Source organism: Peromyscus maniculatus, chromosome 11, assembly GCF_049852395.1.
Source record: "Peromyscus maniculatus bairdii isolate BWxNUB_F1_BW_parent chromosome 11, HU_Pman_BW_mat_3.1, whole genome shotgun sequence".
NCBI lineage: Eukaryota > Metazoa > Chordata > Mammalia > Rodentia > Cricetidae > Peromyscus > Peromyscus maniculatus.
The window spans coordinates 83,047,287-83,108,234 of record NC_134862.1 but is presented as its reverse complement, the minus strand read 5'-3'; the positions used below and the strand labels follow the sequence as shown (position 1 = coordinate 83,108,234).

General features: G+C 38.4%; 5 protein-coding genes across 5 annotated transcripts; 1 reads left to right on the top strand and 4 right to left on the bottom strand.

Moving 5' to 3' along the window:
• Nucleotides 1-5,837: 5,837 nt before the first annotated feature.
• On the bottom strand, nt 5,838-10,969 carry Or6k2 (olfactory receptor family 6 subfamily K member 2). Its single transcript, XM_006993709.3, has 2 exons — nt 10,781-10,969; nt 5,838-7,742 (listed from the first exon to the last, which is right to left on the bottom strand). The coding sequence occupies exon 2, from the start codon at nt 7,612-7,614 to the stop codon at nt 6,649-6,651; it is 966 nt and encodes a 321-aa protein (XP_006993771.1). The 5' UTR covers nt 7,615-7,742; nt 10,781-10,969; the 3' UTR covers nt 5,838-6,648.
• Nucleotides 10,970-15,654: 4,685 nt separating this feature from the next.
• On the bottom strand, nt 15,655-16,620 carry LOC102905540 (olfactory receptor 6K3-like). Its single transcript, XM_006993710.3, has one exon. It carries the CDS (start codon nt 16,600-16,602, stop codon nt 15,655-15,657), a length of 948 nt encoding a protein of 315 aa, XP_006993772.1. The 5' UTR covers nt 16,603-16,620.
• A 6,552-nt stretch (nt 16,621-23,172) lies between these two features.
• Nucleotides 23,173-24,120, bottom strand: LOC102904911 (olfactory receptor 6K3-like). Its single transcript, XM_006993708.1, has one exon. It carries the CDS (start codon nt 24,118-24,120, stop codon nt 23,173-23,175), a length of 948 nt encoding a protein of 315 aa, XP_006993770.1.
• A 14,479-nt stretch (nt 24,121-38,599) lies between these two features.
• On the top strand, nt 38,600-39,556 carry Or6k6 (olfactory receptor family 6 subfamily K member 6). The gene has a single exon (XM_006993707.2). It carries the CDS (start codon nt 38,600-38,602, stop codon nt 39,554-39,556), a length of 957 nt encoding a protein of 318 aa, XP_006993769.2.
• Nucleotides 39,557-49,125: 9,569 nt separating this feature from the next.
• Nucleotides 49,126-50,073, bottom strand: LOC102904301 (olfactory receptor 6K3-like). The gene has a single exon (XM_006993706.2). It carries the CDS (start codon nt 50,071-50,073, stop codon nt 49,126-49,128), a length of 948 nt encoding a protein of 315 aa, XP_006993768.1.
• Nucleotides 50,074-60,948: the final 10,875 nt, after the last annotated feature.

Below are 60,948 nucleotides of genomic sequence, written 5' to 3'. Positions count from 1 at the left end.
CTCAAAATTTTAAAAAAATCTTAAAAAAAAACCCATAATGCTTGGCAGATCCCACAGAAAGAATATATGGTCAAAAACTGTGTTCAGTGAGTGAGCCAGGTACATAAAGGAATATTAATTTGTTATGTAAAACCCCAGAATTGATCACATACATATAGGTTAAAGAGAAAGCACAAGAAGGAAATTATTTAATTTAAAAAATATTAATTAAAGTAATGCACATATGTTCAAATATAACTACAGGAAAATTTCCTTCAAAGATCTGAAATGACCAGAGTAAAAGTTAAATATTGACAACAGAAGGAGCTCGTAATTTTTAAAGGAAATTGTTTGCTGTTTTGACTTATTCATCACATGTTAGGAAAGTTGTAAAATGAATGATTTTTACAGAAGTCTTTTGTGTGGGGGTGGGGTGACTTGGAGGGCTGTCATTCTGGGTTATCAGCCCTGGGCATATCTCCATTCACACAGCAGTAATCAGCTCTGAGCAGCTTGCTTCACCCAGGCTTAGCCATCAGGACAAAGTGAGCTGTTTGATGTCCTCCTCTTGGGCTCAGAGGATCCGAGAGCTTCACAGCCCCAAATTACACTTTCTATACTGTAAACATATTTTCAAGTCGAACTTTCTTTATTGATTCATCAACAAAATTTTATTTACCTTAAATTTAATATGAAACTAATATTTCCCCTAGAATAGAATTTATCATCAATCCGTTTTTCTTGAGATTTTTTTGCCTTTTATTTTGCTGGAGCTATTTCGTATTTAAAATTTTCTTTGATTTTTGCCTATTAAATGGGCCAAGATAGTAGAACATACTGTTCAGAAAATGAAAAAGGTATTCTGTTTGGGGCATAGGATTTCCATAGGTTTCTCTTAAACTCTAGCGATACCTGCCCATTCAGGTTCGTTCTGCTCTGCTCACAAAAGTCAGAAAATGGAAACAGCTTAGATTTATATCAGCTGCTGAATAGATAACGAAAATGTGTTGTTGGTATTTTTTTTCAATTTATTTATTTTTTAAAAAGTTTTTTTCATTTACATATCAATCTTAGTTCCCCCTCCCTCCACTTCTCCTGCCATCCACTCCTCAGAGACCTTCCCTTGGGGAGTCAACAAATTCTGGCATGCTAAATTGAAAGAGGATCAAGCCCCTCCCCTCTGTGTCAAGGCTGAGCAAGGTATCCCATCCTAGGGAATGTGCTGCTAAAAGACACTTCATGACCCAGGATAAGTCCTGGTCTCACTGTCAGGGGCTCCCCAAACATATCTAGCCACATAACTGTGACCCATATTCAGAGGGCCTAATTCGGTCCCATGCATGTTCCCCAGCTGACAGGTCAGAGTCCATGAGCTCCCACCAGCTGGGGTCAGCTGTCTCTGGTTTTCCCCATCATGATTTTGACCTCCTTTGCTCCCTTGATTCCTCCATTAAGAGAAGGCAGAAAGCAAAGAGTGTGGAAGGTAGAAAGCTACAATATGCCCAAGATAAGGAGACTATAGGCGCTGGTCTCTGGAAGAGTTTCAGAATGCCCAGAGATATGCCAACCTTCAAGAATAGAGGGTCTGATTCCTAAGACCTGAAAATTATAATACTAGCCTGTCTTAGTCAGGGTTTCTATTGCTGCAACGAAACACCATGACCAAAAAGCAAGGTGGGGAAGAAAGGGTTTATTTGGCTTACACTTCAGCATTACAGTTCATCACTGAAGGAAGTCAGGACAGGAACTCCAGCAGGGCAGGATCCCAGAGGCAGGAGCTGATGCAGAGACCATGGAGAGGAGCTGCTTACTGGCTTGCTTCCCATGGCTTGCTCAGCGTGCTTTCTTATAGACCCAGGACCACCAGCCCAGGGATGGCACCACCTACCATGAGCTGAGGCCTCATTGATAACTACTAATTGAGAAAATGCCCTATGGCTGGATCTCATGGAGGCATTTCCTCACCTGAGGCTCCTTCCTTTCTGATGACTCTAGCTTGTGTCAAGTTGACACACAAAACCACCCAGTACAACTGACCCTCTGTCAACTTGACACACAAACCCATCACTATTAAGCCACAACTTTTCCTTTCTTATTCCTCTCCAAGATCTCACATTAAAATCATAAATAATTTTAAAGTCTCATAGACTTTACAAATTCAAACACATTAAAATTTCATTCTCTTTAAAATATCCAATCTATTTTAAAAGTTCGAGTCTTTCAGCTGCGGGCTCCTTTAAAAGTCAAAATTAAATACCTTCTTTCAGAGGGAAGAACCAGGGCACCATTACAATCTGAACCAAGCAAAACCAAACTCCAACAGTATAAATAACTCAGTATCCAATTATCCAAGATTCACTCATGATCTTCTGGACTCCTCCAAAGGTCTATGGTCACTTTTCTGGCTCTGCCCTCTCCAGTACACGTAGCTTGTCTTCTAGGTTCCAGCTGGTTCCACTCCACTGCTGCTGCTGTTCTTGGTAGTCGTCCTATGGTACTGGCATCTCCCAAACACTGGGTTCTTCTGCTGCACCTGGGCTGCATTTTCAACAGCCTTTCATAGGCTTTCTTCATGGTACCAAGCTTCAACTCCCTTGCATGGCCCCTTCAGTCCTAAGACTTCAGCTGTCACTGAGGCTGCACCTTCACCAATGACCTCCCTTGGCCTCTCACAGTTCTAAGCCTCAGCTGCTTTCCATGACCCCTTCATGCCTTCAAAACCATTACCACCTGGGTGACTCTTACACATTACCAAATCCAGCTGCCAGCACGAGGTACAACCTTGGCTGCCTCTGGAGCATAGCTTCTCTATTCTCTGAGAAGTCTTTACTTTTCAAAAGATTTCACCTCAGTGATGCCGGTCTCTTGTTAATCACCACTAATGTGGGAATTTAATGGAAATGACTTACAGGCTATAGTCCAACAATGGCTAGCTGTGAAGCTAAGGTTTGAGAATCAAGTAGCTGCTCAGTCCCTCAAGGCTGGGTATCTCAGCTGGTCTTCTATAGATGCTGTAATCCTGAAGTAGGCTCCAATGCCAGTGAAGAAATGGATAGGCTGACAAGGCAATGTCAAGTAGCTGAAAAATGAATGAATGTTTCCTTCTTCCATTGTCCTTATATAGGCTTCCAGCAAAAAATATGGCCCAGATTAAAGGTGTGCCTTCTTGCCTCAAGATCTGGATCACAGTGTGCCCCCATTTCTAGATTGTAGTTCATTCAAGGTATAGTCAAGACGACAACCAAGACCAGCTGTCACATAACCCAGGAGCTGAGGGTAGACATGTAGAATTTGAAATCTGTTTCACTGGCTACCACCAGCTGCTAAAAACTATGGGTCACTGTTCAGTGAGTGCAGGTCACTGCCAGTCAAGAACCAGGGCAGGATGCTGTGGGATGGTCTGTATGTCAAATTGCTCTGATTGGTCAATAAATAAAACACTGGATTGGCCAGTGGCCAGGCAGGAAGTAGGTGGGATAAGGAGAGAGGAGAATTCTGGGAAGTAGAAGGCGGAGGAGAGAGACACTGCAGCTACCTCCAGGACAAGCAGCATGTAAAGACGCCGGTAAGCCACCAGCCATGTGGCAAGGTATAGATTTATAAAAATGGGTTAATTTAAGATATAAGAACAGTTAGCAAGAAGCCTGCCACGGCCATATAGTTTGTATGCAATATAAGTCTTTGTGTTTACTTGGTTGGGTCTGAGCGGCTGTGGGACTGGCGGGTGACAAAGATTTGTCCTGACTGTGGGCAAGGCAGGAAAACTCAAGCTACAGTAGGAAGCCCCTGACTTGAATAGAAAGAGTTGTGAATTTCTGAACTCTAGATCCTGGAGCTATAAGCTTCTAGTTCTTAAGATTCAGAGCCATAAGCCTCTGGGGCTTGTAGTCTAGATCATGGATCCATGGACAATACTCTGGAAACCATACCTTGGCTATTTGTGATTCCCCTCATGATACAGCAAATAGAACCTCAGTCAACTGACTAATCTCCCAGCTAATACAGTACTTCTCTACTTTCTCAAAGCAACAGTATTCGAAAATATTTCATGGTGGTTAAGGCAAAGCTTTTGGAGAAGGTTACATTTGAATTTGAGTTATAACTTAGCCTTTTGCAAAATAAATATACTTAGACAAGTCACTTAACCACTATAAGCCAATTTTCTCTCTTTTGTAATAGGAACAATAAAAATGAATACTACAAATTACTTTTGAAAACAATACATAGGAAACAATTTGAATAGTGTCTTAAAAATATAAATGTGCAATAAACAAAAAATTTCATTGTTAATATCAAAAATGCAAATATAAGTATGAATTTGTATTGTTATTTTATTTTTACAACAATATTGTGTTAATGAACTCAGTGAAATTTTTGTTAAACAAGTATCCAACTTAAAGTCAACAGAGAATGTGTTAGTAGCTCCCATTATATTCAAGTCAGAAAGCATGTCACTTGAATTCTGTGTATTCATGCAGATTATATTTACAATGTACTATTAATGTCATCACACCACATTTTCTCTATTTTTTTCCTGAGCTTGGAATAGTTTGTATTCAACACACACACACACACACACACACACACACACACACACACATTCATACACACAAACACATAGGTGCATGAGCACAGGCACACATACACACCAGTTAGTGAAAGTGCTATAATAATTGGCGGTGATTGTGTTTGACTGTGGAAGTTTCCTAGGCAAGGTAGCAAACTGGTAAGAACTAAGCTTTGAGAAAGAAGCCGTTCTACAGGGAGCGGGAGGCTTGGCTTCAGTGTAGGGAAGCATGGAGGAATAAATTAGCTATATTCATTTCTAAAAGCATTGGCTGTGTCTAGAAAATAATTATGTAATACAAAATCTAAAAGTGTAGTGGTCAGAAAAGGAAATGGAATAATTTTTTCATATAGCAGTTAGTCATAAATATCACTTTTAATAATGATATTACAAGAAACACAAGGGAATGGTGTTTGTTAAGTGAGGTCACACATTCTCAGAAAGAAAAATAATCACATGATCCAACAGTTTTGCCTGAATCTCTTTGTCATTTTTCTCTCACACCAAAAAGAAAGCATCCTCAAGTGTAGTCTTACTTTAACTTCTACCCACAACATAAAACTTTTCTCATTTTCCTCCGTTTCCTCAGTCAGGCTCAGCATTAAATGGTATTGGAAGTTTAGATGTCAGACCTTCTTTGTTTCTTCTGTCTTTCTACAGATTTCAGGAGTGAAGGTGAAAGATTATGATACAGAAACAAGGAAAATAGGATGACTGCTGCAGCGTTCACATTGGTGGAAGGAGGAGGGGTAAAATTTTGTCAGTGTATGCAGAGTAATGAGCCTTATCCCATCCAAACTGAAGCACAGGTCCTGGAGAAAATTACTCCTTATGAAACATGCATGACAAGATGTCAACAAAGGAAGTCCTTAACACTGCCTTCGAGAGTATGGGATCCTGAAAGCCAAGGGAATAAGGGCCTTGAAAATGGATTTCTGTTCAGCATGTTGGCTTGTTAGTTACAGCAATCAGAATTTAGTGTGATGACACTGGATTATTAGTTTAATAGAGATTTATTACACACATTGCTTAATTTTCATGACACACAAGAGTACACTGAAAAGAGATTAAATTTTAATTTATTATGAAAAACTGATAATTTTGTGTGTAAGTTAGCTTAATTTAAATTCAAATACTTGAAATTATAGATTAGGGTTGTTCCTCAATTCTACACACAATGGCACTTAGTCTTATGAAGAATCTACACTTAATATATTCCCAGAAAGCAATTTCTTTTCTTTTTTCTTTTTCTTTTTCTTTTCTTCTTTCTTTCTTTTTTTTTTTTTTTTTTGGACAGGATTTCTCTATGTAGCCCCAGCTGTCCTGGAATTCTCTAAGAAGACAGGCTGCTTGCCTCAAACACACAGAAATGTGCCTGCCTCTGCCTTCCAAACTCTGGGATCAAAGGTGTGCACCACCACCACACCAGCCTTGTTGTCTTGTATGTTGTTGATCTATATTGAGGATTGACCTTGGGGCCTCATGCTTGTTACATCAGCACTCTACCAACTAAGGTTCAATCCAAATCTCAGAATAACTGTTTAGGTTATGTTCACATTAAAGTCCTATCAAGATAACTTCAGCAAAATTAAGTTACTGTATGTAACTTGAGTGGTATAATGTTCAAATGATGAAGCTATAACCAAAAATATGTTGGATTGGGCAAGATTAAAAAGAGGCTATCAAATTTAGGGGCTGGGGGGATGGATCAGGTGGTCAAATGCTTGCCATTAAACAAAAGCAGGGTCCAGCAACTGGCATGTGCGGGCAATGACCCTTAGGCTTGCTGGCTAGCGAATTCAACCAACGGGTAAGCTTTTGCTTCAATGAGGGCCCCTGTCTCAAAAATTAAGGTGGAGAAAAAAATTGAAGAAAACATCTAATGTCTACTTCTCGCCTTGCCATGCAGGAACACATGCATTCCTATACAAATACACATACACATGAACACATAAGAAAAGAAGTAAAAAGTCCAATTTAGTTATTTGTAAATTTCGTGTATCAGGGAGATTTATGAAACAAGTTTCAGTCAAAGGCTGATGAAAAGATTCCTAAGAGGTGAGCATGAAAGAGAACCAATGTGCCCTCCCAAAGAAGAGATGTTATGTGAGGTTCCTGCTCGTATGAATTAAGATGCTCGCTTGACCAATGTGCTTTTTTATGGCTTCCTTTATCTCTTTGTTCCTCAGGCTATAGATAATGGGATTGAAGAAGGGAGAGAGGACAGCAAAGGCCAGAGCAATGGCAGTGTCCCAGAACAAGGAGTAGGTGGCAGAGAAGCGAAGATACATGAGAGCCACACTACCAAAGAAGAGCAAAAAGACCGTAAGGTGGGAGACACACGTGGAAAATGCTTTGCGGCGGCCTTCAGCTGAACGGATGCGCAGAATCACAGCCACGATGCCAACATAGGACATGAAAATGAGGATCACTGCTGTAATGATCTCAACAGCATGGACAATATCCACCACCTGAATCATGACGATGGTGTGGGTATCCGTGCAGGCCAGGCGCAGCACAGGGAGGAAGTCGCAGAATATGTGCTCAAGGCGATTAGAACCACAGAAAGGCAGTGTAGAGATCCAGGCAATCTCAGGGAGGGGCGTGAGAAAGCCACAGGCACAGCAGCCTAGGGTCAGCTGGGCACATAGCCTGGGAGTCATGATGGTGGGGTAATGGAGAGGGCTGCAGATGGCCAGGTAGCGATCAAAGGCCATGGCTGTCAAGAGACAAACCTCACTGATGCCTGTGGAATGGAAGAAATACATCTGCAGGACACAGCCGTTCAAGGTAATACTCCTTCGTTCACTAAGCAGGCTAGAGAGCATCTTTGGGATAGTGGCGGTGGTGTACCAAATCTCCAGGAAGGAAAGGGCACTGATAAAGAAGTACATGGGTGTGTGGAGGTGCGCATTCCGTTGGACCACTGTGATGATAACCAGGTTTCCAACAATAATGAATGCATAGATGAAGAGCAGTGGGATGAAGCAGATGACAGAATCACCCCAGGAGCAAGGGAAAGCAGAGAAAATGAACTCCTGAGCAGTGGTCCAATTGGAGAACTCCATCTCCACCTGTGACGTGTGAGGGTCAGCAATTCCTAGTGCACTCAGGCTTTTCAGAAAGTGTCTATTATAGTTCCAAGGGAAAACACACTTACCAGGAGCCAGCCTTTCAGAAGACACCTGCACTGTGGCTGTAGATGAAGAGAAATAAATAATGAAATCATATGCATTCCACACTGGCTCTCAACTAAACTTGTCATAAGGGAAAAAATAGAAACCACAACCCAGATTTAGACCTAGAAATTCTCAAGTCCTGGCATGGTTCAGAATCAGTGAATGGGCTGTCAAAACTCAGATTCCCAGTGCCCTTTTACTGAAAGTTTTATTCAGGAGGTCTGAGATAGAGCCTGAGGATTTGCAGGCAATGTTGACCCACCGGTCAGTAAACCATATTTTAAAACTGTCATGTTCAGACATCTGGAGGAGAACTTGAAAAAATCAGAATGAAAATGATGCTCATTCCTGAATTCCAACCTCACCGATTCCCCAACATATTTTTTTTTTCTTTCAACTAAGTTCATCTGATTCTTGGCACGTGATCTGAAATGTTTTTTTTCTTTTATCAAAAATAGATTTTTTTCATATAGTATATTGTGATTATAGTTTTCCCTCCCCCTACTCCTCTGAGTCCTGCCCCTCCTCACCTCGCTTGCCACCTGGATCCACACTCTTTTTGTCTCTTGTTAGAAAACAAACAGGTGTCGAAGGGATAATAATCAGCCGTCCCTGGGGATTTCTACCCATCTTCTGCCCTTTCTTCCAATTAGCTCATCATCTCCTCATATGTATATACTTAAAATGATTCAGAGGATAAGCTATGATGGTGTTTTCCTGCTACTGTTTCTTCTTTAAAGGATGTACTGCTCTTCTTCCTCCCATCACCTTTTCATCTTATTTAAGAGAGACTTGACAGTGTTTTGTACCAGGAGTCTGACAAAATGACACAGTTTGTGAAAACTGAATACATTACGCTGCATGGGTAGGCTTGCCCTTATAATTTTGTGGGTCGCAGTGGGAAGGGAGAGATGTAGAGTCTGATGGACTCTAATTAGAATACAACGTAGTACAGGGCATCGTTCTGGTAACTTACTCTCCTCTCACAATGATTTGTTCCACTTTCTTTACTGATTTAATTTTCTATCAAATTTTAGTATCAAATATGTTCACTGGGAGGACAATGCATCTCTATTTAGATTGTTTTTTCTTTATATAAAGGTTGTTTCCTAATGCCTTGGGTAATGCTGTCTAATTGTCCCAATCTTTTCAAATAAATTATTTACCTTCACCTTCCCATATTCACTACCCATGAAGGCCAGATGCACAGTGCCCAGCAGTCGTCTGCCTGTTGAGACTGCCCTACTCAGGTCGGCCTCCTAGATATTCCATTTTCATTTCCCAAGGATATGGATAACAATATTCTGTTCTTATTTCATTCTTCTCATTTCTGTTGCATTCCACACAGCAGAGTCATTTTATTTCAACATTTCATTTATTTGAGATTCCCAATTTCCATTCTAATTCTTTGTTCTTTCTAATGAACAGTACTTTATACATCTGTGTTCTGAATCACTCTCTGGGTCCCGCGTTGACGCCCCTCTCAGAAGCTGAACGTTCACCCAGTTTTTAACGCTGCCTATTGTGTTATGAGACCATCCCTCTTGAAAACCATGTGTTGAGTTTCTAACCCTTAGGACTGCAGAGGTGTCTGCATTTTCACATACAGCATCTAAGGGAGTAAGTGAGTTGGAATAAGGCAACTAGGATTGATCCTACTGACTGGTGTTTCTGTAAGAAAAAAATCTAAGGAAGACTCCGGGAAAGATGGGCATTTTTCAACCAAGCAGACAGGCCTCTGAAGAAAACAACTGTGTCAAAACCTTGAGTTTAGCTTCTAATTCTCAGACTAGTGGAAAGTCAAATTTATTTTTTAAAGATACACCCTTACGAGCTGGTGCATGACCTTAACATCAGCATTCAACAAGGTTCCTCGATAACTTTCTTGTTTTTGTTCCTATATATGCCAGCCATACTTATTTTATGACTATCTTTCCACTAGCTTCCAAGTCACATCAATTGTCAAGTTATGTTCAATTTTTTTTATCGTACTAAAAATCTCTCTTATTTTCACTATCTATGAACTCTTGATTATGTGATTCAGTCCCATCAAACTTCTCTTGTTTGAATACAACTGTATCATTTTCCTTTAACTCTGTACTGAAATTAGTTCTTATTTTCTGTATAAATAAAAGTTGCTTTATCTCCCATTGCTATAGGAACTTACTACTTACACATTTAGTTAAGAGAACTTATATTTTCTAGTTTCTAAACATCTGGAAGAGGAGTCACATTTTCCAGAAATATCGTGTTCTTATTTCCTTTCAGTATCTGCTTCATTTTCTAACCAAGTATGTCTTATAGCTTTTACACTTCTATATTACTTGTGATATATGTGTATGTATACAGTAAGAGAATGTGGCCTATTCTGTTATCTGTGTTTATATATATACATATAATATGTATGTATATACATAGATAGCATATGTATATACATACTTATACATGGTCATTATTTAAAATATTTTTCAAGTTTTTTTGATTTTTTTAAAAATATAAGTCTTGATGTTCTCAACTACAACCAGCACATCTTCTAACTGTGGCTCTCAGAACATGGTTTTAAAATGTGAATCACACATTTGCTCAAGAAAGTAACTTCTAAGTAGACCCAGACTTCTCTGTAATCTCTGAATTCATGCTATTAAGCCACAGAAAGCATGAGGAAAACCTGAACCCTATTGAATTCTGCTATCCTTTTCCAAATTTCAGTCGTGATGATTCTAGTACAATTGTCAGTGATATTAACTTCCCAAAACCTAACTGGAAAACACATAAAATTGTGGAAACATTCCTGAAACATTTCAGAAATCAATCTCAGTGCCTGTCTATGTTAAATTTAAAGTAGTCCTTTGTGTAGAGAAATCTACTCATTCAAACCTTTATATGTTGTACTGGCTCAGCCTAGAGTACTCTCTCATCCCATCCCAAAAGCCATCCCCAAAACTACTCACAGTATCTACAGACCTGGTGGCATTGTCCGTTACTATTGTGGGTGGTTCTTTTTTTTTCCCTATATATTTCTCCCATCACCCCTCCAAATAGTTAATCCACTGACCTTGTGGCTGTTGAGGTCCAAAGTCAGAATAAACATGAAGGAAGACTCTATCTTGGCTCCCTTGATGTGAGTGAGATTCCTAACTACCAATGGAGAACTAACTTCCACCCTGAGTCCTCTATCTAAACTCAAATTTCTTTCATCAGTCAGTGGTACAATAGATCTGGTTCTCTTCATGGATTCTCTCCCCTTTCTCCCCCCTTTTTTGTTTCTTAAATATGAGGAAAATGATTGACTCTCTTGGGAATCGAACATAAATGATTCAAGATTAGTAGAAAAACAATCATCCCTATTATGTCTTCAATTAGGAAAACCAGCTCAGGCTAATAATTAGCAGAATCTCAGGTCCAGGGATCTCCAGCTCACTTCAAATGGGCTTGGGAATTCCTGACATGAGAATCAACATACTCTTCTTTTATTTATTTTTTGCCCTCTTTTCTGTGCCTCTCCTAATGGGCTGATGTTTTAATGAACCAAAATGAAGAAGATCTAAGACTCAGATTTGACTGATGTTGGTACAGGAAAGGAGGGGAGATCTGTGGAACAATGGAGGGAGGGGAGGCTGGGCTGACTTCTGCTTTTTCCCAGGCCAGTCAGCTTAGTTTAGAAAAATCGAGTGACCATTTGAATATTCCACCTACTATTGCTTATTGAAATTTTGGACAATAGTGTTGATCTTCTTTTGCTTTTTATCCTTTGTGCATTGAAGTCGGGACTTCTCAATAGAGACAAATGACAGGCAAATTAATAGTGTCATATGATGACTTTATAAGACTATTTAAATCATAGCCTCAACTTTCCCACAATCAGTTGAATTTGTTCTCCCCTTGAAGCTCTTCTTCAAAAAACCCTCATTCCTGTTTGGAAAAAAACGGAAACCTATGTGTGAATTTTAGGGAAACAAATGACATTTTTTTTCTTTGAGTAGTATATCATATAAGAAGTGAGGGCTAGAAATTTTTTTCTAAAATTCATGTATTCAGATTGATTACTTCAAATTAATGTTAATATTGTATTAAAACTGCTTCCTAATTGTAAGCCCATAATTTAGCCTCTTTTATATTTGAGTTTACTTGACTCTTAAGGAAACAGATGATTCCCTTAGACGTTTATTTTAAGAAAATTTATCTCTAAATCATTTCTTGAATGTTTACCCATTCAAAGAAAATGTGACTAGGAAACAGAAATAGTTACCCCCAAAGCTCCAGGATATTCCTGATTACATTTCAGTGATAAGACCCCTTAAGAAAAATGGGCAAAAATAATGAAACTGAAAACATCAGATTCCATTACCATTGTTTGATAAAGCAGGTGAGTCAACAGTATCTGCTGGAACCCTCCCCATCTTAAAACGTTATTCTCAAAGTAAAATTTAAATTTAACACTAGAATATTTTGGGTATTGCATCTGGTTTTCTGAGACTCTATAAAACAAACAGTCTATTAACTTCAAGAAAGATTTTGTTAAAAATGAATAACATTGTATTATATGATGACTAAATATATACTTAAATATTGGTGGTCTCCCATTCATATATAATGACATATCTAGGTATTGTTCAAATCTTAAACAGTCTTATTAATAGAAAACCATGAGCCAGATATTGGGGTAAAAGCTGAAAGATCAGAGAAGCAGAGCAAGCCACGGCCAATTTCTCCCTGCCAACTTCTCAGCCAATCCTGAAAGCCTCTGAAAGGCCCAGACAAAAAGAGCCTGTAGTTCCTGTCTCTTCATGCCTTATATACCTTTCTGTGCCCTGCCATATTACTTCCTGGGATTCAAGGCATGTGTGCTTCCCAAGCAAAGACGTGAGCTCTCAAGTGCTGGGATTAAAGGTGTGTGCCACTACTATCTGGCTCTGTTTCTCTCCTAGACTTAGTCAATCTCTTGTAGTCCAGGGTTGCCTTGAACTCCCAGAGATCCAGACTTATCTCTGCCTCTGGAGTGCTAGGATTAAAGGTGTGTGCCACTACTGCCTGACCTCTATGTCTAATCTAGTGGCTAGTTCTGTCCTCTGATCCTCAGGCAAGCTTTATTAGGGTACACAGTATATCACCACATCTAGGAAATTTATTACTTGCATTTTAAACTTATTGAAAAATTCATCAATTGAAATATTTAGCATTTATAAGTTGTAACACACCACGCATACACCATTCTTTTAGGTTTTCAAATATTATAAGATTAATGAAATATATAGACACCTTTCTGCTTCCAGATTACTGCTTTAATAAGGGATTTTTTTTTTATTTTGAGAAAAAAGGCTCAAAGAATCAGGTGACTAATGAAGATATCAACAGTATCCTTTATAATAAAAAATATAATGATTATTACACTATTTTTCTAAAGGGCATGTTTCACAGACTAAGTCCCATTCACACAAGTACATTGCTGCATTTGTGTTGAAAAGTCCCACAGGGTACTTATTCATGGGAGATAGCACACATTGCTCTAACTAAAAGTTGCTCTAAGCTGCTACAACTAAATGAGATTTCCTTTGCATGCAGGGAAGCAACTATGGCTGATTTTAAATCAATAAGTATGCTACATTATTATCATAAAAATGCATCAAAATGAAAACCAAAGAGGTGTCTAAACTAAAACCAAAAATTGCAGAATAAAAATTAACAAAAATAGACAGAATAAAAATTAATATGTTAATAAATATTGGTTATAAATACAATTATAAGTATTAATAAACATATAATAGAATAAAAATGAAAGAGGAGCCAGGTCTGGGGTCATATGAATGATTAAACACAGGAAAGATAAAAAGAGAAATATTAAGAATGTGCAGAAGATAACAAGGAAGCTCTAGTAATGTTCTCATATTAGACAAATGTCTAGGTAAAGAAATAATGAGATGAGACTTCTAAAGCCCAATATGTACTTAAGTGTCTCCCCATGATCGGCATTGTCTTTGTCATTCTCTTCTTCCTCAGACACATTTTCATCATCTTTGATAAACTCCAAGTGGTTATCTCCTCAGTCTTCATTATCACCCTCTACCAGACCCCTCCTCTGACCTGCTTCAGATTCCACTTTTACAGTGGTCTCATCTATCCACACAGAGCTGCTGTTCTGCACCACCTGTGATTTCCCATTCTCCACCTCTTGATTGTTTGCTCTGTTCTTTTCAATTCTCCTTCTCCCCACCCACGCTTTTCAGTAGGGAATCCACTTTGGTTTATCTGGGTTGGCTTCTTCTCAATATCCCGAAGGCCATTTCTTTTCAACTTTAAAGACTTGATAGAAGATCCAGCTGTCCACTCTTAGAACTGAAGCCACTTTTGTTCCTTGGTGAGAGTTTCCTTACACATGATAATATCTAGAGGGCCCCACAATAGAAACAGTAGGAGGAGGAAGAAAAAGTAGAGAGGAAACTAAGGAAAGAGGAAGAATAACTCAGGCTAGATATAAGGCCGAGAGAAAAGCAACTACCCTGGGCAAGACCAACTAAGAAACAATATGTAGAATCACAGGGTTATGCATTAACTCCTCAATAGCAAAGTAGGAGAAATATCAATGTAGAATTATGAGACAGGAAGGTACTTACAGCCCACTGAAAGCCCATTCATTGCACGGTTATGAATTTATAATTCTTATAGGAATGTGTAGAACTGAAACCTTTGATTCAACATAATCAGAATCCTCTTTTAGTTACATTACAACTTCAGCTCATCAATGATCAATAGACTCCACAAAACATAGAGATCAGGTTTAGACTATAGATCAAATATCATTCTACAAGCCATACTGACAGTCTTACATTCATGTGTCAGTTATACAACTGTTTGTAGCCAATGTTTTATCAATAATGGTAAATATTTTCACACATTTTTCTGTAATATACCGACTTCTTGAAATTTATCTTGAAGCAACATTTTAGGAAAGGAATTTTGTCCAAGAATATAACTATTACTGGATTTATAAGATGGAGAAACCTATAACATTTCAAGTTCAAGTAAATTTATAACATATTAGTATAATATCTCATAATTAAGCTATAATAAACACTGTACAAATACACAAACCCTAGCATAAAATTCCAGGTTTTACAAAAATGAGCTATCAAGTCATATATGTGTAATATTAAATATATTACAAAATTATGTATTTTGCCACTTTCAAGGGAAAAGATGCAAAATATTTTAGAGTGATAAATGAAATACATGTATTTATTCAATCTCAGTTTACTCATTTTACTTTCTATAAAAATTCAGTTTCTTTTTATAGTGACTGACACAATACCAAATATTACCTCTGATGTTGGGCTGATGAAATGTTATAATCACATTACAGAGATACATGAGTCTTAAACAGTTAGAACACTAATGGAAAGGAGACAAAGACAAAAGGAAAATGCCTATAGTTTGGACGCAAGGAAGTTTCTTTCTCTGAGACTTGTTAAAGGGTTTTGGACTAATCACTCAACAACAGAGAGAGTTACTATGCATTCTGGTGCAGCATGAGTCTATAATGACTCTAAGGTTATTGTGAAGATAATGATGTAGATAACAATGGCCAAGAGGTTGAGTCAGAAAGGTAATGCCTATGAATGTTCTTCATAGCTAACCATAACCTAACCATTCTGGAGTTAAAGAACAAAATGAACACACACACACACACACACACACACACACACACACACTTTTCAGTGGTTGGGGAAATTAAGATAAAAATTGTTATGTAAGAAAGAGAAATAATCTCTGTGAATTCTCAGAAGATACAATTTATGTGTCCATCCATTAGCTCATTGAAAGTGTTTGATAAAATCTTTTAAATTACAGTCATTCTTTGGGATCTTTATTTCTTTTCTTTCTTTCTTTTTTTTGGAAATGATTTTATTTAGGTTAAAAAGGAATAAGCTTAAATTACCTACTTGATTCATTGAACACCTTTTGAGAGCAAAAGAGTTTGCTAATTGCATCTTTCATGTCCTTATTTCTCAGGCTGTATATGATAGGATTGAAAAAGGGAGCAAATACAGAAAATGTAAGAGCAATGGTGTTGTCCCAGAATGGTGTATAAGTGGCAGAAAATCGAAGATACATAAGGGCCACACTGCCAAAAAACAACAGGAAGACAGCGATGTGCGCAGCACAGGTGGAAAAGGCCTTTTTACGACCCTCTGTGGAAGAGATGCCCAGGATAACAACAACAATTCTTATGTAGGAAAGAGAAATAATCAGACTTGTTACCAAAATAGCAAGGGCATGAATCACATCTTGAACCAGGATCACCGAGGCATCTGTACAGGCTAACTTCAACAAAGGGGTGAAATCACAGAATATCTGGTGGATTTGATTGGGACCACAAAAAGGTAGAGTAGAAATCCATACAATCTCAGGTAGAAGGATGAGGAAGCCAAATATACAAGAACCAGCAGTGAGCTGAGCACATAGCCGGGGTGTCATGATGTTAGGGTAGCGGAGTGGCTTGCAGATAGCAACATACCTGTCAATAGCCATGACAGTCAGAAGGGTCCCTTCAGTGTTTCCAAGGGAATGGAAGAAGTACATCTGCAGGAGGCAGCCAATGAAGGAAATGGTCTTTTGCTCACTGATCAGATTGGAGAGCATCTTAGGGATGGTAGCTGTTGTATACCACATCTCAAGAAACGAGAAGATACTTATGAAATTATACATGGGATTGTGAAGACGGGTGTCCAGTCTGACAGCAAAGAAGATTATCAGGTTTCCTGCCACAATAAAGATGTAGATGAAAAGTAAAGGGAAAAAGTACAGGAGGCCACCATCCTGGAGCTGCGGGAAAGCAGTGAAGACAAATACAGTCACTGCTGATAGGTTTCTACTCTCCATATCCCCATCTGAGTGACCTGTGAATAAGAGAAAGGCCATACTCAACTGATGTGGAAGGAAGTCAGAGCAGTACAAATGTAAATATTGAGGCTGGGAGAGAGATGGCTTATGTTTGTCACATAAGCATGAGGACCTGAATTCAGGTCCACCGCATCCATGTGAAAATGCTGGCTGTGGATATCTATGTTTATATTACCAGTGCTGGGAGGTCAACACAGGAGGATCCCAGAAGCTTACTAGCCAGCCAGCTAGCCAAATCCCTAAGCTTCTGGTTCAGTGGGAGTACTTATCTAAAAAAAGAAGGTTGGAAGAAGACACCTAACATTGACCTTTATCTTCCACCTGTGCATGTGCCCAATTGGTGCACACACATGCAAACATGTACACACACACACATATTATATATAATTCATATACATAATTTGTAAATGTTACTTTCTTTAGATGGCATTTGCAATTTGATATTTCTAAGATTCAAAACAAACAATAACTTGCCTATATCTCTAATTTTGCTTTGGGGTAAGCATATTATAATGGTTAGTAGAGTGGATTCATGTCAAACATATGGAGCCTGAATGAATTTTCATTCTGTTTACTCTTAACTGGAGAATGGGCAGCTTACATAATTTCTCTGAGTTTTATATGTTCTACTGGGCATGAAAACTACTTTTGTTGAGAAGTGTTAGTCAAATGAGTTAATTTATGAAAGAACCCATTATTGATATGTATGATATTTATTTCCTTTATAGACCAGCTACCTGGGAGAATTATGTTAGCTAAGTCATCTTTAGAATGTATTCCCTCTTCAATCATTTGTCAGGTAGTTTTGTTCCTTTTTGCTATTCAGAAACCATTCTGCCTTATGTATACCAGCCATAATAATAGTAAAAGCAATAGAAACCTCAGTCCTTAGGATTATACTTTTGAATCAGGCATAGCAGCTTGCTACTCTTGGAAGGATTTTGTTATTGATTTTCACTAAACCATCCTCCCTGTGTGTTCTATCTTCCTATAGGGAAGTTTTCCAGATGATTTGTTATTTAGATCATTGTTTTGTACTTTCATGTGTTGAAAGTCATGCTCATTACTCATTCTGTATGTCTGCAGGAACACTCGAGTCTTGATCCTTAAAATCTCATCAATACACATTTTCTGTTGAAGAAAATACTCTCCCATTGTTTTCCATTATCCCAAATCTCAAGCTTTTGACAGTTCTCTATAATATTCTCCATCTTTACTTTCTCATATTTCACTGTGGCAGTTTCAAATTTCACCACGATATATTCTAGAGCTTTGGTGACTTTTAGCTTTCTTCCTAGGATGCCCCTTTGCTCACACTTATTTACCCAGCCAACTCCGATCTATCCTCTAGTTTCAATTCAACTCTTGTCTCTCATGAGAAGGCTACTGAATATTGCTACTGTCATCTCCTCTGTATATTTACACACACACACACACACACACACACACACACACACACACACACACACACAAACACACACTCCTTAGTTTATTTTTACACATGCATTTTCCAGGTAGTCTCTATCACAGTTCTGATACTGTCACTGCAGTTCATGATATATTTTTTTTAGTGTCAGTAGATTATATTAGGGCACAGTTTACCTGGGATAGATTCTAGGCACTTGGAACTAACTTCTTTTCTAATGGAAACATTTGAATTGGAGTTAAAAGCACGATTAAAACAGAAGTGATCTGTAAAGTGAATAAGTGGGAAGGGAAAGTGTCATCATTTACATTCATGAAGCTGAGAACAGGACGCATAACTGACTGCTATTTCTCATGTAATTCTACAGAGCCTACGGCTCCAAAGATGAAATTTCTCATAATTTCAAATTCCACACCTCTAAAAGTTCTCCCTACTTGAACCCTCAGCATCCAGTTACCGAGTGCCTCATTTCAAGTAAAAGAAATGAATACTCTCCCCTGACCTCAGGAACCCCAAACTCACCTCTGTCAAATAAAGTCGGGCTTTTTCTTCTCTCCCTGAGTATCGCTGTATCTCTTCTTCCAACATCTCTAAAGAGTTCTTATAACCATCCTTGGAAACATCCTGGAGGGAATGTGAGCCCCACTGAGGTTCTATTCTCTCAATAATGGAAAGAAAACACTTCCCTCCTGGGGTCAATTGACAGAAGATCATCCTCTGTGCCTTCTGTTCCGTAGATCCTCAGGTCAGGGACAGTCAGTGCCCAGTGGGATTCTTACAGATTCTGCTCAACATTTCACCCCCCTTCTTACCACTGCTATAATTGAAAAAGTCATTCTACATTTATATTCAGTAGTAGGAACTGCTGTGCCAAAAAAAATGCCATGTAAGGAAGTTGTCATTGTTATTTTTTTAGAAAGAGTAAGTGGGGCAGTATTGAAGGTGATTTTCTCACAGTGTCATCAATAAATGAGTAGAATACAGAGTGATTTCCCCTTAAAAATTTACCAAGTAGAAAATCATGAGAATTCAAAGAGGAAAATGAAAACTATTACATTTTGTCTTCTCAAAGGCTGCACAAAGTCTGTCAAGTTTGTCCAATGGATCTGCTTAACTCTTCATATTTCTTATTTTTCACCACAAAATGCATCAATGGTTAGTCTCCATTTCTCCTCTTGTATAGTGTCTTCCTACTTATTTTGTTTACTTCTACATCCACCCCCCATTCTTAAAGAGGAAACAGCACCAACAAATTATGGCTGCATTGAATTATCATCAAAATTGAATTGCTTTTTCTGCATCGAAGAATAATTATCATAAAACATTATTTGTTCTAATATAATGACTAATTTGCCATTCAGAAGCAAATTCAGTAAAGTTTATTCATGTGTTGTGGGATGAGTAACATGTAAAAATAACTGGAAGGTGGAGAAGAATTAGAGGATCAGGTGAATGGTCCTGAGCTGAAAAGGAGAAAATAGGATTATTTTATAAGGAAATAGTAGCAATTTATCATACAGGAGGAAGATTCATTTCATATATAATATTGGCATAAGTAGATAGCAATAGAAAGAAAACAATAGAGCATATTTGTCTTTCAGGACTACTTTCAAAATTAAGGAACAAAGAGAAGAAACGAAATTATAATTAATTAAAATTTAGGAGTAAACATAAACATGATTTAGGAAAGAATTTCTGGTGGCCTGTGTGTCTGTTTGTGTACCATGTGAGTGTGCCTTGTGCCCATGCAAGTCAGAGAAGGGTACTTACTGGATTCACTGGGACAGGAATTACAGATAGTTGTGAGCTTCCATGTAGGTGCTCAGGTTTGAATTTAGGTCCTCTGGAAGATCAGCCAGCTACATAGAAGAAAATAAGACCATTTCATTATTAATGTATCATTGGATATTTTGCTCAGACTATTTCATTATGAATGTGTTATTAGGTATTTTGTTTCAATATTAAAGAAAATGTGGGGAAAGAGGCATGGTTTTTCTCATGGTACAAATGTGTGGAAACATCTGCCTCTCTCATAGCTGAGCTTTTCTCCACATCAGTATGCTATTCCCTGGTGTCCTCAGCCCACGCGCCAGTGAAAATCCCAAGTTCTCATTGTTTTTGACTGAGAATAACTGCTTTTATTGTGTTATCCTCTCTTTGGAAGTGTCAGGGTCTGGAAGAAGATATGCTTTCTGTTTCCTAGAATTTGTTCGGCTCTACTGCATGGGAAAACTAACTTTACTGGATAACTTCTTATATTTCTCCTAAGATTCAAAACTGTCTACAGCTGTAATGAATTTTATTTCTAATAGTTTTATACAGCATGAAACAATCTTAGGACCAGAATATATCTGAGGATCAGAATATTCTTAAATTTTAGGAATATTTTTGTTAATTTTTAATTATTTTCTTCTTACTTCTTGGTTTGTGGAATTCCTACAAAAACATATTTGGTATGCATTTTCTGAAACATCACTATCCCATGCAACCCAAGTTGTCCTTGAATATTCCATGTAGTTCAGGGTGGCTTTGAATAAACTATCCTCCTCCTTCAACCTCCTGCTGGGGAGTACCAGCATGGACTATTTTGTCCAGACACTTCTTATTCCTTCATGTAATATTTTGCTCTTCCTCTGGCTTCTATGAGTTTTCAGACATTTTCTCTCATTAACTTAAGTTTTCTCTTCTCTCTCTCTCTCTGTCTCTCTCTTTCTCTGTCTCTCTCTCTGGCTTTTTTTGTTTTGTTTTTTGAAACAGGGTTTCTCTGTATAGCTTTGGTGCCTTTCTGGAACTCACTTTGTAGCCCAGGCTGGCCTCGAACTCACAGAGATCTGCCTGCCTCTGCCTCATGAGTGCTGGGATTAAAGGTGTGTACCACCACTGCCCGGCTAAGTTTTCTCTATTCTTTAACCTATTAGTCAATATGTCAGTTATATTTTATACTTACTATTTGTCTTGTTTTTCTAATAACTACCATAATAAAAAATATTGCTGGCTCTTATAATTTTATTTTCTTAACAGCTGAATGATATTTCATTGTTTTTGCCACATTTTCATTACCCATTCATCAATTGATTGGCATTTAGGCTGTCAGTCAATGTGCAGAAAATAAGAGACCATGGAGTGCCCAGCATTAAATGGGACATACATATCATACCTTTTCTTCAAAGGCTCAGTGACCTTCAAGGAAGAGGAGCAGAAAGATTTTTGACTGCAAAATATAACAAGTGAATTCCAATGATCCAAATGCCCATAGTTAAATGAAAGCATGTCCCAGAATCTAAGAAGGAGATATCTTAGCAACCTGGGGGCTACAGGATACCTCATCACTTCTCTAGCTTGTGTGTTTCAGTTTCTTCTCAGACTTTTCTTTCAATAAATCCAAGTGGACAGGTCCACTGTGAAATGGGAAATCCCATATGAACTTTGATGTCATTTTTCACCATCCAGAGTTCCTCAATGGACCATTACTTCTCCAACTCTGATTAGTCCTCTCATGATACAAGTACAGTTTCCCATCTAGGATCGCTTCTGTTTTCTCTTGTAACAACTAGCAGATTCTCCTGCCTCACTTAGGTCTCACTTGCATTCATACCTGAGGAAATGATGGAGATCATTTGAGGGAACTCACTCCTCCCCAAGGGATGATAATAGTTTGTTTTTGTTTTTGTTTTACTTTGTTTATTTGTTGTAATATTGTTTGTATTTTTAAAGTGACTGTCTTTGATTATTAGTCTACCATATAACAGACAACTGCTTTGTCCAAAAGAACCATTATTACTTTTCCATTTCTTGAAAAAATATGATACTTAACATTTTAGACTATTAAAACTCCATTACAAATATCCTAATGTAATTTATATATTAACTCTTTGTTATCCTTAAAGTTTTTCAATACTTTTAGTAATCTTAATTCCATGTTCATTGAATTTGGGGAGAAATAAAATTGTAATATATGGGTATTAATTGGTTTACTAATATAGGAATCTGAATTTGAATTGTAGAAAGCAATCAAATCCATATATTAGAAAAATAAAACATCTCATAGGAGGTTCCTATTATCTATCTATCTATCTATCTATCTATCTATCTATCTATCTAAATTTCTTGTGAATATGTGAAGATCATTTTGAACCAAAAAGTCCAATTAAATTAAGTTGGATGAATTCAATCAAAATATTCAAAAGAAATGAATGTAGAATTCTTCCTGACCTCTGAGAAATAATAGGAATGAAAGTACTACAAATAATAACCACCATAAGATTCCTAAATATATATTTTCATAGCCAAACGAATGGAAACACATGAACTATGAACCAAAGGTTGAGGGGCCCCCAACTGGATCAGGCCCTCTGAATAGGTGAGACTTTTGATTGGCTTGATCTGTTTGGGAGGCATCTAGGCAGTGGTACCGGGTCCTGTGCTCATCGCATGAGTTGGCTGTTTGAAACCTGGGGCTTATGCAGGGATGCTTGGCTCAGTCTGGGAGGAGGGGACTGGACCTGCCTGGAATGAGTCTGCCAGGTTGATCTTGGTCCTCGGGGAGGCTTTGCCCTGGAGGAGGTGGGAATGGGAGGGTGTCCTGGGGGGAAGGGGAGGGGCGGGGGGCAGAAGGGGAGAGAACAAGGGAATCCATGGCTGATATGTAGAACTTATGGTATTGAAAAAAAAAAAAAGGAAAAAAAAATTGAAAACAAAAAAAGAATCAAAAAATTAACTAATCATTTCTTTGAAGTCACAATGCAGTTTCATTTATGTATAAACTCCAACATCTATAGATATTATTGGTAAACTTAAAGTTGAATTAAAATTCATTAAATCAGTGCAATATTTCACAATCTGTGTTTGTTATTAATGCATATATAATATATATAATAATTCTGTATAAAATTGTTTACAAAACATGTTACTGTATAGACATTCATATTTACTTTGTATATTTCACTCCTCATTGTAATCTAGACAAGTATTTGCTATCTGAGTTAAGTATGTTTAAACAGAATAAATACAGGAAGATCTGCAATAAAGACAGCGCAACAGTGTACCAATGAACAAGTTATGTGCTAATTTTGTGGTTTAATATGTTGGAGTTAAATCTACAGAGAGAGGCATCTGTGAGCAGATTAACTGGCAGATGTAGACAGTGTCCTCTGAGAACAGAGAAGCTTCTTAATTGCAAGCTTCATGTCCTTATTTCTCAGACTATAGATGATAGGATTGAAAAAGGGAGCAAGAACTGCAAACATCAGTGCAATGAATGTGTCCAAAATTGGTGGAAAAGTAGCTGAGAAGCGCAGGTACATGAGGGAGACGCTGCCATAGAACATCAGAAAGACACCAAGGTGGGCAGCACAAGTAGAGAAAGCCTTCTGGCGGCCTTCACCAGAGGGAATCCTCAGGATCACAGTGATGATTCTGATGTAAGAGATGGCAATAACCAAGACCGAGAAGATGATGGCCACAGCATGAACCACATCCTCAACCAGAATCATGGAGGTGTCCGTGCAGGCCAAACGCAGCACAGGTTCAAAGTCACAGAAGATCTGATGAATTTGGTTGGGGCCACAGAAGGGCAGTGTGGAAATCCATGCAATCTCTGGGAGCAACACAAGAAAGCCAAAGATGCAGGAACCAGCAGATAGCTGAGCACAGAGCCTGGGGGTCATGATAGTTGGGTACCTGAGAGGATTACAGATAGCTACATATCTGTCGATAGCCATTGTGGTCAACAGAATACCCTCTGAATTTCCAAGTGAATGGAAGAAGTACATCTGCAGTAGGCAGCCAATCATGGAGATGGTCCTTTGCTTGCTGATGAGGTTGGAGAGCATTTTGGGAATGGTTGCGGTCGTATACCAGATCTCCAGAAATGAAAAAATGCTGATGAAGTTGTACATGGGGTTGTGAAGGCGAGTATCCATCCTGACGGCAAAAAACACAATGAGATTCCCAATAACAATAAATATGTAAATGAAGAACAAAGGGATGAAGAAGAGGATATTGCCATCTTCAAACTGGGGAAATCCAGAGAAGAGGAATTCTGTCACTGAAGTGGTTCTGTTACTTCTCATTATAGTTTCAGCAAAGTTTATCCTCACAGGTGGAAACACACAGCTCAATTCCTAGATGAAAGTTAGAATGGCAGACATATTGGTTCATGCAAGAATTAAATGGAAAATAAGATTTTGGAAAATCATGTATTTCTCTCTATTCTTGGATTAAGAAATTGATATCCACTTGGTACCAATGATGTCCCTGAAATAAGTGTTGATGCCACTTATTGGCAGAACATTTTCCTGTCATGCCCAAGGCCCTGGATTTAATCCTCAGCACCACAAAAAAAAATATGAAAATAACGCATAAAAAATCTAAAGTTTGCTGATCAGTGGTGGTACATGCTTTTAATCCCAACAGTTGGAAAGAAGAAGCACATGGATCTCTGAGTTTGAGGCCAGCCTTGTCTGCAGAGCAAATTCTAGGACAGCCAGGACTACACAGAGAAACTGTCTCAAAAAACCAACCAACCAACCAACCAACCAACCAACCAACCAACCAACCAACCAACCAAAGAAACAAACAAAAAAAGAAAAGGTTGTAAGGTACATTAAGTAAAATAAAATTATCCAATATGATGTGATAAAAATTGCCTTTTATATTAATTTCGAAGTTATTTTTGAGCTACATATCAAAGAACATTCTCTGAAGTTCCTTCAAAGTGGATTAGATAAAGTATTTGATTCTCTTATTGTACAGAAAACCAATGTGAAGATGCATCCTGCTTTATGCTGAATGTTTCAATTTTCCAGAGCTTTCATCATCACATAAAAAAGTAGCTTTGTGTTGGGTTTTCAGGCACAACGTAAGTGTGAAGTGTGTATGGGAAACTATTTCTAGAGGTAGACAAATCTAGCCAGCAGAAACCAATAAACCTAGAAAGAAGTGTTCAGTGAGAAAAGTGGCAGATTTCTATCTGGACCCTAAAATATTAGTCTATGAGAAACTACCCAAGTCTCCCTATTTAGACTCCATACTGTGAAAAAGACCATGTGTGGGTAAAATGATCAAAGCCAAATGTGGGATTCTGGAGCAGTTCTTGCTGCCAGGTCTCTTGGAAGTGCAATAAGCATTGAGCTGTGCTCTCTAGAAACAATGTCAAGAAATTCATGAGCTGCACTGGGAGTACTGTCCACATAGTTCAGATGCTGCCCTGACTGACAAGTTAGCCATCAAAGAAACATATTTATAACTCAGAGGAAATCTGAAAATGATTTCCGAGTCAACACTATGAGGGTGACTCTTATACATTTGATCTGTGGGTATCTTAACCATCAGACCAGTCCTTCCACAGCTCAGGAGGCCAACCCACTCCACCTCATCTGCACACAGCAGACTATACTCTCTGTGAACCTGTGGAAGTTCTCTAGACTTCATGTAGTAATCATTAATTTTCATTAACTTGACTGGATTTAGAATCACCTTGGAAACAAACCTGTTTGTGTCTATAAGGGCTTTTCAAAGAGGTGTAACTGAAGAGGGAATGCTTACCCTGAATGTGGGTGACAAAATCTCATGGTCTGGGATCCTGAACTGAATACAAGTGTTCATCTCTCTTTGCTTCCTGATTGTGGGTACAATGCAGCTGGTCACCCCACACTTCTGCAGTCATGACTTCCTACCGTGATGGACTGTTATCTCAATTGTGAGAAATAAATCCTTCTTGCTCTAAAATATGAACTCAAATGTCTAACTAGGAACATTTCTTTATGCTGTATGCATATTTTCTCTGACAAAGGAAGCAAATAAGTTTTCCATAGTGAACAGTTCTAAAAATTATTCCAAAAAATAAGTTGAAGCTTCATATAGCATTGGACAAAAAATTTTGAACATCCAAATGAGAGAAGAAAATGTGGAGCCAATAAAAAATATTTGGCATAATTCTATATTTTTTAGGGATCTCACTATTGAAAATGTATTTATGTGAAAAAATGTTATTAAGAACTGGTTTTTATTGACCAGAGTTGACAAATATCACTTTAACATTAAGCATATGTTTAATTATTGATCCAGAAACCCATTCCAAGGTATTTACCCTAGAGGAATGAAAATGTATGTTTACCTCCAAGCTTGTAACAAAATAGTTACAATAACCTTGCTTATAAAACTGGAAACAACCATCTAAATGGCCACTGATTGGCAACTATATAAACGGATACATTCATGTTAGGAGTTATCATTCAACAAAGAAAATGAATGAACTGCTGTACACACAACCACATGAGTTAAGGTCAGATGCAGAGAGAGAAGTCAAAGGATACATGATGCTTACTTACTTCATGTTGTTTTATAGGACATTTTAGAGAAAGGAAAAGCACAAAAATAGAAACATAAGTTTGCAAAGGTACAACAAGATGGGTTTCGGTTTTAAAGGACATGCTTAGAGAATTTGAGGGAAAGGTTGCCAACAGTGAACTCTGTCTTGTTTCTCCACATTGCATTTACCTTATCTGTACCATTGGATGAACTCCAATGATTCCTCTGACCTTCAACTTCCATTTAGCTTTCTCCAGTGTCAGCCTCTTGTTCACATGATTTCACTGAATGACTAAGGGCTTTGCTGTCAATATTGTCAGCTACTGTTGACATCTTCCACCCACCCAGCTGAGGTCCTGGCAGTTTGGGGCAGTTATCTGAGTAATAATGAGGTATGCTGTTAGGTGTAAATGGTGAAAACAATGCAGCTCTTCTAATGTACCATTAGGAGGTACGAGATGGTTTTTCAGTATATCCTAGCCACTCTATTGTTTTCAAGACTCTTAGAGTCCATCTGGGACTTTGCCAGTGGGTCTTGGTATGAGCAGATGATGCAGAACAGTTTTCTGACTATGCTAGTGTATGTGGCGAAGTTGTAACAGAAGCAAAGGGGATTCTTAGAGATTAGAAGCAAATTGTTCATAAAATATTTTGTTCTGAGTGCTATCTCTGTTGAGTTTACCTGATAGTCTAAACCAAAGAGAGAAGTTGCGAAAAGCCAGGACATTTTGTCTGGGAGTTGACAGACTGTAAATGTCCTGGGTGAAGCAATCTCAGCTGTCTACTCCATCCTCATGCTTCGCCTGGCTCACCAGACCCTGTATTTACCCAAGGAAGACATATGACCAAATGCTGGCCTCTTGGTCCTAAAACATATAAGGACTCTGTTCCTCCTGCCATTCTTCATGAGTTTGAAGGTGGTTAGAAGATCCCACCAGTATCTATCGAGGTATCTCTATGTTCAAAAGCAAATAAAACTGGGTGTTAAGTTAGCATTATTCTGTCCCTAAGGTTGACTGGAGATCCAAAGTAAAACTAAAATATCTAATAGAAACAAAAGAAAAAAAATGAACTTTTTTTAAAGAATGGTCTTGCTATACAGTCCAAGATGATGTAGAATTTATTATGTAGCTTAGGCTGGTTTACAGCTCATGGCAATCTTCCTGCCTCAGCCACCTGAGGCCTGCATCAAAAGGGCTTAAACTGTACTTTCTAAGGTGTTTTTTTTTTTTTTTGGATGAGGCTTATCATCACTGACACCAAAGGGAAAAGAAAACAATGTTCCTTAGTTCATTTGCCACCCCAGATCCTTTCCCTGGCCTGACCATAGTAGGTCCCTATAATCCTGTGCCCTGTAATCCTCTACTGTTATTAAGTTCATTATTAGTATCACTGTATTGTCTACATGTACCATTCTGCCCCAGGCTTGATAACTGTTGCAGTCCCAACCACCTTTGTGAAGTACATGGAAAAACTGTAAACTCAGTTAGGTGCTGGTCTCAGCTCTCGCTGTGATCACTCACGAGACTGTTGACAGGCCCAGGACTGGCATATTCAAATTCCCGTTTGTGCATAAGACAATTAGACAGAAATCAGATCTGTTCCTATGAAGCTTTCTGTTACTCAGAGAGATGCTCAGGTGAGAGTGAGGCCTCAAGGCTGACAAAGGAAACACAACCAAGGGGAAGGATGCATGTGACATCTCAGTATAGAGACTTACGCAGCTTGAGCTGCAGAGCAAGCTGATGTGCGACTGACCACACACTGATTTATGCATATGGGTTGCAGTCATCAGAAGTTGTCAAAGCAGCAGGGAATGCTGTGGTTTTTTTCTTGGATCCTGATTTTAATTAGAAAACTCTGACAGTGTCACAATGGAGGGAAACAACATAGCAGTAAAAAGTATTAATTATTACAATATACCACATAAACAAAGTGATATTATCAGTAACTTCCATTCTACATAACATTTTCTTTCCCAAGATGAATCCTAATTCCCAATATTATTCATTCAGTTAATGGAAGGAACACTAGCTAAGTGACTTTCTCCCTGCTTAGAAGGTTACCTTCTTAGAAGTTAACTTCATGACAAATGGCCCACATATATCTCAGAAACATGTGAATTCTTCTCTTACCTCCACCTGGGACAAAGAGGTCTCTTCACTTTCTTGGACTTACTCAGTTGAAATCTTTCTAGTTTCTCAAGAAAGAGTGTTACACCTATTACTAAAATCTTCTCAGTGAGATTTATCTACTGCAGTATTTCCCTCTAGTAATTAGGGTACTGAACTTGATTTCCCCATGGCTTTAATTAATGGAAAGCTCCTTTGATATTTTCTCATCAGTTTTCCTTAATGTTAGTCATTCCAAAGAATTTCAATGTAGTATAGCTTTCCATTGATATATACTATATAAACTATGATTTCTATATTATTATAATGTTATAATAAATATATTATTTTATATTACAGTAAAATTATTATAATTATAGAAATATATTAGCAAGAATAACTATCTGTTGTATTGGACATTAAAATTTTTAGTAGTCAAATGTTTCAAAAGTACTTAAATATTTCAAATCCTGTAGAGTTTTCCTGAATATGTCATAGCTTTTACTGGAATAAAGTTGCTGAATCTAAACAACAATACTTTGAAAATGTTTACTTTGCTAGAATTTTTCCTTACTTACTGATTCTAAATAGAGACCACTGCCTTTCAATTTAGCTTACATCTATGTAAATAAGTACTTTTGAAAGTTCTAGTGTAGATTTCAGTGTAGTATGAGAATGCCAGGTATCTTTACATTTCAAAAATAGCAAAATATAACCTCTTCCCATATCCAATATTCATAAAAGGTGAATTGACATCTCTTACTATTAAAGGATGAGATTATAAGTGAAAGACCACAGGTAGGAAACTACTTTATCAAGCTGCAAGCAAACAACTGATTGATACAGAAAGCACAGATATAATGATCAAGGGCTAGAAAGTCACCTACGTGGTTCTGGTTCAAGTTGCCAATATATAAAGTTAAGAGATTTTTTTTTAAAGCTACTAATCTTGAAAGAGGATTTGCTTCATAGCAAAAGATACCCAATTAGATCTCTTAAACCATCTTTTCTACTTGCGATTTTAAAATAACATATTCTAAATGTTATTTTAAATATATATCTATGTGTTAAACATATATCTGTAATATATAAGCATATATTAATATGTTAACATACTTATCACATCAGGGATATTATATTTTACTGTTATTTATTACTTCCTTATTTTTCAGAATTTCATACATGTATAATACGATGATATATAACTGATATCCACAAGCCCGTCCATATCCATTCCTAATTTCGTGTAGCTGTTGTCTTCTTCTTCCTCTTCTTTTTTTCTTCCTCTCCTCTTAATTATTCTTTTTTCCTTTCTCCTTCTTCGTTGACAACCCACTAGGTCAAATTAGTGCTGACCCTAATATAAGAGAATGTGGCTATGCATTGGAGCATGTAAAGCTTACTAGTGATCATATTGTCAAAGAAATGATCCTCCCTCCCTTAGGAGCTATCAATGTCCAATAGTTCCTCAGTAAAGTGTGGGTCCTGAAAGGAGCTCCATCATCTACTCAGGAATTTGGGATAGCTTGTTCTTGTTCTGGTCTTATGCTGGCAAGCACAGCTGCTGTAACTTCATGAGTGCAGAAGTCAGAAGAGAACACTTTATAGTACTCTGTCGTTTTCTCTGGCCTTTTCACTCTTTCCTCCTCCTCTAACAGATAGGCAGGGATGCTAGCCTAAGGATATAGTTTCTATATATAGCTAAATATATTCTTTGCTGCAATAGGTATATCAGATTAAATCTAGTATACGACATTAGGCACTCATTGTATTTACCCACTTTCATTTCACGACTCTTTCTGTGCCTCATCTACACCCATCAGCTCTTGACTCATTTGGTTCATGTAACTGTTTCCAAACTAAGAGCGTGGGCAAAAATGGTTCATCTTATCACATATTCCTGGCTGATTCATCATCAAGCCTTCAATTTTGATACCATTTAATAAAATAACACTTCTTTGTCTACTACTTATATTAATCCGTTTGAATATATTACTAATATAATCTAGAAATGATTATATCATTTGAATAGCATACTGACATGGCCAAAGAGTTTGTATTTCCTTCAGCATATTTAAGTTATTTTATTAAGCAAAAAGGATATCCTTTATGGTCAATAAGTTTATATTTTTCAAAAGTTTAAAAATGGAAATTGTTATATTTCAGGCCATAGGTGTTCATTAGAGACCTAATCAAAATTCATTTGCAAAATAAGATAAAACTCCATTACTGGATGGTAACATCAGTTTAAAAAATAATTTTAGGGGTCGGGGTTACTGCTCAATGACAGAGTGCTTGTCTTGTATGTATAAGGCCCAGGGTTTGAATCCCAGGATTGCAAAAAAAGATATTTCTAATGAAATAGAATGGGAAAAGGAGAAAATATGAAGTACATCATAGAAAACATGAACTTATTTTCATAATTTTTCCTTTGATTGAAACAATAATGCATGCACCTGTCTCAGTTATAAATTGGATTTCTCTTTATTGGAAGCAATAATCAATAAAGCCCAATTATTTCTTTTTTCTTTTTAATGAGAATATTTTTTCATATTGTTAATTGTTCTTTATTTTTGAGAATTAATGCATATAAGCAATGAAATATGACAATATTTATCTTCTCCTTCTCCAAACTCCCTGTATTCCCACTTGTTTTCTGCTGCACAAGGCATTAAACATTGATGAAAGAGTTGTTTATTCATGAAATTTACACTCTATGTACAAACATAGCAGCATCACCTGCCAAGTTCAAACCAATAGCATCTCTCCTCTGTTCCAAACACTCCAAAGGCTCCCTAATTTCAGAGTAAATTAGGGAAATCTAAATTTTAGGGCTTTCAAAGCCTGGAGATCAATCTCCCTTTCATTTCCTTAAACATTTCTACAACCCATAGCTAGACACACTCCATTTCAGACGTTATGGTCTAATTTCTTAAGCAGGTCCCCTCCTGTCTTTGTGCTTGTTGTTACTATTGCCTGGATATTCTCTCCATTAATCTGCATGGTTATCCCCCATTTTCTTCAAGGTTTTGTGGCATTCTAAATGAGTTTCAGATTGACCCATCTGCTTAAAGTTGCAGCTCTCCAATTCACTCCTGATCAACTTATTTTTCTAGATTTACTTTCCTATTTTCCACAAAGTGTATCATTTCATGTACTTGATAATTTTCTAAAATTTTGCTTGTTTCTTTTTTTTTCATTCATTAAAAAAAATCTCTACCCTTTTTCAAGGGTTGTTTTACAGGGCAGGGATACAAATAATACAATATATTAAATTATATAATTTATAATATAAAATTATCATATAAATTATATAATATATAATAATAAAAATATATATTTGTCAGTTGAATCACCTGTGTCTAAAACACTACCTGGTACAGCAGTCTCAGTATTTTCTGGATGAATAAAGGGATGACTCACATGATAACTACATAGTGTGTTAAAATCATTTTAATTTCTTATAGTTTTAGAGCTAGGTACAGAAGAGTTTGAGAAAATCAGAACCTATGATTGATGTTTTAGTTTGAAAATTCAAGTACACTTAGTATTTTAATTACATTATTTAAGAGACTTTGGCATGTATTATTTTGGAAGTCTCTAGGATACATTGTCAGAATGAACGGTGTTCATTAGGCTGGAAAACTGGAAAGAAGATGGCCAGTGGTGGCACATGCCTTTGACCTCAACACTTGGGAGGCACAAATAGGCAGATCTCTGTGAGTCTAAGGCCAGCCTGGTCTACAGAGTGAGTTCAGCCAGGGCTACACAGAGAAACCCTGTCTCAAAAACAAAACAAAACAACAAAAAATGTAGAAAAAAAAAACCTGGAAAGAAATCAAATTAGCAACATAAATAAAAGCAGACATAGTAATCATATGAATGAATTATTGTCTTTAAGGAAAGAAAAACTTTCAAGGACAGCCATTCCTTCTACACAAAACCTGTGTTGATAAGCACAAATAAGTGAGCCCATGGAAAGTTCAGAAAAACCCTTTGTATGATTGATAGAGGATACAAGCAGAGGAATATATTTTCCTTCTTTTATTCCTTTCCTCTTTTTTAAAACTGCAATTGGACATAATATGTACTTCCAAGAAAGTAATGCCAGAGGAACACCAAATGAACATCACATTATATTTTTTCTTCTCTTGTGAAAAATATAAACAACAGGAATGAAATGTCCAGCTTTAAAAAAGGTATAATGAGCACAGATGAATAAAGTTTGAAAACATACTTAAAATTTGGAAAAAAATGTAGTCCCTCTTCTGTAGTCTCAGTGCAGGGAATTACAGTTATTGTGAGTTAATAACTGCAATAGTTACAACAAATCTTTATAATGAGCCACTAGACTCCAGTGGATAGCTCCAAACTCATGATTATACATATAGCCCTGGTGAATTTCAGTAGGTCACAAAACCAACAAACAAACAAACAAAAACCAAACACACTGAACATAAGAGAAATATGTGAGGAGGAATTAGAATAGACAGAGGTAGTATGGAGGTTTGGATTGAGGTTGGCTGGTATGCATTTTATACATGTGCAAAGCTGTCCAAAGCCAAATTCATTTAATTAAAATATCAATACATGGATATATATGAGGAGAGGAAACTTGGAGCATGGAATATTGACTCTAAATGACCATAATGTTTTGAAAAGATCAACTTTAAGTATGAATTTGATGGATACATAAACTAACTTTAAACATTGGGTAGTGATGGAAGACAACTACATTCTTTCCCTTCTTTCCCTTAGAGTTTTAGCATCTGCTTGTGTTCTGAGGCTTTGTGTCTCCGGCCATGCAGAGACAGTACTTTTGCAGGTGTCCTACCTATCTATGGATCACTAAGCTTTCCTTCTAACCTACTCAGTCTGCTCAGCATAAGCATGTTCATTTATGTACGCTCACCTTGGGTATGGACTGTCCTCTACTCACTGTTGCTTTAGGGTGCTGAAATCTTCTTCTCCCTTTTCTTTTCTTGTGGAGTAGTTTGCTTCATCTCTATCTCTACTTTCTTTCTCTTGTTCACATGAACATACACCCCACTTCAACTAGGGGTGAGGCCCTGAGAGATTTTCCTATCTATGCTGGAATGCCAGCTGTGGTTGGACTTGTCCAGGTTTTATTTAGTTAGCATTGTTATTGAGATTTTATGGGTGTAGCCTTCCTGTCATAGCTAGGAGACACAATTTCACACCTTCATGGTCCTCTGGCTGTATGTCATCATATTTCTGTTAGTCAAACTGTATAAGGACTTCATGGAGGGTTTCCTCTGCACTCACTAACATAGCTATAGTTTTCTACCATTAATCAGTTAATATTCACTCAGTTGATACGAATTGAGCTTTAAGAATAACCAACTGAAACTGTCATTTATATTTGCAAGAAGAGGGAAAACCAGTTTTCTCCAGAGGGGTAATACAGGATACATCTACCATAGGGCAGATCTCATGTTCAGGAACAGATGACCAACAAATAATGGACTCCACAGTTTTTTTTTTTTTTTTTTTTTTTGGTTTTTCGAGACAGGGTTTCTCTGTGTAGCTTTGCGCCTTTCCTGGAGCTCACTTGGTAGCCCAGGCTGGCCTTGAACTCACAGAGATCCGCCTGGCTCTGCCTCCCAAGTGCTGGGATTAAAGGCGTGCGCCACCAACGCCCGGCTAACTCCACAGTTTTTGATGTGCGCATTTATTAGGTTGCAGTTTGGTGGTTTTGTTTGTGAGTGATGTATTTTGTTTTCTAGTTTTGGGGTGTTTTGTTGTTCATGGTAGTTTGAATATAATTGTTCCTCATAAGCTCAGAGAGGTGTGGCCTTGTTGGAGTATTTGTGGCCTTGTTGGAAGAAGTGTGTCAATATGGGGGTAGACTTTGAGGTCTTCTTTGCTCAAGGTTCACTCAATGTAGAGTCAATCTACTTCCTACTGTCTACATATCAAGATGTTCCTTCTCCAGCACCATGTCTGCCTGCATGCTGTCATGTCCCATCATGATGATAATGGACTGAACCTCTGAACTGTAACCCACCACAATGAAATGTTTTCCTTCCATAAGAGTTGCTGTGGTCATGGTGTCTCTTCACAGCAATAGAAACCCTAACTAAGATACTGTCATATTAGATTTTGTTTTAGTTTCTTGAGAAAGAACTTAAACTTGGCTAGATAGGGAGGAGGAAAGGATCTGGACAAACTTGAAGGAGGGGAAGATCATGATCAAAATATATTTAAATTTAATAATTGTCTAAAAAAATAAAAACAAACCTACACAGCAGTCACATATATTTAGAGGGCCTTGGTTGGTCCCATGCAGTCTCCCTGGCTGTAAGTTCAGACTCTGTGAGTTCCTATGAGCCAGGTTAGTTGTCTCTCTGGGTTTTTCTATGATATCCTCAAACCCTCTGGTTCCCACAATCTTTTCTCCCACTCTTCAGCAGGATTCCCCAAGCTCAGCCTAATGTTTGGCTGTGGTTCTCTGTATTTGTTTCTATCAGTTACTGGATGAAGACTGTCTGACAACTGGGGTAGTCATGAGTCTAATCACAAGAGATGGCCAGTTCAGGATATGTATTCACTATTGCTAGGAGTCTTAGCTGGGGTCATTCTTGTAGATTCGTAGGAGTTTCCCTTGCATCAGGTTTCTACCTGACCCAGAAATGCACCCCCTTTCCATTGGTCTACCTGTGGGACCTCCAACAATGGGATCAGGGGCTGTCCCTAACACTTTGGCTGACTTTTGGGAAACTATTCCTCTTACTGGGTCACCTTACACAACCTTAATACAAGGGGAGGTGTTTAGTCTTAATGCAACTTGATTTGCCATGTTTTGTTGATACCTGTTGGAAGCCTGCCCCTTTCTGAAAAGAAATACAGGAGGAGTGGATGGAGGTGGGGAGGCCAGGGAGGGAATGGGAGGAGAGAAGGGAGGGATGTAAAATAAATAAATAAATAAATAAATAAATAAATAAATAAATAGATAAATAGATAAATAGATAAATAAATAATCAATCAATCAATCAATCAAACACACAAAAATAATAAATTAGTATCAATTTGCCTAGCATGTATATTTTGAAAACTTAAATACATATATGTGTATGGGCAGTGAAGGAACTAGAAATTGAATATGAAATCAAGAGGAAAGCCATGTTTTCGGTATGGGTCTTCTTTAAGGTCCATTGTGAGTTTTTGTTTTCTCTGTTTACTGGTGCTGCTGAATGATAGATAGACTTTGTGGTCACAGGAGAATCTACGGAAATCACCCTGGAGGATCATTCATTACTACGTGACACTTTCTCCTTAATTTGTCCCTCAGAGGGGAAGCTTAGGATGCTTCCTTTAGATACTGCATCATCTAAAGTGAAACTCCCAAGAAAGGCTATCTTTCCACTCTATGTAGTCCCCCAAGGAATGTTCAGATACATCTATATACTCACCATAGAAGTGACCGTGGCTGCAGAGAGTCTGAATAGTGTTTTGTGGCCTCAGACAGGGTAAGTTGTGCAGACTGCTATTGAAATTCAACATTCAGTGAGACTTCTGCTCTTTCCCTGCTCCTTCCTGCATACCCTCTACTCTTCAGAAACCCAGCTGTTTCTTGGCAGGGTAAAAGCCTGTCTTTTTGGAGTTTCATTATATTAGTAAAGAATTTCAGTTATGAGACATGAAATGAAAAAAGAACACTAGAAAGAACAGAGGTCAGAGAGCTAATGAAGATATTGATAACTGAAGTCTTTTGAGAAATGGAATTCTATTGGTTGAAATAATTACAGCCTTTTAGGGAGTCAAAGATGAAGAAAGTGTTTTTGTTTAATCACTAGACACTAAATCAGATTTCTTTACTGTACAAATCATATTTGTAGGGTGACCTCTTTATACTCTGTTAGTTATCTGTCATTCCACAAATTATTTTACATCCTTTATTGTTTCAGAAACAAGAAGGATTTTTGTTCACTTTTCTATAGGTTTTGAACCTTTGGGAGGGTTTGGCACATATCAGAGAATCTTCAGGGTCAGCTGAAAAATGTGTGCATGACAAATAATGAGACAATTCACTGGTGAGAGGAACCCCAGGTTTAGAGCAACGAAGCAGTCCTTTGTTGGGCTTCTCTGAGATACTTGTCACTGGACTATCTTATCCTTTCTCCTAGCTCTGTATACTCAGTGCATCATTCTGCAGGTGAGAAATTACCTACAAAGAGAGGACAGAGCCACGAATGCTTTAGTCAGAGGGTGCCTCCAGATGCTTGCATCTTTCGCTCTCGCTGGCTCTGCTCTTCAGCTGAGCACCACCGCTAATTTCATTTCAAAGCTTGTTTCTCTTTTCTTCTTCCCTCAAACTTGGTACATAAATCCAAAAGCATCTACTGTGAACTAGTTTTCCTAATCTTCAATACATTTATCTTAGTCTCTTTTTGACCTGAAGAAACCACATCAGCTCTGTCACCCTAAAACCAGGATAGTTGAAAAGATAAATATGTGGATTCTTACATAGAAGGCCATAGACTTCTAGGACAAACAAACTTGAATTTCAAATTACTGCTTTGAATCCTTGCTGTTTTAATTTGAAACAGTTATTTCTCTTAATTTGTTCCCAGTTTCTCTATTGTGTAACATTAACATTAATGTATTATTAATCTATCATAGATAAGAACACATTATGTAATGTATATAAAAGCAAATGTATGTAACTAGAATTATTATCATCATATAAGAATTAATTAATGGCCTCCTTTCATTTCTTGTGTGATTTCTCTTAAGGAGGTTTTAGTTTATTTGAGGGAGAAATACTGAATTCAAATGTGAATATTTGAAATGCAACAAAGATGTATTAAATGTGAAAAACAGAACAGTTGAAGTATGGTTAGAAGAGAGAATGGTTACTCTGGCAGTGGGAATCATGAAGATTTCCATGAACATGGGAACATTGACACTCAAAATTTTGATAAATGTAGATCCAGAAAATAAAATAAATGAAGTTGCCAAAAATAAAGCTACAAGAGAGTGGTCTTTATTTTTCAAAACTATTGATTTTCAGGATAGTTGGTTCCAAAATTTGTTTGGAATTACATTAATGATGACAATGATTGTGAGGCTGGTAGTTTTGAGTTTTACCTTGAATGTTTTGAAAACAATAGGAGAGGCAAAGGTCACATTTAGAGAAACTCATCTTCACAATGACTCCTCAGAGGTGTGGCTAGCAGAGAGTGTATACAGCCTTCATTAATTCTACTTAACCTTGGAAGAAATTTGATTGTCTTTTATCTCAACAAGTAGATGCTAGTGTAGTTTTGTTGCAGCTAACTTTTAGGAGCCTCCCTCAAGACAACCATTGCTATGATATAATTGTTAAAATTGAGAATGATTTCTATCCTATGTCTCTTACACATAGTCTCTGTAGGGGAGGGATGAGGGAGGATAGGTGTTGGGAGTAGCTGTAAGTTTGTCCAGAACTGGCTGCTAATTAGGTACAAGGTAATCCTAGAGAGCCTCTTAATTTGAGCAATTGTCATATTAACCATGGAGAGGGGAGAAAGGAAAGCTACAGAGAAAGTGGTGACTGTTTGGACAAGTCTGCAAAATTACCACCTGATGGACACCAGAAGCTCCAGTCTAAAGCAAAGAAATCAGAAACCCAGAAACTGATACTCCTGCCAGGCTCAGATACAGTATTAGTGGAGGAAAAAGTAAAAAAGTAATAAATAATTATTGTCAGATGTTTTCCTGATACTTTCTTTGTGTTTTACTTAATTTCTCCCCTAAAGAATAGGAAAACAGAATATTTGAAGACCAAAGGGCAGGTTTTGAGGCCAGTCACACAGGGGTTGAGGGTAAGGGTAGGGGGAAGCTGAAAATGGATGAATCCCCAGAAAATATTTTCTGAGACTAAACTTCTGGGTCATTTAATTTTCTTCACATTAATCTACGACAGTGAGAAAAAAGTCACTTAGAGATTAGATTGTCTTATAAATGTTTCTACTGCTTCTGTGTGGAATTATATAGTTTAGAAATTGTTCTAACTGACTTTTTTAGGGTCTCATTTTCAACATAAAAACTGAATACAGAAAGAAGTCTATATGTAAGCAACATTGCAGTTTCAAGAAGTTTCTTATGTCTTTTCTTACCTTCACAGATGACCCAGTTGGTGGCCAACCAGAATCAAACTATGGTGGTTGAGTTCCTCTTTTCCATATTCCCACCTCTGTATGAAGGTGGCCTACTATTTTTCATTCTCTTGCTTCTTGTATATACATTCATTATATCAGGGAACCTAGTTATCTTTGTTGCTGTCCAGCTGGACATGGCCCTGCACACACCCATGTATTTCTTCATCAGTGTGCTGTCCTTCCTGGAGATCTGGTATACCACAACTACCATTCCCAAGATGCTCTCCAGCCTAGTCAGTGAGAAGAAGACCATCTCTCTAGCTGGCTGCCTCATGCAGATGTACTTTTTTCACTCATTGGGTATCACAGAAGGCTGTGTCCTGACAGCAATGTCTATTGATAGGTACATAGCTATCTGCTATCCTCTCCGTTACCCAACCATCATGACTCCCAGACTTTGTATTCAACTAACAGCTGGATCCTGCTTCTGTGGCTTCCTTCTGGTACTTCCTGAGATTGCATGGATTGCCACTCTGCCTTTTTGTGGCTCCAACAAGATCCATCAGATCTTCTGTGATTTCACCCCTGTGCTCAGTTTGGCCTGTACAGATACATCTCTGGTGGTCATTGTGGACGCCATCCATGCAGTAGAGATCCTGGCCTCCTTCCTTGTAATTGCCCTATCCTACATCCGGATTATTGTGGTGATTTTGGGGATGCCCTCAAAAGAAGGGAGGCACAAGGCCTTTTCTACCTGTGCAGCCCACCTTGCTGTGTTCTTGCTGTTTTTTGGCAGTGTGGCTGTCATGTATTTGAGATTCTCGGCCACCTACTCGGTCTTCTGGGACACAGTAATTGCTGTCACTTTCGTTATCCTTGCTCCATTTCTCAACCCCATCATTTATAGTCTAAGAAACAAGGAAATGAAAGACGCTATTGGGAGGCTTTTTCATCAGAAGAGAGATGGTCGGGCTCAGAAGTAGATCTCCATTCCTGATATTAAAACTCTTCTGTAAGTTCAGAATCTCATTGTTGTTTTTTTGGGCCCCTGATGATGCTCCTTTTCTATTGCCACAGCTGCTTGTTCTTCTACTGTTAACATGATGGAACTAGAGGCGTGATGAACTGTGCCCCTAGGTCACTGTGTCCACTTGTCTACAGAGCATCAGCCAGACTCGTGACAGCTGAAGTAGTTATGTATGGATACTCTTGTTTTAAGCACAAGCTGACACGGTGCCTCATACTATACCAGTGTGGTTCCTTCACTTCTCTTCTGTGATTCCATGTGTTGATGAGGCCAAAGATTAGGGTACAAGACACACACCACAGAAAATAGTTCTGGAAATCGCTGACGTTAATGTTCTCTCTTGCTTTTCCAGCACTAAAATCTTCTGTCATCCATCATTGTTCAAGTACTGTTTTTTGACACAAAAGACAAATTTTCTCCACTTTCAGCTTGTGTAACTCAATTAGCTACCCACACAGTTCAGCAAAAATGGACTAGCTACAGCATGATGTGTTATAGGATTTCAGGCTCAAAGAGGTTTCAAAAGAGTAACTTGCATAGCCCACTATATTTCATGTTACTATTTAAAACATTTTCTTATATACAAATTGCCTTGTAATTTAAACTTGTCAGAATCACCATTATTTAAATATTGATAAATAAAATTTGAAAGTAAAGTTCAAACTTGTTTCCTGACTTTCTGCATGCTTGCTCAGTAGCTTGTAACAACTGTTTTAAATTATTTATTTTTATGTATCTTTCTCTCTTTGTGTGTGTGCGCGCGCACGTGGAATACACTTAGCATGTTGAATGTGCAGAGGTCAGAAGAGAATTCTGGGAACTCAATTCTCTTTTGTCACCTTCCAGGAATCAAGTTCATATATGTGAAGCCTCTGCATAAGAACCTCTACATGCTGACTTACTTCACCCAACCCCAGATGATCTTGCACACTTTCATACTTCAGTCTGCCTAGTCAGTCACTTGATGAGCAAACTCAACTAGCTCATCAATAGTAAAAGATGACAGGCTGGAGAGCAGTTTAGCCAGCTAGAAACAAACAACTGATGGATCCAAAACACATAAGTACAATGATAAAAAAACTGGAAAAATCACAGATTTTGTTTTATACAAAATTGCTAATGTATGGAATTATGAGAATTTCTCTTTTTAAGCTACTTCTTTTTGGAGAGTGAGTTGTTCCATGATCAAAGATGTCTGATTATGTGTATTAAAATATCCTTTCTATTTCCACTTTTGTTACAATATACTCTAGAATTCACATTACGTGTAGGATACTATCTTTAATATTTATGTAGTTTTATTTTAATATTTTTATTCCTTGAGAATTTCATACATGTGTACAGTGACAAATGTTATATCCCTCCCCAAACCGTGACTCTCTCCATATTCCCCATGACTTCATGTCTTCTTTTCCTTTTATTATTATTTTTGATAACTAAGTCCAGTGAGTGCTATCTATAAGTTCATGGGTGTGGCCATCCACTGGAGCATGAAAAACCTACTAGTGGCCACACTCTCAAAAACGAGGATTCTCTCTCCCTCAGTAGGTATCAACTGTCAATATTTCCTCAGTGAGGGATGGGCTTAGAAAGCACCTCCCCGTCTATGCTGGAATTTGGGATGATTTGATCTCATTTAGATCTTGTGCAGTAACGTGGCTGCTGTGAGTTCATGAATGCAATAGGTATGTCATGTTCAGAAAACCACATTTCACAGATCACATTTTACTCCTCCTCCTCATCTGTCTTTTGCATTGTTTTCTGCCTTCTGTTCTGGAACACCAAGAGCAATGTTCTGAGAATTTAATTACACACTTCAATCTATCCAATGCTGTCATGTGCGTATTGGATTAAATTCAGTATTTCATAGCCTAACATTTGAAGCTCCATGCTTTTTACTCCCCCTTTACCTCACAACTCTTCCTTTGCCTCTTCTGCACTCATGGACACCTGGTTCATATGGTTGACTCAGCTGTTTTCTAAAAGGAAATCTGAAAAAGGATTCCTCTTATGTTTTCCTCACTGGTTCCTAAGTCTTCAATTTTTAACCCACTTCATTAAACAACTTCTCTTTGTTCCCTACTATTAATTGTTTTGAGTCTTATTAAAATGTTCCAGAAAGTATTATGCCATTTGAGCATCATACTGGCATTGCCAACCATGTGTATCTCCTTCATTCCATTTAAATTATCATATAGAATAAAACAGAAATACTTTAAGATGAAAAAGTTACAAACCATAGATTTTTCAAAAGTTAAAAATGGAAACATATTTTCAGCCAAAGATAATCAGAGTTAGAGACAAAATTTAATTTTGTTCACAAATTCAGGGTAAAGATTAATTACTTAATAGTAAAATCAATTTAAAAATGGTTATTGAGACTCAGGACACTTTTTGGTGGCAGAGCATTTTTCTTGCACATCTCAGGCCCAGGGTTTGATACCAAGAATTCTAAAAAAATTTTTTTTAAATGCCTCCAATGAAACAGAATGGGAAGAAAAGAAGAGAAAAGATGAAAATTATCACATGAAACATATACAAATAATTTTTATAAAATGTTTATCACTAGATAATGAATATTCAAGCACACATATTTGTCTTTTAAATTATTGTTTGAAATGTATCTTAATTGGAATCATAATAAGTAAATTCTCACTTGGTTTTGAAATCTCCATTCTTTATTTTATGAATACATGTATACAATGAAATACAGTCATATTCATTCCTTATTTCCTGCCTCCAGCTTCCTGTGTATTCCTACCTGTTTTATGTTACCACAATTTTCTGCTGGATTGATAGTAAAACTCCATAAAAGTTTTTTTTTTTTTTTAAGGGCCACTCCATGCAAACTTGTCTTAATACACTTAAAACATCATGTCCCTTGCCGGGCGGTGGTGGCGCACACCTTTAATCCCAGCACTCGGGAGGCAGAGGCAGGCGGATCTCTGTGAGTTCGAGGCCAGCCTGGTCTACCAAGTGAGTTCCAGGAAAGGCGCAAAGCTACACAGAGAAACCCTGTCTCGAAAAACCAAAAAAAAAAAAAAAAAAAAAAAAAAAAACAAAAAAAAAAAAACAAAAAAAACATCATGTCCCACCATGATTACTAGAATATCTCTAGCAACCCAAGTTTTCCCCTGTGCCTCCCAGCACTGTCTTCTCAACACAGAAGGAAGTACGATTTTGTTAAGCTTCATAGCAGACAGCATCTCCCCTCTGCTCCAAACTCTGCCCTGGTTCCTCAGCATTCAGAGTAAATCATGGAAATTTAACCCTCAAATTCCTTTCATCTATCCTCCTCTCATTTCCTAACTTTAGTTTTCCATAAACCTATCTCAAACACACTCCATTTTAGACACAGAAGAGTCTGATTTCTCAAACATGCCCCCTTGTGGCTTTATGCGGGCTTCTCCTGATGCCTAGATACTCTCTCCAAAAATCTATGTGGCTCTTCCCTTTTCTTCTATGCTTTATATGAGAATATTTATATGAGAATGTTTTGCTCATACTTAGCATTCTAAATGAGGTTTAATTTGACCAATCTTAAATTAAGGAGTCCCCTACTCATTCTGAATAATCTTATACACCTCCTTTTCTGTTTCTTCGAGAACACATAGTCATATAATAAATAATGTTGTAAAATTTCTTATTTTTTTCACTCAAAAATATCTCCTCTTTCTCAAACAAAGGGTCTATAAATACAAGGAGATGTTTGGTCAGTTGTATCTTTAGTATCGTACAAATTACTTGACATAGCGGCCTCAGTAAATATTTGCATCATTAGTGGAAGATAACTCACATGATAATAATGTGATGTGTCAGCATCTTTTAAACTCCACACAGCCTGAGAGTTAAGTACAAAAGTGTTTGAAGGGGGTTGGGGATTTAGCTCAGTGGTAGAGCGCTTGCCTAGCAAGCACAAGGCCCTGGGTTCAGTCCTCAGAAATAAAAAAATTATAATTTATATTTTAGAACAAAACCTCAAGTATATTTAGTATTTCAGTGTTATTTTTAAAGATGTTAATCTATTAGAATATGAAATGTACCATGCAATTTTGTTTATCTGTAATTGAGCAACTGCTTTAAACATGGTTATGAGTCAGCTTGAGATGAATTTTATAGTCAGAAATTTTATACCATCCATCAGTTATTAGACTTATGACATTAAGATACATTGTACTACATTAATCACATTAAATAGAGAAAAGGTTGTGGGATTGGCCATATTTATAATTTTCTTTTCATATTATAAAGGCTATTTTATGAACTTGTGGAATTTTTGTTGAATCAAAAAGTTGAGGCACTTAAAATCAAAATAGTGTTATACCCCATTTAAATACATTTTAAAAGGAGATTTAAATGTCAAGTTAAAAAATCATAAAAATATTTTAACACCTTTAAGTAGAATGATAAAATTAATTGATTTGCAAATCGAATACTAAGGTTTTTAGCTTTAACAGTCATGATTTTCAAATAATTTAATTAATAAATTCAAGCATTTGATAACAACTAAGATCCTGAATCTATCAATGTTTCTTTAAAGTTAATTCAAATTTTATCACCAAAGAAAATTATCCATGATTTTCTCCACACAAAGATGCCCCCTATGGCTATCAAAGGGCTCATACGAATGTAGAAAGAAGTTTGATTTTCCAGGCACGAGGCTGTATGAGGAGGACTGTGTTCCCTGGGTTTAGGGGGGATCAGTTCCTGTGGCAAACCCTAAAATGACAGTTAGGTATTCCTGCCTCAGTGTTTCCCACTGTGTGAGAGTTCTTTGTTTGTTTGTAATACTATGGATATCCAATTCTTTTAGCTCAAATTATTTTTATATTTTGAGGATTTCATACACGAATATGGTACATATAATATTTCTGCCCCTCCCTTCCCTCTTTCCACACCTCCTGTGTCACCCCCACTCACTCAAAAATTCTTGACTTCTTCTTTAATCATTATTCTTACACACACACACACACACACACACACACACACACACACACACACACAGCTACAAGTATGTTGTGCACACACACACACAATCGACTGGGTCATTTGAGTGTTGCTCTTATGTGTGTGGTTTTAGGTTTCACCACTTGGGATTGAATAACCTATCAATGTGCCCATCCTTAAAAAAAAAAAAACCTTATTACCCACCCTGCCCCCTCACCCAACAGCCATTGATTGCTTGAAGCTCTTCATCAAGGGGTGGGGACTTAGGAGATTTCCCACACCCCACTGGCCTGTCTTATTTACACAACCTTCCAGAGGAGACCTTATGGATGCAGCTTCACGGTCAAGTCCAGAAAGCACTATTTCTCATCAGGAGTGCAATTGCTACAGTTCTTAGAATAATTCTGCCTCCCCTTCTCTATAATAGACTTCATCTGCTGCAGAATGAAACTTCTTTCATGAAAGATGTAAGCTAAAATTATCTGTGGCTGTAAGGATAAGTATTTAAAATGCACTTAGACTTTATAGTGCCAAAATAGGTATCTAGTAACTAGTGGTAAACTTGAAATGTTAGAATTCTTTAAAGCCTAATTCTAGATAGCCTTAAGAAAATATATCTTAATTACTTTTGAACCTGTATTCACCTTGTTTTTTTCAAATATCTTAAGTTATATTTTCTTTTTTCAGAGCTGCTTCTTATTTGGGGCTACTTTTTTTTTTAATTGAGGCGTAATTCATAAAAGGATATATTGTTTTGAAGAGACTTTTTTTAGAGTTACTTTTTAAAGTCATGAGGTCAACAACTTGGACTACTATGCATGTAAGTGCTAATGCAAATTAAAGCCCAAGTTGACCTCCAGCAGCAGTTCATTCTATGTTGACAGTGAGAGAACACTTTGCCTGTTAGGATACTGTTACTCGTGGACTGAAATACTGAAGAAACCCCTCCCCCTATTTTGTTTTTTTTTGCAAAAATCAAGGTATATTCTAGGGTTTCCTGGTTGACCTCAACAGATAAACTGAGATGATAGTCTTAGTTCAGAAATGATCTGAATGTAGATTTACAGTCTACGTGTACAACTGGCTAAGTGAGATCGCTTTCACAGTTCTGCATGTATCCCATCGGCTCCCCATTAGTCACTGAACTCTTAAAACTGGTATTGTAACATTAAAATGTTTTGCGCCAATTTTATAAATTTTACAGTACAATATGTGTTCCTTTTCTGAGGCAAACCAAAGGTATATTTCTCAAGGTTCTGCTGCTATCAGCAGTGTTGATGGAGGATTTTTTATACATTTGTAATAGATAGAAATAAACCAGAAAAAAAGAAGAAAAAAAAGTGGTGGAGGAAAAGGTGAACACTGCAAGAATACTCAAAAGGGCTGAGAGTTGCAAACGCCAAGATTGGCTTTGCATAGTAAATGGAATAGAACAGCTCTGAACTATAGCTTACTTTTCCTGGTTTGGTCTGACAGAATGATTGAATGCTTTTGTACAAAAATCAGAGCCTTAAAAACAAGGATTTGGTGAGATTGTAAAATGGTGTGCCACTTTGGCAAAACAGTCTGGTGGTTGGTCAAAATGCAAAACATTGTTACTCTGTTACTCAACAATTCTACCCTTAGGAATATATCCTCAAACTACTGAAAATGTGCACCTATGAAACATGTACATGAAGGTTTACAGCAGTGTGTTGCTAATAGTAAAAAAGTTAAAACAACTCAAATAGCTATCAAATACTGGAGAGAAATAAAATGTGGCTTATTCATACAATAGAATATTATTAAGACATAAAAATGAATGAGAAACTGACAGATTAAATGACTTTGGTGAACCTTCATAATTTCATTTGTAGATCTTTCCATTTCTAATTTATAAATACATTTGGGGTTATAAATTATAAATGTACTGCCTCCTGTCAACATTGTATACTTCTATTTGATGATTTCTGTGTCAAATATTATATGGAAATGTTTCCAAGTATGTTCTGTATTAACTGTGAATGAATAGAACAAAATAAATTGCCTGTGATGGAAAAAAAAAAAAAAAAAAAAAAAAAAAAAAAAAAAATTATCTGTGGCTGTAAGGATAAGTATTTAAAATGCACTTAGACTTTATAGTGCCAAAAATGCCATTTTGACACCTTGTCTATGAAAAAAATAAAGGGAAAAAAGAAAAGTTAAAAAGAAAATTCTGATACTATTGATGACAGCATTTCCATACCACTAGATGGCCTCTTACTCTTTTAAGATCATCGGAACTGTTTCCAGCTTTGATTTTCTCCTCATAGGAGCTAGGCAAAATATATTTTTCTGGAGATTTTACTTTATTCCTAAAACTCCTGGAGAAGTTTCCCAGGAAGAAAGCAGAGAAGTCTGAGCAAGACACCCAAAATGTATAAAATTTATAATGGGCAAGGATAAGATTTAGGGCAGAGAACGGAGGAGCAAACCCAAGCTGCAAAATAGTGCTAAATATGTCAGTGAGTTATTACGATGGCATGGCACTTTAATGGAGCATGACAAAAGGTTGAACATCTTAATGCTGCCAGCATTAAACTATTTTTAATTTTTAACTTATATTTGTGTGTGTGTCACATGTATGTGGGTGCTCTCGGAGGCCAAAGGAGGATGTCAAATCCCTTGGTGTTACCTTCTAGAGGTTTATTTTCTCTACCAGTCACAGAATTAAAGGGAAGGAGAAAGCATCCAACACATCAGCTGATAGCCGGGAAATATCAGGCACACAAGTAGAATCAATGGTTGAAAAATAGTTTTATTACAGGTGAAGAAATACATGCACATGCACACACACAAATACACAAAAGGCACACACATTTACACATGCACACACCCACACACTCACATGTAGAAGGTGCACACACATACACTCAGCAGTTATGTATACACACACTCACACGATCCACACAGACACTCATACACACTAGGTGTACACACACACATAAGGTGCATCTACACATTCACACATACCAAATGCACACACACACTAGGTACACACACACACACACACACACACACACACACACAGTGCACACAGCAAGGTATACAAAAAGAAAGATCCCCTACAAAGCAGAGCGGAGACTGCAGAAGCAAAGTCCTTTCTCTTCTGCGGGAGCCCATTCTCAGGTTCCTTGTGGTTTTACCCAGCAGGTCCACATGGAGGATGATCAGGACCATGGGCCTGAGTGCAGGTGTCTGAGATGGTCTGCACTTGGCTGTGCTGGGGGAGGAGGTCTTTTGCTCCACCCCTTGGCGTCTCTATAAAAACCCTGGGGCAGAGACTGTCGGGGGCCATTGGAAAAGGTTCCAGGCCCTCTAGGGGCTATCCTTTATTTTTTTATCTGTTTATCTTTGCAAGATTCTCCGCAATATAAATCTTTTTATCTAATATTTCCTGCTGCTCGCCCTCAAGAAAACTCTGGGGAACTGTGGGGGTGGTGGGTAAATGCCCCACACTCTTCTCTACAATAAGAAGTTTTATGTGTCTTTATGACGTGTGGATGTCTTCTTCCTCCAGCTGATGTCTGGTCATTTTGAACAAAGACTGGGTACGGATAGGCCCACAGTTTTGAATAAACATTTCCCAGTCTGCATTCTCTGGCAGGGAGTGCTCTATCAGCATCACCAGGCCTCCGGTCTCAAGCAACCAGGCCTTATTGTCAGGTCAGGAAGAAGCCGGAAGTTTGCCATCTTTGTAACCTATCTGTGGTCCCTTCCCCTATCTGTCTGCCTATCAGGAATCAGTCTAACTCCTCCTTCACAGAAGCAAGCTGGAGTTACATGTCGTTGTGAGCTGTCTGACATGGATGCTGAAAACAAGTTCAGCTCTTCTGCAAAAGGAACATGAACTCTTAACCACAGAGCCATCTACAGTTCCAAATTTTAAAAATACCAATTGTACCTGCTTAAAGATTTTATGTTTATCATTTTTAGGCTCTAGGCAGTATACTAAATCTATTTTATCTTTAAGAGCTCTAGAATGTTTGCTACAGAAATTTGAAATCAACACAAAGTCCCACAGAGGAGATAACAGCAAACACCAGAAGCCAGTGACTATGTGCCACATAACCATGGAATTTTATCACTAACTAGGGAAAGTACAGCAACTATCTTTGGAAAAACATCAGGAAATCATGCTCCTTTCTCAAGCCCAAATCATGTTAGTTATGTGGATCTTGTTACCATTTTATAAATGACTATATAACTAACCAATCAATTCTAAATATTGAGTGAATGAGTACACAAAGGAAGCGTTTAGATGTGCCAATTATAAATGCTATTACTGCTTAGATCATGATCCTTAATTGGCTTGGAAAAGATGGCACTGTACTATTTGTGATTTCAAAATAAGAAGACCCTGTTGCAAGGATGCACATGACTTCCTTTTTCAGGACAAACAGTGGTCACTGTGTTAGCAAATGGACACTGTGTTAGAAAATGGAAAGAAACACCACCAAGACCATGAAAAAAAATCTTACATAGTAATCTGATGATTGTTTGCTTTAAAAACATATGCAGAGGAGGAAATGTCTTTGAACAGACATGGGTAAACTCACATTAGCTCCCAGAGACACTGAACATCTTTTGAGAACAGAACATTTTCTTAATGGCATCTTTCATATCTTTGTTCCTCAGGCTATAGATTATAGGATTGAAAAATGGGGCAAGGACAGCAAACATTAGTGCGATGATCTTCTCCAGCAGTGGTTCGAAAGCGGCAGAGAAGCGCAGGTACATGAGAGCCACACTGCCAAAAAACAGCAAGAAAATGGTGATGTGGGCTGTGCATGTGGAGAATGCCTTCTGACGACTCTCGCCAGGTGGAATTCTCAGGATCACAGTGACGATTCTTAAATAGGAAAGGGTGATGACAGAGACACAGGTCAGGATGGAGATAGCATGGATGACATCTTCAACCAGTATCATAGATGTGTCTGTACACGCCAAGAGAAGTACAGGTTCTAAGTCACAGAAGAGTTGGTGGATATGATTGGGGCCACAGAAGGGCAGAGTAGATATCCACACAATCTCTGGTAGGAGCATGAGGAAGCCAAGGATGAAGGAGCCTGTGGAAAGCTGTGTGCACAGCTTTGGAGTCATAATGATTGCATAGCGGAGTGGGTTACAAATGGCAATGTACCTGTCGATGGCCATTATTGTGAGGACCAAGCTTTCTGTGACTCCAAAGGAATGGAAAAAATACATCTGCAGCAGGCAGCCAATGAAGGAGATCGTTTTCTCTTTGCTGACTAGGTTGTAGAGCATTTTGGGAATGGTCACTGTGGTGTAGCAAATCTCCAGGAAGGAAAATATGCCAATAAAACTGTACATGGGATTGTGCAGACGGACATCCAGCTGCACAGCCAAGAAGATCAAGGAGTTTCCAACAACAATGAACATGTAAACACAGAGCAGAAGGATGAAGAATAAAAGGCCACCTTTCTCAAACTGAGGGAAATCAGAAAAATAAAATTCTGTCACCTTTGTCTGATTCTCCTTATCCATAGTTTCAGCAAATTTTTGGCTGGCTGAAGGAGTAAGTACAATCAGAGCACAAGTAAAAGGACGAATAGACAAATCTAAACAGTCTTAATATTCAGCCAATTAAATAAAATATATGATAAAGTGACATTGTTAGATTTATAAAATTTTTAGTAAGCATACCTAGCTGTCAACTATTTTTTTTAAAGAAACAGCTGCCTATTTAGAAATATAAGTCTGTATACACTATTGATTGACAATTTGGCAATTTTTATTAAAGGGTAATAGTTTAGAAACTGCCTTTCACAACATAGTCTAAGGGAAATTACTCTACATAAAGATGACTTACAGAGACAATCAGTATGATATTTTTATCCCCAGTTATGACAAGCAAAACTGCTGTGTCTGCAGAGAAGCGAACATAAACATGTGCTGTCAAGAAGCAGCCATATATGGAAAATAATTTTTGATGTAAAATCAGTTGATCAAGATGTATAAAACAGCTCCTCACATGTACATCATTGGGCCCATGCTACTTCATCATTTAATTTCAACAGAAAGTTACCTTTTCTTCTTGGGAGTTTTGTGACACATTGTCTTTGACAGAAAATTCCATTCATTTTGCTAATCTGAAGCTGGAAAACAGTGAGTGTCTAATAATAGGTTCCATGGTATTTTTACGACTACTTGCTAAAATACTTTGCATGAAGGAAGTCTAAGATGTGTCTTTTGTCAAATTCAACTGCTTAACTGTGAGAGGTCTGAAGACCGGGCCTGGAAAAAGAGACAGCTATTGCTTGCTACCCAAAACAGTCAGTCATCTGGGAGCCGACTTTAGACACAATATATACACTCTTGTGAGACCATGAAACAAACATCCACAAACAAAGGAGAGTTGGCCTGTTAAGCAGGAACCAAGGATTTTTGCTTGCTTTCTAGATGTCTTATAGGACATTGAATCTATAGTTAAACATAAGAAACATGAAAAACAAAATTCCCTTTGGTATTTCTTCATGAAAACATTTACTTTAAAAATAGAGGCTCTTGGAAAAATAACTGATGTTCTGATCGTTTCTTGTTTTATACTTTTACCCAGATTCATTGCCTTCAAATATGTCTTGGTCCAATTCAAATCTCTCAGGTAACTGAGGCAAGTTTTTTAAATGCAAAAGCGGTATACTACTACTTTTTAGAAATGCAAAAGATGCTAGTTGTATGATACTAGTGGTATCTTGTACAAGTGAGGGCTGTTTAAAAGACTCCAAATCTTACTTCTAAGCCTGAAAAATAATGTGAATATATATGGTATTCTCAAAACAATTTCAACATCTGCATCTTTTGCATTTATAATCTGGTATTCTTTACTGATCTGAAATGACATGATACATGTATAATTGTGCAGTGAGTCAAATTATTTTGTTAACAGTACATTTCACAGTCACAAAATTAAACCTGGAAGAAGTAAAAAGGAATTATACCAAAAAGTACTCCTCTATTTCCTGGGGGAAAGAACAACTAGAAACTCAACTCCTAAGCTACAGTCATTGTCAGGGGTTTCTTTATTCCTAGGTGTCTTTCCTCACTCTGCTATATGACATCTGAGCATCTTAGATTATAATCGAACCTAGGATTAAGTAGTGATGAGAAATGCCATAGATCCAGTGTCACAGATGGAATTTAACAAATCATTTCTCCATGCATTTGTTGTGATTTTCTGTAGTCAAAGAACACACACAAAAAAACTGCCCAAAGCCCCCATACCTGAGCTACAGTTCCCCTACCTCATGTGCTTGCCTGACGTCAGCAATGACTCTGTGGGTCTTTCCATCTTATACCCACCTCTCTTCCAGAATTCCCCTTTCCCAAATATCTTGATTCCTTTGCAGCCCAACAAATAGAAGGTTATAACCACAACACTAGGTTTCTTGGGGGATGAACAGTGGAGAAAGGCTTTATCTTGACACATTTTATCCATTGTCTAGGGAAAAGCTACTCATACCCCCAAGTGTCTAATTAGGGAGCTCTGTTGGCACACTTCCATTTCACAAAGACTCCATACCTCTGGGAAGCTAGGGTTTTTAAGTCATGCAAGATAGCAGATGAAAGGCAATGGTTGCTTTGTTTTTCTGTAGAAGCTATGAAAGAATTGTTTCTGTTATACAATGTCAGGCAGACTGAGTCAGGGGATGAATCAGAAACAAAAGGAATGAAGCTCATAGTCTGTGGTTCAAAGTCCAAATTCTCTTTGGCATTTGCATAAGCCATTACAGCAGCTTGTGAGAACAGCACAATTCTGAAGCCCGTGAAAGAGTTGTAACTTCAGTGGAACTTCTTCAAAAAGATTCAGAAGACCACATGGCAGAGAAGTAAGGTTCTCACTGAGATTTGTCACACATTTTAGTGACCCCAAAGATTTCTCCATAGGGCTTGATTGAGGAAAAGATTCAAGGACAATGTTTCTACATAAAAGGTGCATTGATAAGAACACAGGAGCAAGCCCATAGAGAGATTGGAAAAGTCCCTCAGATAATGGGTAGAAAATGCAAATAGAGGAATATATTTAATTTTTTATTCTTTTTCTCTTTTTTAAAACTGAATTTGGACCTAATATGTACAGGAGGATAATGCTGGAGGAAAATCAAATGAATAACACAATAATATCTTCTTCTCCTATGAAAATGTATATACCACAGGAATAAAAGCTTAAACATCAAATGTAATGGTTGCAGGGGACATAGAAAGGGAACAGCATTTGAAAATATATTTTTAATTAAAAAATAGGATATGAGAATGTATATAACAAAAAGAAGGAACTCTGAGAACAGAGATGGATATTGACAGTGAGTAGTTAGACTTTTAAAAGTTTATTTCTGATCAAGACCCTCTATAAGCATTTGATGGATAAGTGAACTATGTTTAGAGCTTGTGTAGTGGACAAAGGCAACCACACTCTGCCTTTATCACAGCTTTCCCCCAAGATGTCTTGCTGTGGGATGTCTTTCTGTATGCTGTGAATATGTGTTGTTCTGATTGGTTGATAAATAAAGCTGTTTGGCCTATGGCAAGGCAGCCTAGAGGCAGGCAGGAAATACAAGCAGATAGACAGGAAGAAGAAAGGCAGAGAAATAGACACTAGCACTGCCAGGGGAAGCAAGATGTGGAAATACTGGTAAGCCTTGCCCATGTGGCAACTATAGATTAATAGAAATGGGTTAACTTATAGCAGCTAGCTAGCAAGAAGCCTAAGCCATTAGGCCATCCAGTTTGTAAGTAATATAAATCTCTGTGTTTACATGGGATCAAGCAGCTGGAGGACACAGCTCTCTTTCACACACACACACACACACACACACACACACATAAATAAATAAATAAATAAATAAATAAATAAATAAATAAATAAATAAAAACACCTAAATAAAATGAATAATCATTCAATGAATCCCCATAGAGGAAGCGTGTATCATAGACGCACTGACTTGTGGCCTCACTAGAACACACTAAGTACTTGATGACAGTATCAGCGTAGAGTGAAGACAATTAATGGCTGCCATAAAACAAGGGAGGCCGGAACTAGTGCCAAGCTCTTCAAATCTAGAGCCAAGGAACACAGTATGTAGATCAGAGCTCTGATTCAACCAGGGACTTCACAGGGAAGTCCTATTAAGGAAAAGTCTGACTTTGGGAGCTCTTTAGTAAATGGCAAGCCTTGTTTCTTGGAGGAGTGGAAGCGAGCTCACACCAGCAGAAAAAGGCATTTTCCACACTGACATTCAAGTAGTCTCCCCTAGTAAATACCACAGCAGCAGCCTTCTCATTTTCATGTTGTCCCTGACAGAGTCAAAAGCAGAGGCTTTTCCTGTACCTTATTGTCCAGCTCACATTAGAGGTAACTTTGGCTTTGAGGCACTGTATAAAACGTGTTTGATTATTTTTTCTTTATTTTGTGTGCACATGTATATGCATATGGGCACTAGTGTATGTGTGCGGACACGTACGTGGAGGCCAGAGGACAACTTGACTGACTAGTTTTCTCTTCCCACCACGTGGGTCTCCAGGATCAAACTCAGGTTACCAGCCTTATGGGCAGGTGCCTTTACCTGCTGAGTTATAGAGACACCCTCCTTGTTCTTTATGTCTCCCACAGTCCAGTCATCAGATACCTTCTTCTTGGGCTCTTGGAGGAGGGCTTGCAATGGAACGTCTTAAACTATGGCTTTGGTTTTACATAGTTTTAATTTCTATTTTATGTGTCTATGCATGTATATTTGCAAATCACATCACAAAATGACTGTTGTAGAATATTATTTTAACTAGGCAAAGATGTATTTACATTTGTTTACGCTGTAGAATATTACTTTTAACTGTGTAAAAGTGTGTTACCTTTGTTCATGCTGCATTGGCTTAATGATGCCAGGATGTGTGTTTAATTATGTAAAGATGGGCTGCATCTGTTTCGCTCTGCCCGCCTAAGCACCTGATCAGTTAAGATCTGAATGGCCAATAGCAAGGCAGAGAAAGGATGGGTGTGTCTGGCAGGCAGAGAGAATAAATAGGAGAAATCTGGGCTGAAGAGAGAAGGGGAAAAAAAGACTAATAACAAGAGAAGGAGTAGAGATGGCTCAGTGGTTAAGAGCACTGACTGCTCTTCCAGAGGTCCTGAGTTCAATTCCAGGAGAGGAGGGGTTGAGATTGCTTTGGCTTTTTTTCTTCTCATATCCCATTTTTTTTTTTTTTGTTGTTGTTGTTCTGAGTTTTTAACCTTTACTATGTTTGATGAGATAACCATGCCGGAGGGCTGTGGGCACTGAAATGAGCAGTGCATTGCCTGTTTCTGCTGGGCAAAAGCTCTCTGGCTCTTTTATAGCATGGATCTAATCTCAGGATTGTTAAGTCATTTGGGCTGGGCTCTTACTAAGAGGAGGAATAGAACATGATCACAGGGCAGTCAGTAAAGGTGAGTGGATTTCGTGTCAGTCACTCCTGTGCTCCCCTCCACATTCTCCTCTGAAGGACTCTCATGCTCCTTCGTCAGTTCCCTAACTGCCCCTATACTGAGGCCCATGGCCTTTTACACACAGGCCACCTATGTATCCTTGGGTCCTGTATCTATGGACTCAACCGATCAAACAGAGGGGGAAATCATAGCTACAGTGTTTACATATTGGCTCTTTTGTCATTGTGGTCTAATGATACAGGGTAACAGCTGTCTACATCACTTTTTACTTTGTCTTAGATATTAGAGGTAATCCAGAGGTGATTTAGATTGATTCTGTTTAATATGAGGGATTTGGAATACTCACTGACTTCGGTGTGTCTGTGGGGACATTTGGACCAATCTCTCATGAATCCCAAGGGGCCACCGTACTTAGTGTTCATATAGCCAGTTTATATGCCGAACATGGGTATCCAATGGCATCTTAAATTTCATCCCTTCCATCTGGACCTGTCTGTGTCTCTAACGTGTTCTCATAGGGCCATTTATATTCATGATCTGATTAAAGATTTGTGATAAAATTAAAAGACTACATGCCTTATTGATCTACCAAGAAGAGTTTAACCTCATAGTCAGGAGAAGGGGCTTCATCTCTGTTCATGTTCAGCTGATGCACAAGCTGAGGCTCTTCAGCATCCATGCTCCACATCATCACAACCAACCCCAGCAGCTGCCTCTTAGTGTCCTTTATTGCTAAATCTGCCCATGCTGGATAGTTTCATATTTTCTATTGCTAGGAGAAAATACCAGCACAGATATTGCTCACAATCCTCTGGCCCTTTGGGACCTGTTAGTATTGAAGCCATAGATCAACTTGCCTCTGAAGTTCCCCAATGCCCTCGGCTCCATCATTACTCACCACACAGCATTTTCCACACCTGTCCTTGTGGCTAACGGCCTCCAAGGACTCTCCCTACAGGCTGATGGTATCACAGCAGGACATGCCAACCCCCCGACTTCCACCTGCTGGGGAGTTCACAGATAAGGCTAGGAATGGGCACTCTGGAGACAATAAACACTTTCTCAGATTTAAGAAAAAAGATTTATTTATTTTTTTAATTTTAATTTTAGGTGTATGAGTGTTTTTCCTACATGCATGTATGTGCACCACATGTGTGCAGTGCCTGAGGAGTCCAGAAGAGGGCAGCAGATCCCCTGGAACTGAAGTTACAGATGGTTGTGAGGCACCATGTGGGTACTGTAAAGTGAAACCTGGTCCTCTGCAAGGGTAGTAGGTGCTCTTTACCACAGAGCCATCTCTCCAGCCCCATGTTCTCGAGTAAAACCAAACCAAACCAAACCAAACAAAAAACTCCAAAACCCCTCCTGGCTCCCTAGGATTGTTCTGTTTGTACTCCAAGGGTAAAGGACAGATGCCAAGAGCTAGCCACTTCTCGGGCATTCCACACGTGATTGTACCTGAGCTTCTTTGAGCTGACCACAGCTACAAGTCACACCCCCTTCTTCGAAGGACCCCCTGCTCCTCAGATGTAAGGATTTTTATGAGAACCTGCTCAGTCTAGCCTGCTCCAAGACCGAATAATCTGCGGGTAGGATTTTAAAAATTATCAGACCGTTACTGTTCATCTCTTCCTTTTCCACCTTGCAGAATTCTCAGGCTTCCAACTCTCTTTGACGTCTTTCATAATTTTGTTCTGGATTTAAATAAGCCTTTCAACCTACCTGAGCAGTTGGGCCATGATTCAGGTCACAGCAAACATACCCTTTCTTGCATGAGCAGTGGATTTCTAAATTTGAAAATTATTTCCTGCCAGGTGGTGGTGGTGCACGCCTTTAATCCCAGCACTCAGGAGGCAGAGCTAGGTGGATTTCTGTGAGTTTGAGGCCAGCCTGGTCTACAGAGTGAGATCCAGGACAGGCACCAAAACGACGCAGGGAAACTCTGTCTTGAAAAAACAAAACAAAACAAACAAAATAATCAAAAAGAGAAAAAAAGAAAATTATTTTCATTTAGTTTCCAAAAAATTCTTCCTCTGATGGCTTTTTTTTGTTAAGATGCCATTTGATGCTTCCAAGAACCTGCTTTCAGTAGTTGTTGGAAGTGAGACCCAGGCTCACCCATTTGCATTTGCTGGTTTCTGAGCTCACACTATGGGAGCCTTAAGGCCCAGGAATACTTGGTCATTCAGCAGTAGAGGAACGTGCTTCCCAGACTCCCACAATCAACCAGAGCGATTTACTTTCATATGGCGGCAGTCTTTACGAATTGTGTGTGTGTGTGTGTGTGTGTGTGTGTGTGTGTGTGTGTGTGTGTGTGTGTGTGATCGCGCACATGCCTTTGTGCCTCATGGAGGCCAGAGGAGGCTGCCTGATACCCACTCGACCACATTCTGCCTTATTCCTTTGAGACAGGGCTTCTAAACCTGGAGCAAGGCTGGTGGCCAGCATCCCCTGTGGTCCTCCTGTCTCTGCCTTCCGCCTGTATGCATAGCAATACTCATCTCTGGGGATTCAAACTTGGGTCCATATACTTGCTCATCAAATTCTCTTATCCACTGAGCCATCTTCCTAGACCCTCATCTTCAATCTTTTACATGTTCCGATTAATAGTGACTGGATTATCTGGGGGCATTCTACATAGTCTTAGCTCAGTATGGCATATTTTTCTCTAAGGGGGGTTTATTTAGATTTTGAAAACTATTTTACAGTGTATAGATACAGCTTCTATGTTGGAACCCTTTGGATTCTAAGTGATGGGCTGTCATGTCTGATGCAGCTTCAGGGGAAACGGTTAGGGTTAGGGGCTTTTCAGTTTTCAGGACCATCTCAGACACCTTGCACTCAGGCCCATGAATCCTAATCATCCTCTATTCAGACCTGCTGGGTAAAGCCACGAGGAACCTGAGAACGGGCTCCCACACAGGAGCTGTAATTGGACTCTAATTTGACTAGTTAGACCAGCATGCTCACTATTAAATATGCAAAGTGTGAGGAGCATACTAAAGTGTGAGGTCCACTAAATGGAAGGTGAATACAGCTCTTACGGACTAATAACTAGTGAGATAAAGGAGGTATGGGGACAGGGAAGGCTGCATCAAGGAGACCCAGAGACCAGGTTTTGTAGGATGAGTAGTAGTTTCCAGTGTAAGAGAGAAGGGCAGTCAGGATGGACGAACCGTGTGTACAAAGGCATTTTGGTAAGAAGTGTCACACTGCATTTAGGACAGGTTAATTAGTGTGGTATAAGCTTCAGTTGAGTGAGGTTGGGCTGGAGAGATGGCTCAGTGGTTAAGAGTCCTTACTGCTTTTGTTGAGAGTTTGGTTCCCAGCATCCAGGTACCAGGTCTCACAACTGCCTGTAACTCCAGCTTTGGGGGATCCAATGTCCTCCTCTGGCCTCCACAGGAACAGGCCTGTGCACGCAGTCTCTGTCACGCACATACGCACAATTAAAAATAACAAAATAAATCTTAAAAATAGACCTAGTGAGGTGGAAGCAGGTGGAAGACTGCAGAGGTAAATTTGCCTGAAACCTTCAGGAGAGCTCAGGGGTCCACATTGCTTCCAAAATCCCTCCACCCCCACCTCTGGCCCTGACACCCCTCCTCTGGGCCCTCTGGAACCTCCCTTCCACTGGTTACTACCGCCATCACCCCACCCCTGACCTTGGCTGGTTACAGGGTTTGGTATACGGCGGGGTGTGGATCCGGGCCAGCATCCCCCACAAGCTGCAGAAGTGTTAGAGCTACACCTTGCCGGTCCTTCACCCTTCCGTGGCTCACCACGACTTTTGGGTACTACTTTCTCCACTTCATGGATGGCCCTGGCTTCCTGATGGTTCTTCTGTTTCCTTTTCTTTCTTTCTTTCTTTCTTTTTTTTTTTTTTTTTTGGTTTTTCAAGACAGGGTTTCTCTGTGTAGCCCTGGCTATCCTGGAACTCACTCTGTAGACCAGGCTGGCACTGAACTCACAGAGATCCTCCTGCTTCTGTTTTCCAAGTGCTGGAATTAAAGGTGTGTGCTACCACCACCACCACCACCACCCGGTCTTCCATTTCTTTTGAGTCCTTCTCTAGATTTGAAAATGGACTCACCTGGGGACACTGTGACCCTAGGGGCTGTGTTGGTATGGCGCTGTCCCCTGGCCTTCTCTGATGCATGTTCCCCTCTGCTGGGTGGGTGGCCCATCTGCCTCCTCCAGAAACAGGGTGGCCAACAGGTGGCGCTGTGGGGCCCAAACCTGCACCGGACACAAAAGCTCAGAGGACGTGTGAGGCAATAGGGAGGCATAGGAACCGGGAACTAGAGGGTGCAGGGTCCGTCTAAACACATTCTGCTTGAGTGTGTACTAGTAAATATAGCTATAGCACCAAACACAGGCACACAAGTATGTTCACACACAGCATATCTACTAGTAAAATGTATGTACACACATATGCACACCTACATTCCTATCAGTGTATCTTTCATACACACATACCTTCATATGTAGGTGCACAAAAATTAGCATATATATGTATATTGTATGCATGTATGTACAAAACTGTGCTAGTTAGTTCTATGTCAACTTGACACAAGCTATAGTCATCAGAGAAGGGAGCCTCAGTTGAGAAAATGCCTCCATAAGATTGGGCTGTGGGGTATTTTCTTAATTAGTGATTGATGGGGAGGGCCCAGCCCACTGTGGGTGGTGGCATCCCTGGGCTGGTGGTCCTGGGTTCTATAAGAAAGCAGGCTGAGCAAGCCATGGGGAGCAAGCCAGTAAGCAGCACTCCTCCATGGCCTCTGCATCAGTGCCTGCCTCCAGGTTCCTGCCCTGTTTGAGTTCCTGTCCTGACTTCCTTCAGTGATGAACAGTGGTGTGGAAATATAAACCAAATAAATCCTTTCCTCCCCAGCTTGCTTTCTGATCATGGTGTTTCATGGCAGCAATAGAAATAGAGGGGGGGAGGGGAGAGGGGAGAGGGGAGGGGGGGAGGGGGGGAGGGGGAGAGGGGAGGGGGGGAGGGGGGAGGGGGGAGGGGAGGGGGGAGGGGGGAGGGGGGAGGGGGGGAGAGGACCGCTCATGGATTGGTAGGATTATTGTAGCAAAAATGGCCATCCTACCAAAAGCAATCTACATATTCACTGCAATCCCCATTAAATTTTAACATAATTCTTCACAGATTTTGAATGGACAATTTTCAGTTTCATATGGAAACACAAAAACATCCAGGATAGCTAAAACAATTCTGAATGATAGAACGGCTGAAGGTCTCACCATTCACAATTTCAAGTTGTACTACAAAGGAATAGTAATAAAAACACATGTTGGCATAAATCAGACATATTGATCAATGGAATTGAATTGCAGACCTAGACATAAATCCACATACCTATGAACATCTGATACACACTGGAAAAAAAAGATGGAATCTTTAACAAAAAGTGCTGGTCAAACTGGATGGTCTCATATAGAGGAATCCAAATAGATCCATACTTATCACCTTGCAGAAAATTCACCTCCAAATGGATCAAAGACCTTTACACAAAACCAGGTACATGGAATCTGATAGAAGAGAAAATGGGGAATAGCCTTGTCCTCTCTTGGTACAAGAGAAGATGTTCTGAACAGAACACTGTTATCTTGGCACTTAAATCAACAATTAATAAATGGGACCTCATGAAACTGAAAAGCTTCTGTAAGGCAAAAACATCATTATTCAGACAAAGCAACAGCCTACAGAATTGGCAAAGATTTTACCAACCCCACATCTGATAGAAGGCTAATGTCCAAAATATATAACAAACTCAAAAAACTAGATACTCAAGAAAAAATAACCCAGTTAAAAATAGGGTACAGATCTAAACAGAGATTCTTAAAAGAGGAAACCCAAATGGCTGAGAAACATTAAAAAATGTTCAACTTCCTCAGCCATCAGGGAAATGCAAATCAAACCTACA

Excerpts from the sequence above, each read along its gene's own strand:
- Or6k6 (XM_006993707.2), top strand. The coding sequence starts at position 38,600 with ATGACCCAGTTGGTGGCCAACCAGAATCAAACTATGGTGGTTGAGTTC.
- LOC102905540 (XM_006993710.3), bottom strand. The coding sequence starts at position 16,602 with ATGGAGAGTAGAAACCTATCAGCAGTGACTGTATTTGTCTTCACTGCT.
- Or6k2 (XM_006993709.3), bottom strand. The coding sequence starts at position 7,614 with ATGGAGTTCTCCAATTGGACCACTGCTCAGGAGTTCATTTTCTCTGCT.
- LOC102904911 (XM_006993708.1), bottom strand. The coding sequence starts at position 24,120 with ATGAGAAGTAACAGAACCACTTCAGTGACAGAATTCCTCTTCTCTGGA.
- LOC102904301 (XM_006993706.2), bottom strand. The coding sequence starts at position 50,073 with ATGGATAAGGAGAATCAGACAAAGGTGACAGAATTTTATTTTTCTGAT.